This window comes from Vulpes lagopus, chromosome 7, assembly GCF_018345385.1.
Source record: "Vulpes lagopus strain Blue_001 chromosome 7, ASM1834538v1, whole genome shotgun sequence".
Classification (NCBI taxonomy): domain Eukaryota; kingdom Metazoa; phylum Chordata; class Mammalia; order Carnivora; family Canidae; genus Vulpes; species Vulpes lagopus.
In genome coordinates, this window is record NC_054830.1 from 104,818,690 (window position 1) to 104,890,778 (window position 72,089).

The 72,089-nt window shown below is 41.2% G+C and overlaps 1 protein-coding gene and 1 long non-coding RNA gene across 4 annotated transcripts; one reads left to right on the plus strand and one right to left on the minus strand.

The window, feature by feature from the left end:
- The first annotated feature begins 1,140 nt into the window (after positions 1-1,140).
- Positions 1,141-2,163, plus strand: LOC121495721 (heterogeneous nuclear ribonucleoprotein A1-like). Its single transcript, XM_041763590.1, has one exon. The coding sequence runs from the start codon at positions 1,201-1,203 to the stop codon at positions 2,161-2,163; it is 963 nt and encodes a 320-aa protein (XP_041619524.1). The 5' UTR covers positions 1,141-1,200.
- A 28,874-nt stretch (positions 2,164-31,037) lies between these two features.
- On the minus strand, positions 31,038-50,517 carry LOC121494958. 3 transcript variants are annotated; one of them, XR_005988939.1, is made up of 6 exons: positions 50,434-50,517; positions 47,550-47,650; positions 45,302-45,433; positions 45,108-45,215; positions 33,093-33,245; positions 31,038-31,920 (listed from the first exon to the last, which is right to left on the minus strand). It is a non-coding gene; the product is annotated as an uncharacterized LOC121494958 (long non-coding RNA). The 3 variants fall into 3 exon arrangements; XR_005988938.1 differs by having other exon boundaries at positions 31,038-31,422; positions 33,093-33,306; XR_005988937.1 differs by having other exon boundaries at positions 33,093-33,306.
- Positions 50,518-72,089: the final 21,572 nt, after the last annotated feature.

Sequence of the window (72,089 nt, forward strand, 5' to 3'; positions counted from 1 at the left end):
GAAACATGACATACACAACCCAGCCTCAAATAGTTGAAAAAGTATAAATGTGTGTGTGTGTGTGTGTGTGTGTGTGTAGAGAAAGAGAGAGGAGAGATACAGCAAATATAGCAAAATGTCAAAAAAGGTAAATCTAAAAGATATATAAGAGTCCTTTGCTCTAGTCTTGCAACTTTTCTGTAAGTTTAAAATTAATTTTTATTTTTATTTTTTAAAGATTTTTTATGTATTTATTGAGACACACAGAGGCAGAGACACAGGCAGAGGCAGAAGCAGGCACCACGCAGAGAGCCCGACGTGGGACTTGATCTCGGGTCTCCACGGATCAGGCCCTGGGCTGCAGGCGGCGCTAAACCGCTGTGCCACGGGGGCTGCCCTAAAATTAATTTTTTTTAAAAGGGAGAGGCAGGCCTCTCAGTGGCTCAGTCAGTTGAGTAGCCAACTGGTTATTTTAGCTCAGGTCATGATCTCATGGGTCCTGAGATTGAGTCCGTATCAGCCTCCTGGCTCAGTAGGGAGTCTACTTGAGATTCTCTCTCCCTCTCCTTCTGCCCCTTCTGTTCATGCACGTGCACGTGCTCTCTCTCTCGCTCTCTCTCTCAAATAAATGAATAAAAATCTTAAAAACAAATAAAAATTTAAAAATAAAAAAGCTGGGAAAAACCCACCTAATAAGATATATATCAATTTACATTCCAAACTTCTTCTAGAAAGCACTTGGATATATGTATCAAAATCCTTAAAAATGTGCATTGCCTCCAAACCAGCAATTCTACTTTAGGCATTTTTTGCTAGTAATCAAGGTAAGAGTCATTTATGTGTATGAGACCTTATCCTCTCATTATTTTAATAGCTACATATTTTTTTAAAGATTTATTTATTTGAGGAGGGAGGAGCAGAGGGAGAGAGGGAATTATCAAGCAGACTCCCTGCTGAGTGCAGACCCCCCCCCCCATGTGGGGTTCGATCCCAGGACCCTGAGAGATCATTACATAAACCGAAATCAAGAGTTGGCCGCTTAACTGACTGAGCCACCCAGGTACCCCAATAGCTAAAATTTTTAAACACTAAATATTCATAGTTTTGTTCTGGCTAAATAAATTATAGAATTCCATGCTGCCATTAAAAAGCTTGCTATACTTTTCTGCCCCTGGACGCCGCCGAGTAAGCATCGTTAAAGTCTCCCCTCCCACCGCCGTCATGTCTAAGTCAGAGTCTCCCAAAGAGCCCGAGCAGCTGCGGAAGCTCTTCATCGGAGGTTTGAGCTTCGAAACGACCGATGAGAGTCTGAGGAGCCATTTTGAGCAACGGGGGACGCTTACGGACTGTGTGGTAATGAGAGACCCCAACACCAAGCGCTCCAGAGGCTTTGGGTTCGTCACGTCCGCCACCGTGGAGCAGGTGGACGCGGCCATGAACGCCCGGCCGCACAAGGTGGACGGAAGAGTCGTGGAACCAAAGAGGGCTGTCTCCCGAGAGGATTCTCAAAGACCCGGTGCCCACTTAACTGTGAAAAAGATTTTTGTCGGTGGCATTAAAGAAGACACTGAAGAACATCATCTAAGAGATTATTTTGAACAGTATGGGAAAATTGAAGTGATTGAGATCATGACTGACCGAGGCAGTGGCAAAAAGAGAGGTTTTGCTTTTGTGACCTTTGACGACCACGACTCTGTAGACAAGATTGTCATTCAAAAATACCATACTGTGAATGGCCACAACTGTGAAGTAAGGAAAGCCCTATCAAAGCAAGAGATGGCTAGTGCTTCATCCAGCCAAAGAGGCCGAAGTGGTTCTGGAAACTTTGGTGGTGGTCGTGGAGGTGGTTTTGGTGGGAATGACAACTTTGGTCGTGGAGGGAACTTCAGTGGTCGAGGTGGCTTCGGTGGCAGTCGAGGTGGTGGTGGATACGGTGGCAGTGGGGATGGCTATAACGGATTTGGTAACGACGGAAGCAACTTTGGAGGTGGCGGAAGCTATAACGATTTTGGCAATTACAACAATCAATCCTCAAATTTTGGACCCATGAAAGGAGGAAATTTTGGAGGCAGAAGCTCTGGCCCCTATGGTGGTGGAGGCCAATACTTTGCCAAACCACGAAACCAAGGTGGCTATGGCGGTTCCAGCAGCAGCAGCAGCTATGGCAGTGGCAGAAGGTTTTAATTACTGCCAGGAAACAAAGCTTAGCAGGAGAGGAGAGCCAGAGAAGTGACAGGGAAGCTACAGGTTACAACAGATTTGTGAACTCAGCCAAGCACAGTGGTGGCAGGGCCTAGCTGCTACAAAGAAGACATGTTTTAGACAATACTCATGTGTATGGGCAAAAAACTCGAGGACTGTATTTGTGACTAATTGTATAACAGGTTATTTTAGTTTCTGTTCTGTGGAAAGTGTAAAGCATTCCAACAAAGGGTTTTAATGTAGATTTTTTTTTTTGCACCCATGCTGTTGATTGCTAAATGTAATAGTCTGATCATGACGCTGAATAAATGTGTCTTTTTTTAAAAAAAAAAAAAAAAAAAAAAAAAAAAAAGCTTGCTATAGTATAAATTTATTGTCAAAGAAAACACTGGGCAATATATTGTTATGTTAAAGAAAAAGTAACAAAACAACATCTATATTTCTACCCTTATTTAAAATTTATATCTTTACAAAGAACTAAATCTTAGTAACACATATATCCAAATTTTAACAATGGTTCCTCTTATGTACTGAGATTACAGAGATTTATGTTTCATTTTAAATTTGTACTTTTCTGTTGGCCGTTGCCTTAGGTTATGGTCCAGGGGTCCTGGGATCGAGCCCCATATCAAGCTCCCTGCTCAGTGAGGAGTCTGCTTGTCCCTCTCCCTCTGCCACTCCCCACATTGTGCTTACTCTCTCTCTCAACAAATAAATACAATCCTTAAAAAATAAAAATGAAAAAAAAAATTGTGCTTTTTTTTTTTTTACTTTTCAAAATCTTTGAATTCCATATATATTACATTGGTAATTAGAAAAATTTTTATCTCCATTATACTCTATGATATGGAAATTCATACAGTGGTTTCATGCTTCACATTTTTAAAAAATATTTATTTATTTATTTATTTATTTATTTATTTATGAGAGAGAGAGAGAGAGAGAGAGAGGCAGAGACACAGGAGGAAGGAGAAACAGGCTCCATGCCAGGAGCCCGATGTGGGACTCGATCCAGGGACCCCAGGATCGCAACCTGGGCCAAAGGCAGGTGCCAAACTGCTAAGCCACCCAGGGATCCCCCTGCTTCACACATTTAATGATGTAGTGTTGGGTTTAGGGGAAAAAGTATTAAATTAATGCTCATTTCACAAAGTAATAAATATTCAACAAATTTGTATCAAGTTTATTTGTATAAAAAAGACGCCATGAGTTCAGATTCAAGGAGTAAGTAAGTACACTCTACTATGTCTTTTCCACTGATCCAACTAGAAAACCTAGATAGAATGTGTAGAATAGTCTGAGTACTATGAAAAGTAAATAATAGCAGGAATTAGGGAAGAACAGAAATCAGTACCAGAGAACTGAGTTGAGTCTGCCATCGCTTGCCCCTCCCAGCCCCTACTATTGTATCCCATGCAGCCTAGTCTCAACACAGCAAAACCAGGAGGGACACATCTATGTGGACAAAGATAGCTCTAAAGGTCCTCTAGTTTCAGCTGATGAAAAGGGAGAGAGCTCTCTTAATAATGACAAGTTGCAACAAGCACCTAAAACTCTGAAAGAGGGAAAAACACGCTATCTGATTGGATGATATGTGATCCTAATAGAGTAAAGCAAACCACTATTGCCCCCCACCCCTCTCTTGCCAGCAATTGATTCTGGATAGCTCAGAGAAAGTATGCAGCAGAGTAAGATAAATAAAGCCCTGCTTCCTGGTGAGAAGACCACAGCAGAGCCTAGGCAACTGAAAAATACTGAAGAGATCACAGAAGAGGAAGATTTTGGAAAAGTGACCCCCCAAAAGTGTGTCTGAACTCTTGAGCTCACCCCTGAGCTGCATATGCATGGATCTGATCCTAGCATGTCAAAAGCATGCCAAAATCTTTGACAACTAAAGTAAATAACAGTCTTCATACTGGTCACATGCAGGACAAATCCAAACTGCACTGCAAAGACTTTGAAAATGGAAATGGCCTAGAAACTATAACCCACAGGGGCACCTGGCTGGCTCAGCTGGTAGAGCATGCAACTCTGGATCTTGGAGCTGAGTTCAAATCCCACTTTGGATGTAGAGCTTACTTAAATAAAATAAAAATATAAACTAAATTAAATTAAACATTAAAAAAAGAGAGAGAAACTATAACCCATAGAAGACTAGATAGAACTTGTGTTTGAACAAAACTGGGTTAATTGCCCACTAAAACAAAAATATCAACATACTCTATATAGTTGAAATAAGACACAAAGTTTCAATGTTACATTCAAAATGTAGAGGATACAAACTAAACTTACTTGACATATAAAGAATCATGAAGGGTAGCCGGGGTGGCTCAGCGGTTTAGCTCCGCCTTCGCCCGGGTCGTGATCCTGGAGACCTGGGATCGAGTCCGGCGTCAGGCTCCCTGCATGAAGCCTGCTTCTCCCTCTGCCTGTGTCTCTGCCTCTCTCTCTCTCTCTCTCTCTCTTTCTGTGTGTCTCTCATGAGTAAATAAATAAAATCTTAAAAAAAGAATCATGAAAATATCAATTTACATAGGAAATGACAATGAATATATGCCAAAACTGAGATTATACAGATGTTGGAGTTATCTGACAAAGACTCTAAAGCAGCTATTGTTAAAAAGTTTGCCAACAAACTTGAATGGAAAGGCAGAAACTACCAGCAAAGAAATAAAAGATATAAACATGTGTCAAATAAAAATTTGGGGAGGAAGATTTGGGAAGAAGGCAATGAAATTGAGGAGATGTTGGTCAAAGGGCACAAACTTGCAATTTGAAGCTGAATAAGTTCTGGGGGTCTAATACATAGTACTGTGGTTGTAGTTAACAATTTTGTGCCATATACTTGCTAAAAGATTAGATCTTAAATGCTCTCACCACAAAGAAAAAAAAGATAATTATGTTGCATAATGGAGCTGTTAGCTAATGCTATAGTGATAATCGTATTGCAATATATACCCACTATGAAATCAACACATTATACACCTTAAACTTACACAATATGTCACTTATATCTCAATAAAAAAGAAAAAAAAAGATGAAGAGGATACTTTTAGCAGGTTCTCTTGAAAAGCTATCATTTCCCAGTCACCCTCATAATCAGAGAGCAAAAGCCCCAAAATTCAAATGTAAAAGAGTTATAATTTATTTCAAGAATGAGAATTAAGGCTCCTGATAACATATAATGAAATTTGAAGTAAAACTGAAACATTCCCCCCCAAAGTTTAAACTGCCCTAATGAAATACCTATATTTAAACATGTCAGAAGAGAGATTTAAACTTTCAGAAGAGGGGCACCCAGGTGGCTCAATGGTTGAGTGTCTGCCTTAGGCTCAGGGCGTGATCAAGTCCTGCGTCAGGTTCCCTGCATGGGGCCTGCTTCTCCCTCTGCCCAAGTTTCTGCCTCTCTGTGTGTGTCTCGTGAATAAATAAATAAAATCTTTAAAAAAATAAACTTTCGGAAGAAACATGTCTGAGTATACATTTCAGAAGAGGTGAAAATTTACAGAAATCAGGGGAAGCTTGGGGTAAATTATTTAGTATTTGATATTTCACTTTAGCACGTACTTTGCCATAGCTAACACCAGCTACGGCTGGCAGACAATTATGCATCCGCCCAACTTGGGTAGTGGAAATGGGTCATAAGACATAAGGAAAAAGAGAAACTGGCATTTCAAACCTAGTTACTGAAAGAAAAAAACTATATATACTAGAAGATAGTACCATCCTTTAAACAAATTAGGTAAAATGTTAAAAAATTTTTGAAAACTGAAAATACAATAACTAAACAAACGAAAATACATTACAGTACATGGGCCATGAACAGTACCAAAAGGACTAACATTCACATCATTGGGTTTTAGAAAAAGAAGATAAAAACTGCACTACTATATACAATTTACCAAATTTGGCAAAAGACAAGAACCTACAGATTCAACAAGATGAGCAAACCCTAAACAGGAAAATAGAAATGAATATGGGGATCCCTGGGTGGCGCAGCAGTTTAGCGCCTGTCTTTGGCCCAGGGCGCGATCCTGGAGACCGGGGATCGAATCCCACGTCAGGTTCCCGGTGCATGGAGCCTGCTTCTCCCTCTGCCTGTGTCTCTGCCTCTCTCTCCCTCTCTCTCTGTGACTATCATAAATAATAAATTTAAAAAATTAAAAAAAGAAATGAATATGAATTCAAATACATTACAATCTAATTGTTGAAAACTAAAGACAATCTTGAAAATAGTCAGAGACTAATAATAATGCATTGCTAACAGATAAACAAAGATTCAAACGACTCTGGAGGCAGAAGGAAGTATAAGATTTTTAAAGTGCCAGGAAGAAAAAAAAAAGAAAACAGATGTGTCAACTCAGAATTCTGTATCAAGTGAAAACATCCTTCAGGAATAGAGATGAAACACAGACTTACTCAGATAAAGGAAACTAAAAGAATTTGTTGCACAAAAAAACAAAAAAACAAAACAAAACAAAAAAAAGCTCTGAAAATTTCTTTCTTTCCTTTCTTTCTTTTTCTTTCTTTCGTTTTAGAGATAAAAAATGAGCTTGTGTGAGGGAGGGGGTGGCAGAGGGACAGGGAGAGAGAATATTAAGCAGGCTCCATGCCCAGGGCAGAGCAGACACAGGACTCAATCCCACCACCCTGAGATCATGACCTGAGCTGAAATCTTAAATCAGATGCTTAAGCAAGTGAGCCATCAAGAAGGCATCTCTGTTCTAAAAAATTTCTGAAGGAAGTTCAGACATAAGGAAAATAATATCAAATGGGAACTGGGAACATCAGAAATAAAGGAAAAATAACATAAGTGTAAATAGAATATATTATTACTTTCTTCTTAATTTTTTTAAAATATGTCTGGTGGAAGCACCTGAGTGGCACAGTTAGTTAAGCATCTGCTTTTGGCTCAGTTCATGATCTCAGGGTCCTGGGATTGAGCCCCATGTTGGGCTCTCTGCTCAGTGGGGAGCCTACTTCTCCCTTTTCTTCTGCCCTTCTCTGCCAGTCAGAGATGCTGACTGAGTTACTCTCTCAAATAAATAAATAAATAAATAAATAAATAAATAAATAAATAAATAAAATATTTAAAAATAATTATAGGGCAGCCCGGGTGGCTCAGCGGTTTGGTGCCACCTTCAGCCCAAGGTGTGATCCTGGAGACCCAGGATTGAGTCCCATGTCAGGCTCCCTGCATAAAGCTTGCTTCTCCCTTTGCCTGTGTCTCTGCCTCTCTCTCTCTCTCTCTCTCTCTGTCTCTCATGAATAAAAAAATTAAAAATCTTTTAAAAAACAAAGTAATTATAAAACATGTTTGGGGGGCATCTGGGTGGCTCAAGTGGTTGAGTGTCTGCCTTTGGCTCAGGGCATGATCCTGGAGTCCCAGGATCCAGTCCCTCATTGGGCTCTCTGCATGGAGCCCTCTTCTCTCTCTGCCTATGTCTCTGCCTATATCTCTGCCTCTCTCTCTGTGTCTCTCATAAATAAATAAAATCTTTAAAAACTAACTAAATAAATAAATACATATTTGGTGGTTGAAAGCAATAATTAAAACATTGTCTTAATGAGTTTTCAATATATATAGATGTAATATATGAGATAACCATAACATAAAAGAGGAAAGGTAAAAGAATGTAAATGGTGAGTCCATTTGCAATGATAAAATACTGATTCTAAGGAAACTGAAAAATATATACATCATAGTCTCTGGAGCAACTACTCTATAGAACTGTACAAAAAGATATAGCTAAAAATGCAATCAGTAAATTAAAATGGAATACCAAAAACTTCTCATTTTTCAAATGATAGTAGGAAAGGGATGAGAGTTGAATAAAAAACAAAGAAAATAAACAGAAAACAAATAATAAACTGATAAAGAGTTGAAATTTAAATATCAATAATCATATGACTCTAAGTGCTACCAACATATCAACTAAAAGATACAGACTGTCATAATGGATTTAAAAACATGACCCAGGGACATCTGAGTGGCTCAGTGATTGAGTGTCTGCCTTTGGCTCAAGGCATGATCCGGGAGTCCCAGGATGGAGTCCCACATGGGGCTTCCAGCATGGAGCCTGCTTCTCCCTCTCCTGTATCTCTCTCTGCCTTCTTGTGTCTCTTATGAATAAATAAATAAAATCTTTTTTTAAAAAAATGACTCAACTTGATGGGATGAGCACTGGGTGTTATATGTTGGCAAATTGAATTTAAATTTTAAAAATGTGGGCAGCCCGGGTGGCGCAGCGGTTTAGCGCCGCCTTCAGTCCAGGGCCTGATCCTGCAGACCCACAGAGTCCCACATTGGGCTCCCTGCATGGAGCCTGCTTCTCCCTCTGCCTGCGTCTCTGCCTCTCTCTTTCTCTTTCTCTCTCTCTCATGAATAAATAAATAAAATCTTTTTAAAAAATTTTTAATGTAATAAATAAGTAAATAAATAAGCATGACCCAACTATACACTGTCTATTGGAAAGTCATTTCAAATATAATGATACAGGTATGTTAAAATTTAAAGGGTGGAAAAAATGTAAATACTAATACTAAAGGAAGCTGAAATAGCTATATTCATGTCAAAACTAGACTTCAGAACAAAGAAAATTACCAAGTGGGTACATTAGTTACCTCTTGCTTTGTACCAAATTGCTTCCAAAATTATTGGCTTAAAACAATACACATTTATTAACCCACAATTTCTGTTGGTCGGGAATCTCAGTATGGATTAGCTAAATTCTGTGCTTTAGGGTCTCTCACAAGGCTGTTGCAAAAGGCAACTAGGGCTGTGATCTCACTTGAAGCTTTTTTTTTTTTTTTAAGATTTTATTTATTTATTCATGAGAGACAGAGAGAGAGAGAGAGAGAGAGGCAGAGACATAGGCAGAGGGACAAGCAGGCTCCATGCCGGGAGTCCGATGCAGGACTCAATCCTGGGACTCCAGGATCATGCCCTGGGCCAAAGGCAGGTGCTAAACCACTGAGCCACCCAGGGATCCCCTCACTTGAAGCATTAACCAAAGAAGGACCTGCTTCCGAACTCACTCATGATGTTGTTGGCAGGATTCCCTTGTTCCCAGGCCTCAGTTCCTCACTGGCTGTCTGCCAGAGGCCAGACACTCTCAACTCCTTGCCATATGGGCCTTTCCATAAGGGTGCTCACAAAAATGCATCACAAAACAAAAACAAAAAACCCAGAGAGAAAGTGCAAGCAAGAAAAAGTACCAATATTTTATAAAACTAATCTTGGGGGCAGCCCAGGTGGCTCAGCGGTTTAGAGCCACCTTCAGCCCAGGGTGTGATCCTGGAGACCCAGGATCGAGTCTCATGTCAGGCTCCCTGCATGGAGCCTGCTTCTCCCTCTGCCTGTGTCTCTGCCTCTCTCTCTCTCTCTCTGTGCCTCTCATGAATAAATAAAATCTTTAAAAAACAAAAAAAACTAATCTTGGAAGTGATGGCCCATCATTTCTGCCATACTCTGTTCATTAGAAGTGAATCACAGGTCCAGCCAATATTCAAAGGGGAGGGAATTATATAAGTGTGCCAGCAACAGGAGGTGGGAATCATTAGGAGCCGTTTCAGGTGTTGGGCCCCACTGAGGAACATTACATAGTCATAAAAGACTCAATTCAATAAGAAGACATGACAACCCAAAGTGTGGGTATACCTAACAACAGAGCTTCAAAATATATGAAGTAAAAAATGACAAAACTGAAAGGAAAAAATAGAAAAATAAACAACTATAGTTGGAAATGTCACCATTCCTATCTTATTAATTGATAGAACCAGTAAACAGTTGTTCAGCAAGGATACTGAAGAACTGAACACTATTAAACTGGATTTAATTGATGTTTATAGAATACTCTAGCCATCAACAGCAGAGTACTTTCATGTGTAAGTGAAACATCCATCAAGACATAAGATTTGTGATCAAACAAATTTGTGTGCATGTGTGTGATAAAATAAATCTTAATAAAATTTCCCCCACACCTTCCCTGCTCCTAAATCTTAATAAATGTGAAGGAGTTCGAATCATTCAAAGTATGTTCTCTAACCATAATGGAATTAAACTTGAAATTGGTAACAGAAAACAGAAAATTCTCTAAACACTTGTATATTAAACAAGATACTTTTTTTTTAAGATTTTATTTAGTTATTCATAAGAGACACACAGAGAGAGAGAGGCAGAGACACAGGCAGAGGGAAAAGTAGGCTCCATGCAGGGGGGCCTGACGCGGGACTTGATCCCGGGTCTCCAAGATCACACCCTGGGCTGAAGGTGGCACTAAAAACCACTAGGCCACCCGGGCTGCCCTAAACAACATAGTTCTAAATAATTCATGTATCAAAGAAGAAATCTCAAGTTAAGATTTTAATTTGAATGAAAATGAAATTTGAATGAAACTGGAAAGTATTTTAAAATAAATGAAAATGAAAATATATGACAAAATTTGCAGAATGCAAATTGCAGAGGCAGCCTGGGTGTCAGTGGTTTAGTGCTGCTTTTGGCCCAGAGCATGATCCTGGAGACCCGGGATCGAGTCCTACATCAGGCTCCCTGGATGGAGCCTGCTTCTCCCTCTGCCTGTGTCTCTGCCTCTCTCTCTCTCTCTGTGTCTGTCATGAATAAATAAATAAAATCTTTAAAAAAAAAAAAAGAAAGAAAGAAAGAAAGACCTGAAATTCTTAAAAAAAAAAAAAAAAGAAAAAGAACAAAATAATTTCGAACCAATCAGAAGAAAAGGAAAAATAAGAGCAGAAAGAAAATTGAAAACCGAAAAATACAGATAATATAACCAAAAGGTAGTTCTTTGAAAAAATTTTAAAAAACTGATAAACATATCAAGATTGAAAAAGAAAAAACACAGGAATTACCAATCTCAGAAATGAAAGAGGATTACCACTATAGAATGGAGGTTTTTACACTATTTTTGGCATTTCTAGTGCAACGGCAGTATGGAAAAAGTATGAGTTTTGGAGTTGACACACATGGTTACAAATCCTAGTGCTTTTGTTAACCAGCTGTGATATACAGCCAATTACTTAACTTTCTAGGTCTCAATTTTCTTTTATGTAAAATGGACATGTAACATTTTTTAAGGATTTACATATTTATTTTGAAGAGAAAGACAGAGAGAGTGCATGAGCAGGGGCAGAAGGCGCAGAGGGAGAGACAGACTCTCAAGTAGACTCTGCGCTGAATCCCACCACCCTGAGCTGAAACCAGGAGTCGGATGCTTAACTGACTGAGCCACCCAGGTGCCCCAGGTATTATAATATTTTAACTCAAAGACCAAAAGATGAGGTTTAAATAAAATTAAAGTAGATAAAGAGCCTGGAACAACAGAATGTACTCAACAACTGATACTTTTCTACTCACTCTTTCCTAGTAGGAATGATATTTCTCAATAAAGAAACAGAGGGAATTTATTTCCTCGCTTTTATTACCAATTATAAAAATTCATTATTAGATAATTTTAATGTTTAAAGGCTTCCTGTACCACCTTGCCATGCTGATCAAAAGCTCTACTTTGCATATCAATATATCTATCCAGCATCTCTGTCTCTGTCTCTATCTCTATATATATATAACTAAGATTAAAATCAAATGGGAAACCAAATTTAATGCTACTATTAATCATTTTGTTTGGTAATTTAAAAATTTCAAATCCGGGGATCCCTGGGTGGCGCAGCAGTTTGGCACCTGCCTTTGGCCCAGGGCGCGATCCTGGAGACCCGGGATCGAATCCCACATCGGGCTCCCGGTGCATGGAGCCCGCTTCTCCCTCTGCCTGTGTCTCTGCCTCTCTCTCTCTCTCTCTCTCTCTCTCTCTGTGACTATCATAAATAAATAAAAATTTAAAAAATAAAAATAAAAAATAAAAAATTCAAATCCTGTGTCCATGAGGGAACTGATAACCATGGGATTAATGTGTCCAAAAATGGGACGCCTGGGTGGCTCTGCAGTTGAGCATCTATCTACCTTCAGCTCACGTCATAATCCTGCGGTCCAGAGATCGAGTCCCACATTGCGCTCCCTGTGTGGAGCCTGCTACTCCCTCTGCCTTTGTCTCTGTTTCTCTCTCTGTGTGTCTCTCATGAATAAATAAATAAAATCTAAAAAAAGTGTCCAATATGCGTAATTTTACAAAACCCACACTAGGTGGCAGATATTAGACAGGATTTTCTGGCTCATAAATGAATTAGGGTTTTTCTACAATTCTGCAGCCTAGCCAGTTGAACAGAATTCTGATTTCCTCTTTGTAGGTGATAATTAAGATGAAAGTTGAGGTATTTGGAAACTTCCTTGCCAGGTAACCAAATTAGAAGAGGCAAGTATCTATGAAGATTTTGGTAGGGGGAGAAAAGGAACAAATACATACCAATCACTGAAATTCAGCCAGATCCATTCTGCAGAATTTTTTATTTTCTTAAAAAAAAAAGGTATATACTATATTTTATCATTGAAATTTGGGAGAGAGGATATATTAATTAGGAATCTTTTAAAAACTCTTTCTAAATCATTTTTATGCTTTCACCCAGGGATCCCTGCTTTCAATCAATTTTTTAATGCAACTGTCTCGTATCTTTTCATTTTTTTCTTCCTTTTATTTTAACCATGTTTTCAATAAGTCTTTCACAAGAACACAGTGTGTACAAAGAACTTTGTGTAAATGGCGGGTGAGGGAGGTGGATGTAGGGGAGTGGGGAATGGGTCATGCATTCGAGAGCAACCCTTTCTTCTTAAGGACACCGTAGTCTTAAGGGGAAAATAAGACTACAGAAATACCATGTTGCAGGTAGAAAATGAAATATGTGAAGTTTTAACAGATGTAAAAGAGAGGATTATCTCATTCCAGGATGAGTAGTGAAAAGGGAAGGAAGTGACATATATTAAGGAATAACTATATGGCAGGTAATGACCTAAGTGGTTTACACACATAATTTAATTTCATATCACCTTTACTATGTTAGATACCCCTTTATTGAGAGCAGTAACTGAGTCTTAGGGGAGATAAATAAACTTGGCAAGTTTCCTGATAGGAAGCAGAAAAATCCAGGAGTGAACCCAGGTCTATTTGCCTCTAAAACTGAAGGTGAGAGTGCTGTTTTTATTTTTGAAAATGACTTAGGGTGTTTTTAAGAAACAGAAGCATTGTGTGTGTTCATTGTGAGATAGAAGAATTGTAATACACTGGGAAGGCAGGAAGGAGACATCCAGGCACAGCAGGGACAGACACATGGAGGCGAGAGAATTGCAGCAACCAGGCTGACTGCAATGGGGCTGCCTGTACATTGATCCTAGGTTCTCAGGCTCATAAACACTTCCTAAGAGAGGGCAACAAAAGAGCAGCAGTGAAATCTACAGAAGGGTGAAACCTGTGTCAGTACAGCTGAAGAATATTTCTAGAATCTCACCAGTGACCTTGGTGTACCAGCTTCCCCTGCTGCTTCTGCATCACAATACATCCACCAAAGTCACTGAGGTAAACATACCAAGCCCTCAGAATGCTGATACCAACGTGTATCATTTCTTTTCAACCCATAGTTTTTAGCTCTTGCGGTAGGCCTGCTCCAAACAATAAGTGCCAACATGAATCAAATGGAGGCCATGCCTCATACTTATGCCTTAACTTAGGCCTCCCTTGAATTCCCTATCAGATTATGAGCTCCTCTGGGGTTCCTCTGTAGTTTCTAATAGAACAGACTGGTTAAAATAACAGACCTGATGTCAGACAGACCTGGGTTCACATCCCAGTTCTACTCCTTGTGAACTGTGGAAACTTGATCATACAGCCCTTCCATGAGCCTCAGTTTTCTTCTCTATAGAATAGCAGCTTGTGATGATTTAATAGGACAGGGCCAGTTAAAAAAAATAAATAAAAAATAAAAAATAAAAAATAAAAAAAGGACAGGGCCAGTTGAGTGCTTAGCACAGTGCCTGAAACCTAGTAAGTGCTCAATAAATAGTAGCCAGCAACTGGAGAATGATAAACTAGGGAAGAAGTAAGATTCAAAACCCTAGCCTCGCCACTGTGTCTTAAAAATGGAGTTTTATAGATGAACAACAACACTGGACTAATCACTGTCTCCATAAACTTTTCTGTGGCTCATTACTACATGAGCCACAGCCTTAGGCTGCCTGCTCCTAATACTACCAGGATCAGCCCTCACATGTCTGGGATGTGTTTAGTGCTCTCTTCAGTGTGACCTCTGACTAGTGCCCAATCCCAAAGACCTTGAATTTCCACAACCCTCAAATGGTCTTCTTCCAACTGATTTGGTTGACAGAGATGAATGTTGATGGTAAAAGGGGGACCATGTGTCCTGAATGAGCAAGTAGTCATGAAGCTATTGGTAAGAAAACTCGTTAGCTAGATTTTACAGGGAGCAAAATAAGTCTGGCCACACTGAAATAGTAACATAATGTGAACCTGGGCCTTAACTGAATACTTTGATCTTTGGTCCATAGATAAAACTTAGAAATACATTGCCCTGAATTGCAGATCCAAGAATAGCTTGATCATGAGGACTAGGGCAGAGTGAGGAAAGGGAAGAATGGTAGGTGACAAGGTCAGAGAGGCAAGGTCAGGAGTGGCCCCTTGCTTATGGACTGTGGGGGTAGAAGTGGTTCCTTTGAAGCACCAACTTTAGACAGCAAAGTCCTCCCACCCTATAGACTTTTCCTTCTGCCTAAACTCTGTGGATGTTAGACTCTTACATAAGAACAAGGGGCAGGTGGCTGCAACACTGTGAGTTACAATTTCCATTTGAAAAAACTTAAACTATAAAATGATATACATAGACATTGTCCAATCTGGTTGTTTCCTCTGAACTCTATAGTCTTGTTACATATACCCTGTTCCTACTCTAGCTTCACCAATCAATTCCCTCACCTCTATTACTAGTTCCTTGTGTGTGCTCACAGAATTTTAATTAATATACAAATACATACATTTGGGAACTATAGAATGGTTGCTACATCTACTTTTCTTTTGACAAGGAAAAACTTTTTAAATTGAAAAGTCAGTTCAGAGGTTTGGCGCCTGCCTTTGGCCCAGGGCACGATCCTGGAGACCTGGGATGGAATCCCACATCGGGCTCCCGGTGCATGGAGCCTGCTTCTCCCTCTGCCTGTGTCTCTGCCTCTCTCTCTCTCTCTCTCTCTCTCTCTTTGCGTGACTATCATATATAAAAATAAAAATAAATTAAAAAGTCAGTTCATTTGGGGCACCTGACTGGCTCAGTCAGAAGAACATACGACTGACTCTTGATCTCAGGGTCATGAGTTTGAGCCCCATGATGGGTGTAGAGATTATTTAAATAAATAACACTTAAAAAATTCATTTGTGTACCAAATGAATGTACCAAATGAATAACCTTTCAAAAGGTTAATATTTTTCTTCATTATCAATTTACAAAGTTAGAAATTCACTTCAAAGAAATACGGAAATAGCAAACAAAGAAATAAGGAAATAGCAAACAAATTACCTTGAAAGTCACAATCACTTCTGCACTGCATCCTAGAAAAAGGGGACAAGTCAGGTTCCACTCACTTTCATGAGTTTCATCAAATACCTATTCAAAGATGGAGAGAAAAGGCAAATTTCAAAAAAATAGTGTATGTTATTATTATTATTTCTAAAGATTGCACAGGGAGGAGAAGAGGGAGAGAAAGAAAAGCTCCAGCACACTCCCTACTGAGCTCAGATCCCGATGAGGGATCCTGAGATCATGACCTGAACCAAAATCAAGAGTCTGACAGGTAACTGGCTGTACCACTCAGGCCCCAACAGTGTATGTTATTAAAGAAGGCATTTGTAATCTCCTTCCAAGAGAATCAAGTGAGGCCTGTGTTTTCTTAACTAAACCTAGGAAATGGAATCAATCTATCCTCCACTTAGAAGCTGCTCACTGGTTAATGAATGAAAAAACAAGACTTAAGAACAACAATAAAACAGCACACACACTGCCAAAAAAGAAAAATTAAACACTAAGATGTCCCAGATTATTCTCCAGACAGGAACTGGTGAGCAGCTTCAAAACTTGGGGCCTAGAATTAGTCTGTTGAAAAGTCATCATGAGCATGCCTTACTTTTAAACACAAAAAATTTTTGTAACAATAAAAACCAAAACTAAATCTGATCACTTTTTTGACATAATTACTCAATCTAACTAGTGTTTAAACTGAGATGGGAGGCGGAAAGAAGCCATACATATAGGCCTTGGACCTTTTCTCACACAAGTGCATATAAGTGGGTACAGAGCATTTGTCATGATTGCTGTCAAGCAAGGCTGAGAGATTTAGCTGGTAAAGAAACAATGAACCCTTTTTAGATGAGGCAGTTTATTTCTTACACAGACAGCAATAGTAAGACCAGCTAAGGTGCCAGCTCCCTATGTCCCTTGCCCCACCAGACACCACCAAAACAAAAGAGGTCAGATAACAACGCAACATAAGCAATGGGGAGCTCTGTTTCTGAGGATCCAATTTCATACACAGCAGTTTGGAGTATTATAGCATCCATCTGTACCTTAAAGTAAGGGGAAGAGGAGAATTTTGAGGCAGAAACCCTTATGCCTTACTAGAACCTGGAAGGCAATGAGAAATTGTCTCATTGCCTCCAGGGAAGATAAAGAGGTAGGTAAAAAATGGCTGTGTTCCTCACAAGCCTGCCATTCTTCTTATTCTTTGACAGATTCTAAGAGGATGACGGGGACTTTACTAAAATTTAACTGAAGTGAGAGTAAGCCTTGTCTGTGGCCTTGTGTATATGGATATTTGAAAGGACACTTGGACAGAGCGGTTTCCATACAATTCTACCCCCTATCCTTTCACATCACCAACCAAGAACTCTACAATATAGGCCACCCCGTCAGATATCCTAACAGGCCATGTAGATTCAACAAAGAGTTAAATATAAAGTAGGTACAATAGTATGTAAATAGGAGGAGACTAATGGAAATCATGAAGTAGTCCAGGAAGCTGATCTTGTTCTGTTGTCTTGAGGACAGGTCGTTACCTCCTGAGGTCAGCAGCTACTCGGAGGTGTCCGAAAGTTCTCAGATTAAGATTCCCCATTGGCCATTGGTCAAGTTGAGGGTGGCAGTGACAGTCAGCATTGAATTGGCCAGATACTCTGTAGACTAGAACTGAGGGAGTCTGTCCCTCGCCAACCCTAACCCTCCCTTGCAGCCATGATAGTTGCTCAGTATTAGTCCCCACAGCAATAATGTCACCCAGTGCTCCCCACATCCTACTCACACTACACGCCCAGGTTCATTTCTAGGTAGCTCATCAGTTTCTTCGTTGTCCACCATTTAACACCTTAGAGTATCTCCCATCTTCTGGTCCAGATTAGGTGCACTTTAGAGTTTTCATGTCATATCCATGATCATTATCATCATCCAATAACATCCCAAATCCTGCAAGCTTAGCTTGGCAGCAAAAGAAAACAGACACTAAGTAAGACTCTTCCATCCCCTGGCTCTTCTTTGCTATTCACAAATCCTAGTACCCCAGTTCTCCAGGAGGCATACATAGAAGGGAAAAAAAGAAGAGAGGGTTAATTACATAGTCCATTTGCCAAGACCAGTGCCACAGATTATGTGTCCATGAGTTCCACTGGCTACTTGAGTGTGTCGTTTAGCAGTTTGAGCTTGGGTGCTAGGCTTCCTTGGTCTTGGGTGTTAGAATCACTGGAGTTTATTTTTAGGCCCAGCCCTCACTTGTAGATGGATTGTCATGCCCCGTGTGACAGTGTATCCAGGTGGCTATAATCCCTACTTGAGAAGTTCAGGTCAAATCAGTTTGTTGATTCCATGTATGTTTATCCTCCAGCAGTCCTTTTCCATAGGCGTCCACATAGGTTATGAACAGAGGGTATGGGTCTTGTGCAATTTTCTGCATAATGTATGGTCCCACAAAGCCTGAGACCTGATCATCCAATTACATCATGTCCGAGACTACACTGCTAGCCTACTGACTAATGTCATGACTCAATGAAAACATATCATTTGGGAGGCATTCTTAGAGCAAGCACCACAACTCACACCTGTCTGTGCCCAGTGAGCAGAGTTCCCTTTGTCATGCATAGTTTTCATTAGAGCTGTGCAGCTACAACATCATAGTTCAATCCTGTGTAGGTAGGTAGGGGAACCCAAAACCACCCACCACTAGGAGAACAGAAAACACTCAACATGTGGTTAGTTGTACTCACAGCTAAGCTTTATTACAGTGCAAGAATACAAAACAAAGTCAGCAAATGGAAAAGGCACAATGGGCTGAAGTCTAGAAGAAACCATGCACAAGTTTCCAAGGGTCTTCTCCCAGTACAGTCACACAGGACATGCTTATTTCCCACATCAACCAGCTGGGACAACATCTGTGAAATGTTGTCTAGCAGGGAAGCTCATTAGAGACTCTGTGCCCAAGGTTTTTATCAGGGGCTGGTCACGTAGGCACCCTGCCTCCCATGTAACAAAATTCCAGACTCCAGGAGGAAAGCAGGTATATAGCATAAACCAGACTGGTTGCACAGTTTAGGAACAGTGAGTCACTCTTATCAGCCCTGCAAATGGTGGGAACCCTTCCAAAACACAGTTTTCAGACACCTAGCCAAAGGCCAACCTTGTAAGCAGGACTTTCTAAGAATAAGAAGGCTTTTTGCCAAGGCACCTTTAGAGCAAAACTATTATCAGTAGGCCCTTAAAAGCAACCTGCAATATTGATCTCAATTATGCCCTAAATTTAGAGGTCCTTTATTTAACCAGTGAAAACAAATCCCATTAACTATACAGATCTGAGAAAGCCAAATGGTTTCATCCTTAAGTTTGTTTTAATTTTTTTTTTAACTTGGACCAAGGCATCAATTCAGGCATAGCCAATAAATTAAAGCTGACCTGAAAGCCTTCCAGGGCTGAGTCAATTTTATGATAGGTAAGGGCACACAAACAAGAAACACAATTCTAGAGGATGCATGTGGTATGCATGGAAACAAAGAATTTTCAACTCTTGGGGTATGCTAAGCAGACATACCAGGCAGGACAGATCAACAGAGCTCCCAACATGGCCTTCCACTGTGGGGCCTCCCACTCTAGGTTCTCAGTCTAGTCCAAATCATGCAGTTCAGTCCATGGTTTCAGAGGGACTACCTGAGGCAGCCAGTTACAGTTTTATGTGTCTATAACATCAGTTCAACCTGAACATTGGCAGGTATTTTGCAGGAAAGTGCTGGTATTGGGATCACCCCCCTGCCATCTCATGGTCGGTGCTGGTCAAGTTTGAAGCTAGGATCCACAAGAAGTTAGAATTCAAAGGGCTCACAGCTTGAAAAGGCACACAGTGAGTTTTTCCTTAGGAAGACGGCAAAGAATTAGAAACGACAAATACCCACCATTTGCTTCAACGTGGATGGAACTGGAGGGTATTATGCTGAGTGAAATAAGTCAATCGGAGAAGGACAAACAGTGTATGTTCTCATTCATTTGGGGAATATAAATAATAGTGAAAGGGAATATAAAGGAAGGGAAAAGAAATGTTGGGAAATATCAGGAAGGGAGACAGAACATAAAGACTCCTAACTCGGGGAAACGAACTAGGGGTGGTGGAAGGGGAGGAGAGTGGGTGTTGGAGGGGAATGGGTGACGGGCACTGAGGTGGACATTTGACGGGATGAGCACCGGGTGTTTTTCTGTATGTTGGTAAATTGAACACCAATAAAAATTAATTAAAAAAAAAAAAAAAGGAAGACGGCAAAGCTTGCAGGAACATTGCTGAAAAACAGACATAAAAACATTATGCCCTTCCCCCACCCCACACCCCAGGTCCTGGGATTTTTTTTTCTTCCATTATTACAAACTATGTGTGTCCTTTTCAGCAATAATAACTTTTTTTTCAATCATCCCCTATTCTCATCTAGACTTTCATTTGGAAGGGCTGCATGCAAGAGACACAAAAGCATTTTCACAAAATTATTTTTATATGATTTAACTAAAAAGAACCAGAAAGACATCATATTCAGACTTGTCCAGAATAAAATTTTGAATTAAAAAAATTCTTTTTCATGAGTTTATAAAACCTCCCATCCTTTCTTTGTCCTGATCATTTATCTAAGGAGAAGCCTAGAAAACATCAATCCCTTTCTAGGGACAGCTGCATTTAATAAATGAACTGCCTTACGAAGGTGTATGTACCAAAAGAAAGGTGAGGAATGCAGAGTCAGGCTATCAGATCACTGTTGCAAAATGTAACTAATCTGTAAAGCCAAAACAAGTTAACAGCAGTGAAATAGGCCTGAGACGCAGTGCGGGGTTTCATCTGTCAGTCTTGAGTACGGGGTCACACTCCCTGTGATGTGCCCTTCTCCCAATTTGCAGCTTTTGTAGTAATTGTAAATTAAGACCACAGTCCAGTCTCAGTGTCAGATTTATGCTGCTAATGCAGGAGTTCAATTTCAGATCGTCCCATCAGAAATAAGACATTTTCTCTGGGTGTTTATGACCCAGATGGTCCACCCAGCATCCAAGATGTGTCTGCGATTTAGTCCACAGAGTGATGTCCTGAATCGGCAACTGTCCCAGAGCCTGGGTTTTGTTTTTAAGCAGAGCAACTTTGTCAGATTCTACTTTGGCAAAGCTGGCCTGAGGTTGAAATAGCTCAAGCCAGAAGTATCAGGTTTCAGGTTGGAGTCAGTAAATAGCATCCCAAAAGAGCCAATAGCAAAGCTGAGATGCTGTAAGGCCAAACTGCTATGTTCCAAGTCAGACAAGCAAGCCTTTCTTAGACCCTTATTATTATATCAGGCTTAGAATCCAAACAGAACCACTCAAAAATATGCATTATCAGGGACGCCTGGGTGGCTCAGCAGTTGAGCGTCTGCCTTTGGTTCAGGGTGTGATCCCAGTTTGGGGATCAAGTCCCACATTGGGCTGCCTGTGAGGAGCCTGCTTCTCTGCCTATGTCTCTGCCTCTCTCTCTCTCTCTCTCTCTCTCTCATGAATAAATAAACGAAACCTTTAAAAAATGCATATCACTTTGGAAAATCATCAGCCTTTACAAATCAGACATCTGATGTGACAAAAGCTCATTAGCATCTACAATCTGCTTTGTAAAAGAGTGCCTCTCTTTTCATGTTGTTTCCTTTTATCCAGAGGTTCCAATAGGCAAAAAATAAAGTAAATATCTTCAGTTACAGGAATTTTAGTTTTAAATACTCAAAAATTTTTAATTTCAACCCACCCACCAGTGACCAAAAGCAATTATCTATGTGTCCCACTAACTTTTTCTTTGCAGCTTTCCCTGATTGGGATGATCCTTCTAGCACTTATGAAATTATAAGCATAACATTGTACATCGATTTTTATACTCCATCAGATGCAACAGCCACAAAACACATAGCTACGTTTAAAAAGATCTGCCCTCGGGATCCCTGGGTGGCGCAGCGGTTTGGCGCCTGCCTTTGGCCCAGGGCGCGATCCTGGAGACCCGGGATCGAATCCCACGTCGGGCTCCCGGTGCATGGAGCCTGCTTCTCCCTCTGCCTGTGTCTCTGCCTCTCTCTATCTCTCTGTGACTATCATAAATAAATAAAAATTTAAAAAAAAAAAAAAAAAAAAAAAAAAAAAAAGATCTGCCCTCTCATGCTTCTAAATGGAATTTTTTCAACCCTCTACCAGTGAACTTTTACAGGATTAGCATTACCAGCTACTGAGGAAGAATCGGCTGGAATGGGTGGGGGTTATGGCTAACAAATACTGATAGCAACTAAACTGAAGAAATAGCTGGAGTGTTTTTTTTTCCCCTTTCCCCCCCTCTGATTTGCTTTACTCCAACCCTAAGAACTGATCTAACATTTTCCCCTCCCACTTGGAGGAAATACCAATATAAACTTTTAATATTTGGGGTCCTCTTAGGCTCACCTTTGGAAATTTCCTCCTCCCACCTGGAGGAGGGACCAAAAAAGGGTATCATCAGGTTGTACCTATTCCCCTTCACTTTAGTTGTAGCATAGCCAAAAAAACACACAGCAAACTGGATCTAAAGGGGAGGATTAACCTGGATTATCCGTGTGGACCCTAAATGTAATCACAAGCAATTACAAGTATCCTTACATAAAGAGGCCAGAGGGAGATTTGACTAGAAGAGGGAGTAGGAGATAGGATGATGGAAGCCAGAGGTTAGAATGTGAGGAAGGGGTCATGAGCCAAGGAATGAGGAGACTCTCCAAAAACTGGAAAAGGCAAGGAAACAGATCCTTCATTAGAGCCTCTGGAGGGAGGGCAACTCCACCAACACTTGATTTCAGCCTACTGAAATCCATTTCTGACTTCTGGGTTTCAGAGCCATAAGCCAACAAATTTGTGTTGTTTGAAGCCACTAAATTGGGGTTACTTATTATAGCAGGAATAGGAAGCTTACTTCTTTCCTAGATACACTATTTCCATTTTATAATGCATCCTTGCTAGGCAATGTTCACTTTGTTGGTGTTTTCATTTTTAACTCATTCCAAAATGGGCACGTCGGAATATAATAACATCTGCTATGGCTTATTACCTTCTCAGTGTCTACCAGCACTCAATAACATGCCAGTAACTGCCCCTCAAATGGAGTATACCAGGCAGCAATGTCAAGCCACTGCTGTGTCCAAACCCTGAGTGGGCACTGCAGGCCAGTGCCACCGCCTAGTCTATGTAACTGTCAATCACTTAGAGCTCACATGGCAAATTAGAACAAAGCAGCCCAAGCTGAAGGGCAGTCTGTACATTCTGCGGGATAGTTTCCTCATGTATCCTCTTTCTACTAGCTCCTTAATCAGTATAGCGATGTCCTCACCCCCCTCCTCCCTTCACCTGGCATCCTATCCTGCTCTACTAGTGTACTAGCATCTCATACCTAGGCTGAAAGATCCAGGGGTGCTCCTGCTTATATATTTGTCCCACTAGTGCCATTCTATTTGTGGCATTTCCCCAATGGGAATATTCCTTACTTCAAGAGAAGTATTACACGTACACATCTGTTCCCACTGTATAATCCAGAAGTTATCAGTTAGAACCACTCGGGTGTGTGAACTGTTCACTGAATAAGATATTACATAGGCAAGTTTCAAAGGCCATAACGATATGAATTCTTTTACCAAATAGGCAGGTCAACTACTAGCAGGACTTACAAATTTGACAGGACATGGCAGCTTCACAGAATCATACAGTTCTTTACTTTGTGAGAAGCATTTTTTCTTTGACTGCTAGAAGGCACTGTGGTAAATTCACCCCCACAGGCCCCAAATATTACGGTAAGGGGGTCCAGAATTTTGTAAGGGTTTATTACTCACACATGCTGGCAAGCATCTGCTAACAGAACGCAGAAACTTTTGATTTGTCAACCAACAGACACATTATATACACAGTCGAAACTTTGGATATCAGAACATTTTTCTCCCTAACCATTTATATGCATCCATACTATGAGAGAGTAACATATCATTTAAATTATATTTTCACAATGGTACAGTGAATTGGCTGAGAGCACTCACTTATTAGCTTTTTCATCTTTTTTAAGTTTCATCCAAACCCTATCAGCTGAATTCAGATACTTTTTAGAGAAATAGAAACCAAAGAGTTAAACACAGGCACTTCAGGGGTTATTACAGCTGCCCAAAGACAATGTCATCTCTTCAGAGAGTTCAGGTCAGAACTTTCTGAGAGCAGAAGAGATCAGGGTAAGAGGGAGGGAGATGAAGGTGCACGAGGAAGCAAACACAGTAAACACAGGTTTGTACTTACTTTCAGATTTAAGTGGCTGTCCACTCAGTTTCAACAAATGAACAATTAAGGCACTATTCAGACACCTCTCTGAGCCTCCAAATACTCACTAACCGGAAACATATACTATCATATCCTGGAGAGTCTACTCCTATGACTTCACCCAACACACAACAGTTTATAGACAAGTATGACAAGAGCAGGGAAGAGGCTCATCTTCCCCTCTTGTCCATCACTTAGACAATAGTATACATTCCAGGGAGCCTTAGTTTTATTTTTTTTAAATTTTTATTTATTTATGATAGTCACAGAGAGAGAGAGAGAGAGGCAGAGACATAGGCAGAGGGAGAAGCAGGCTCCATGCACCGGGAGCCCCACGTGGGATTCGATCCCGGGTCTCCAGGATCGCGCCCTGGGCCAAAGGCAGGCGCCAAACCGCTGCGCCACCCAGGGATCCCTCCAGGGAGCCTTAGGATAGCCCTTACCCTGACCCAAGTAGCTCCTTCTTTCAAAGACTTCCTAACCTTAGCAGCCCCAGGTTGGATGCCAAAAGTGTCAAGTAAGGCTGACAGAGTAACAAACGGTATAAGGTCATTAGGGAACCAACATGGAGCAGCTCCCCCTGCAACTTCAAAAATAGATTTTATTTTTAAAAATATTTATTTGGGCAGCCCTGGTGGGGAATGGTTTAGCGCCACCTTCAGCCCAGGGTGTGATCCTGGAGACCCGGGATCCAGCCCGTCAGGCGCCTGCTTCTGCCTCTGCCTATGTTTCTGCCTCTCTCTTTTTCTCTGTGTCTCTCATGAATAAATAAAAAAACTTAAAAAAAATAAAATAATCTATTTAAGTAATCTCTACACCCAACGTGGGGCTCAAACTCACAGCCCTAAGATTAAGAGTCACACGCTCATCCAACTGAGCCAGGCAGGCCCCGCAAAATTGAAATTCGAATTTATATGTTAATCTTAAATTTTAATTTGATTTATATGTTGCTTTTAGTCTGATGATAATGGTGCAGAAAGTGCTGGGAGGTACTTTCAGAGCAGTACTCACCTGCAGCTATTTCTCGGTTCTAGGGGCTACAAGGCAGCCAACAGTGCTTTGTCAAATACGTCCTTCACGTTTTTCTGTGTGAATGCAGAACACTTCACACATTCCACAGCCTTCAGGTCACAGACCAGCGCTTCAGCGGTCTGCGCAGTGAGCGGTTTCTAAGTGTCTTTGGCAAGCTTCCCAATATTGTTCCAGTTCCAACAATGGAGAACTATCGTAGGTACCCACTTTTCTTTTGCATTTTCGAAAGATAGGACTGCTAAATAATAAACTATATTCTCCTGGAAATATATGTTTGTGAATAGATGAGAGGTTATTCTGTCAAATTTTCTTGCCCTGCAGGATCCAAGAGTCCAAGAGTCCATGGCTCTCATCAATCACAAGTGTGACTGCACAGCTGTCAAAAACCACTGAAGATACAGACACTTTCATAGGGTATCAAGATTTATCTTACCATCTGCACCAACCCTCACTACACAATTGTCTACACTGCTCAAATATTTTTTAAGCCACCTGAAATATTCCAAATTTAATTTTGAACTCAGCTTCTCCACTAAACTTTAAGAACCTAGGTGTGTGTGTATGTGTGTGTGTGTGTGTGTGTTTTAATCAGCCTAAAGCGTGCCTCGTGGAAAAGGAGATGGAAGGAGGATTTCAGCTCGGGGAGCTGTCCTAGCGGCGGAGGTGGGCCACACTAAGCGCCACGCAACACCGCAGGAGGGTAATGGCCAGCTGGAAGCTCCGGCCTGCAGCCGGGTCCCAGGGGTGGAGGGCGCTGGGGGGCCGCCTCTGTGCGGACGCCCCCAGACTCTGGGAAGGTCGTCGGCTTCAGAAACTGTCCTGAGGCCTCCTCCACGCCCGCACCCCACCCACCCCAGCAGCGATTCTCTGGAAGGCCCGGCCGAGACTCGGGCTGAAATGGCGACTGGCCACCGTGCGGGCACTGCAGGTGCCAACGGCCAGGCCGCGGCCAGCTTCGGAAGCATCCCCCGCGGCGGCGTCCTCCGCGCGGCCGGCGGCCTGCGGTGGGCCGAGGACGGGGGCCGCACGGCCGGACGCGCCACCGCAGCGGCGAGCGCCCGGCCCAGGTCCTCGGGCCACGTGAGCCTCCGCGGCCTACAGGATTCCGGGCACGTCCTCGGTCCAACGCCGCCGTGTCCGCGCTCCACGGAGCCCAGCGCCGGGACGTAAGAAGCGCTGGCTCCCGCCCAGGTGAGGAACCGACGGGAAGCGCGTCCACGGACGCCCCACCCGGCGGGCGGGACCCGACGCGGCTGCCTCGCGCGCTCCCCGGGCCGCGCCTACTCCGGCGGAGCCGCGACGCCAGACGCAGTGACGCCACAGCCAGGATGCCCGAGCCGGTGACGTCAGAACCGCCGCAGTGGGCGGGGCCGGCCCAGCCCCACCCCCGCCCCACCCCCGGCGCCTGCGGCTCAGCGCGGGCCGTGGCCTCCCGCTCGGCCTTCCACTTGGGGTCCTCCTGCCCGAGCGGTAAGACCGAGGTTCCGCCCGCCCCTTATCCCGGACTTGGCAGCAATGGCTGCGTTTGTTGGGGAAATTGCCCTTATTCTGCCCTGAACGCGGGAGCGCGGAGAGCGTCCGGCCCCCGCTGTTGGAGACTTGAGATCGCCAGGCCCGGTTGACGCCCCTGGGGAAACCCGGCGGGGGTTGGTCAGGAACGCGGAGGCGGCGCCAGGTTTGGCCTGCACCGGCGTGACTAGAACTGGGGGTGGCTCCTGGTCCCGGCGACGTGCCCAGGCTAGCCTGCTGCACTAAGCTCTGCCCAGTCCCGGTGCCCAGGCCTGCGGAGACAGACCATGGAGCAGTTCAGCAGGATTGAAACCCTCAACAGTCTGCAGTGTTGCAGCTACGTCTCGCCGGCGCTTTCACCCAGCATCTTCCACGTTAAAGTGATCACACGTCGATCGGTGTGTCCCCTTGATTGCAGCTCCTTTAGTAACTCGGGGTCTTGGTGGTCTCCATCCCAGGGAAGTGTTCCTAACACAGGTTTGCCACGTTTACTTGGTTATAAAGACACTGTGGGAATATAATTAAACCAAAAATAGTGGGAATATTGGAAGTAAAAAATACAGTTTGCTCTCTTAACCTCACTTACAAAATCTCTGGGTGTATTTTTTTTTAAAGACTGTATTCATGAGAGAGAGAGGCAGAGACACAGGCAGGCCCCATGAAGGGAGCCCGATGCGGGACTCGATCTCGGGACTCCAGGATCACGCCCTGGGCGGAAGGCAGGTGCTAAACCGTGAACGACCTAGGAATCCCCTCTGGGTGTATTATTAATAAAGTGTATGAGACCTCCATCTCATTAGGAGTTAAGGCGATAGTGGTAGAATTGCTAACATTTATACAGGGCTTGTTATTTGCCAGACACTGTCGCAGGTGCTGTGCAAGATGAGCACCTTTTATCTTCAGTGAAGTACATGCTATTACTCCCATTTTCCAGATAAACTGTGGCATGGTGAGATTAATTTGCTCCAAGTCACACGGGCCAGGACCTGCCCTCTGAAGTGGTACTCTTCACACTTGGTGTAATGGGAAACGACTGAAAGTCCAAAGGCCTATTCAGGACCCATCTCCACTATTTACCAGTTGTGTGCTGTTTATAAAGTTACAACTGCTCAACAAAGTATACCTGAGTCTCTGTTTCCTTACCTGAAAATTGAAGGTGCTACACCAGTTGTGTTGAACTCCTTGAATTGTTATGCACATCAAACACAATGTTTTTTAAAAATGGGAGCATTTTCAACACTATATGAAATATAACATGTTATATACTGTACTTGTTTCACAGTCTTGACTATTTAAGTAGGCCAATTAGGAAATTAACTAAATTATGATCCAGACAACTGTAATATGTCCCTGAAGTAGAATTACCATTAAATTTGAATTGTAATTAAAATTAACAATATTATTGCCAGATAGAATAATTCATTTAGTTCTGATAATGAACTATATTTGCAGGGTAGGTGTGATCATTTTGAAGCCTATCATGTAGATGAATTACCTCTGAAATTACCTCAGAGACACTACTACTTGTAAAAAAGGAGTTTCTCAAAAACAAAAAATTTGGGGGGCACCTGATTGACTCAGTTGGTAGAGCATATGACTCTTTGGCCATTAAAAAAAAAAAAAGTTTCTCAGTTACTCATAATACTAATAATATAGCAAATTACAGAGTCAGGTTTTAATGTTTTGAAGTCCACTGGACTCTGGAAAATAGACATTGAAACAGTAATCATTTATTTTTAAAAACTATTTCTTGTTAAAAATAATTTTGCATTATGTGAACCAATAAATTATTTTTCTTAAGCCAGTTTGTGTTGGGTTTTCTATTGTTTCCAAAGGAGTTGTAACAGTTACACTGCACTATGCCTATGACCACAATCTCTGCTCCTCCCTAGTTTACAATTGTGAATGTTAATCCCAGCTGACATGGCAAAGTATTGTGCATCATTAAATGACAGCTTGTTATCTAACTCTGATAGATGTCTTAGCACACAAATATTACAGAAGAGTAATAAATTCTCATATTCTGCCTTCAGTTGATATATTTTAATCTCTGGAGAAGAAATGACCCTGTATATTTTCTCTTTTGCTTTTTGTTTAAATATTTTATTTAATTATTTCAATTAAGAGAGAAAGCATGAGTAGGGAAGGGGCAGTGGGAGAGGAAGAGAGAGAATCTCAAGTAGACTGCTGAGCATGGAGCCCGATGTAGGGGTTGAATCCATGATCCTGAGATCATGACCTGAGCTGAAATCAAGAGTCATATGTTTAACCAACTGAGCCACCCAGGCACCCCTTTCTCCCTGCTTTTAGTTAGGATGTCAGGGTCCTTAAGGAACTAAGGTAGATTTGGGGAAAATCTGCTTTTGATGTGAGAAGATTCTCTTCAGTAACTCCACAATATTTACATACAATTACATTAAAGAACCAGGGAATTTAACTTCTAAACATTTTTCAGGAACCACTGTCAATATTCAACACATTATGATAGTTTTTGATGTTTCTACAAAAACAGAACTTTGACACTTTTTTTTTTTTAAGATTTTATTTATTTATTCATTCATGAGAGACACAGAGAGAGAGAGAGGCAGAGACACAGGCAGAGGGAGAAGGAAGCTCCATACAGGGAGCTCGATGCGGGACTCGATCCCTGGACTCCAGGATCACGCCCTGGGCAGAAGGCAGACGCTCAACCGCTGAGCCACCCAGGCATCCCAAACTGACACTCTTTAATTGATTTGGTAAAAATCTCTGCCTGTGATGAACTTCCAGCTCCATTTACCATTAGCTACTATATTCTTGGAATATGATTTACTGATGTTAATATCAGAGTGTTTCATGGTAGTTATGCCAAGACAGACTAAACACTTAGCTAGGAAAATTATATGATTTTTAGTTCCAGGATCTCTCTTTTTTTTTTTTGTTTTAGAAAAGATTTTATTTATTTATTCATGAGAGACACACAGAGAGACAGAGACACAGGCAGAGGGAGAAGCAGGCTCCATGCAGGGAGCCTGATGTGGGACTGGATCCCAGGACCTGGGATCACGCCCTGAGCCAAAGGCAGATGCTCAACCTCTGAGCCACCCAGGCGTCCCTAGTTCCAGGATCTTTACAGTGTTTTCCAACTATACTCCTAAGCCCTCATTTATTTTTTCTTACTGAGATATAATCAACATAGAAATCTGTATTCATCTGAGGTGTAGAACAGTAATTTGACATATGTATATACCGTGAAATGATTACCTCACTTGGTTTTATTTTAGTTTTGCCAAGATGGTTTTTAAAAATCCTACAGCATGCAAAATATGTTTGCTCATCCCTGTGAATTTCCAGGAGTAAATGATTAGAAATAACTGCTACACTGTAGATATTCAGAAGACTGTTTTGTATAACTCAAAACATATTACTACATTAAATGATATGAATAATAAATTAAATGCATTTATTTGGGTCAATGAAGCTCTATGAAACTCAAGATTTCGGGTTTGTTTCATGTTTATGTAACTAGTTTTTTTCTCAAATGAGAAAAAGTGCAATAAGAAATTTGCAGAGCTCTATTTGAGCATGACCTAAATTATCCTCTAAAAACTGCTACTTCAATTGTGAACTTCCACGTGTTCTTTTTTGTGATTTCCAAGTGATGAAATATTAAGCCGTATACTTAAAGAAACAGAAGCCAACAATTCTGACTGGAGAAATTTAGGATTATTTATTAGGCCCATTACCCATGAGACAATGAGACTGGTGAACAATGTAAGCTTTTGAAATGTGCACTTTTAAATATAAGAATGAAAAAGCCTATGTTTTTAAATTTAAGTATGATTTAGTAATAGTGTCAGTAAGCTTTCTTTTCTTTGTCCCCTTAATGGCTCTTCAAGTATCTAGATAAGGCAAAAGCCTTTCTAAACCAATCACCTATAACAGGTGACAGGTGTTCCTTCTGCTACAAGACATCTCTGTTTAGTCTTTGGATCTAGCCACCTGTCCTTATTTCTTCCCAGCTTAATACTCATGTTTATTGTCACTTCATCATAATATCTTCTTTGCTCCCCAAAAGCCTGCCCGCTATTTGAACACTCATCCCTCTTGCTGTCTGGAATGTCTACTGCTTGGGGATCCCACTGGCATTCTTCCCTACCAGCCCTTGCCATTCTATTCCCATCCTACTGCAACATTATCAACTAATAGCTGTTTTTTCCAAACCTCACTCATGAGGGCACCTGGGTGGCTCAGTTGTTTGAGTGTCTGCCTTTGGCTCAGGTCATGACCCCAGAGTCTCAGGATTGAGCCCTGCATCAGGCTCCCTACTCAGCAGGAAGTCTGCTTCTCTCTCTGCCCTTCACACTGCTTGTACTCTCTCTCTCTCTCTCTCTCTCTCACAAACACTCAAATAAATGAATAAAATCTTTTTTAAAAAATTTTTATTCATTTATTCATGAGAGACAGAGAGAAGGGGAGAGAGAGAGAGAGAGAGAGAGAGAGAGAGAGAGAGAGGCAGAGGGAGAAGCAGGCTCCATGCAAGGAACCCGACTCAGGACTTGATCCCAGGACTACAGGATCATGCCCTGGGCTGAAGGCAGGTGCCAAACCACTGAGCCACCCAGGGATCCCCAATAAAATCTTTTTTAAAAAGTTCCAAACCTCACTCATGGACTATATCTTGAAAAGAACTCCATTTGGTGAGGTTCATAAGAAAGAAGTTCCAAATAATCTTACTCCCAAAGCTCAAAGCTGTTGGCAGATGCCAACTGGAAGCTCAGCTGGAGGTGTTGTCCATAGGCTTCAGAGCTCCTAGACTCAGCCTTATTTAGGCTTCCTTGCTGCAGCAGCTGAAGTCCAAGCAGGAGAGTTCAAACAGGACAGGCTTTGAGGTGGTCTTCCATTGTAGCTAATTCCAAACCCATTCTTGTGATATAAAAATCAAATATGGATTGTTTGGTTCAGAAATGCATGATGCCAGGGCAGCTCAAAGAGAAAAATATTGTTTGATAAAATTGCTAAACCTAAATACCAAAGGAAAATGTATACCTTATTTTGAAATGTGTTTTAACAAAGTAGCTTTAGGAAAGAATGCCAAGAAACTTCTACCTTGGAAAAGGAAAGGTGGATTAGTTCCTCTAGATTTATGATGGGTTGGTAATCAAGGATCTTGAGGAAAGAACAATCTGAGCTCAAGGGCTTAGGTCTAAAAAAGATGGAGTCAATTAATACATATGTCGTCTTCAGGGCCAAAGGGGTGATCCATTTTTATAGGTATGAGGCATGTGCTGTCTTTTGCCTGAGAAATAGCCTACTAGAAAGGTGAGGTGGAAAAAGGCCCATGGATTTCCACAAATGAATAAGAGTTCTAGAGTAGTTGCTGATGAAGGTCCTCCTGGTAGTGAGATATTTTGGCTGCAGGCACTGTGAAATATTAACCCAGAAGAGAAAAGTGGAAAAGCTGGCCACGAGGTCTGGGGAATATCCTAGAGGAACTCACTCTCTGGGAATGGTGGTTTCAGAAAAAGAGGATCCCATGGGGTGGGGGACAGGGCTGAGTCTGGCATCTAGTGATATCTGCATGCACCAATACTCCACTGGACAGGGCTGCCAACTCTGGTTCTTCAGAGACCTGCAAGCTTAGGGACTGAAAACCCAACAGGCATAGGTGGGCTGTCAGTGTCCACACACACTCAAGGTGACAATGGGCATATCACAGCAAACACAAGAGGAAACATCTGTGTTCCAGTGGTCTCAGCACCTCCTGGCTGCCTGGTTCCAGACCCTCCACCAGCACTACATGCCAAGAAGGATGGTTATGGGCAGCCCAGGTGGCTCGCGGTTTAGCACCACCTTCAGCCCAGGGCCTGATCCTGGAGACCCGGGATCGAGTCCCACATTGGGCTCCCTGCATGGAGCCTGCTTCTCCCTCTGCCTGTCTCTCATGAATAAATAAATAAAATCTTAAAAAAAAAAAAAAAAAGAAGGATGGTTACTTGGGCTTGTATGGCTGGACCTTGGAGGGGAAAATAGCAGGAGAAAGGTGGCATAGTACTGAGGGTTCAACCTGAGAGAATTTTTTTCCACTAAGGTGGCAGCAGATTGCCCACATGTGGCCAGAAAGACCTGGATGCCAATGCTCCTAACTTTTTAGGGCCTCACGAGAACTGCTGGGTTTGAGGTACCTCACATGACCCTGCATCAACTGGGGAAAGTAAACATCATTAGGCTAGGTCCTATCAAGTCAACTTTGGCCAACTGATAGTCCGACTTAAGTTTTTTTTAATTTTTTAAAATATTTTTTTAATTTATTCATGAGACACACACAAGAGAGGCAGAGATATAGGTGGAGGGAGAAGCAGGCTCCTTGTGGGGCACTGGATGCGGGACTTGATTCCAGGACCCTGGGATCACACCCGGAGCCAGACAGATGCTCAACCACTGGCCACCCAAGCGTCCTCTGACCTAAGTTATTCAGGCTTCCTCCATGCACCACCTGAACTAAAGCCACAGACACTGAAGCATCCAGCTTCCTTGTTGGACCAACCAGTCCTCTTATAGCGAGATGATACAAATTGGAAATGATGCCTACTCACCTGTGTGATTCCTCTAGGGTAGGAACCAGCTGGAGTCAACACACTTCCACTGAGTAAACATGTTTCCACAGGTTTTCTGGGACCTTCCAAAGCAGTGACATCAGAGGTTTGAGCTCTGACCCACCAACTGCAGGTATCACTAGCCTCAGAGTTCTGGAATGGAGAGATTGTGTCACATGGCAAGTCTCTGTCAGCCCTGGGGACTCTGCAGCATCTGGAAAGTAGTAAGGTCATAGGTGGGCTTATATATCCTCATTTGGACCACTTACAAGGGGGCAGGTCAGCAATGGCCATGTTTTAAGTTTAGGAGAGGCCAAATGCCCTCTCCTAAAGCACTTGTATGCAGGATGTTCTGTCAGGACAAGTGGAGCCTGAAAAATAGCCTACTAGAAAGGTGAGGTGGAAAAAGGCCCAGGGATTTCCACAAATGAATGAGTTCTAGAGTAGTTGCTGATGAAGGTGCTGATCCTGGAGACCCGGGATACTGAGAAAACTGTTAAGTGCAGGTGCATTCTGGTTCCATTCACTGTATCCAAGTCAAGTGTTGTGGCCTTTGGTTTTGCACTTCAAATGCCAGCCCTGCAAGGTGTCAAATTCAGGACTTTTGTGCTGCCAGAGGCAGGTGGCACCACATCCCAGTGTTCAGCAAAAGTAAAATGAGGGCAGCTCCGGTGGCGCAGCGGTTTAGAGCCGCCTGCAGCCCAGGGCGTGATCCTGGAGACCCTGAATCGAGTCCCACGTCAGGCTCTGCATGGAGCCTGCTTCTCCCTCTGCCTGTGTCTCTGCCTCTCTCTCTCTCTCTCTCTCTCTCTGTGTGTCTCTCTGAATAGATAAATAAAATCTAAAAAAATAAAATAAAATAAAATAAAATAAAATAAAATGAATTTTCATAATTGCCTGACAATGTCTCAACTGCCAGTCCCTGTGGGACTTTCTTCTATGAAAAGTTCCCAACTATGAAAGATTAGCCCAATCTTAAAGTTAGTCAACAGAGGGGCAGCCTGGGTGGCTCAGCGGTTTAGCGCCTGCCTTCCGCCCAGGGCGTGACCCTGGAGTCCCGGGATCTAGTCCTGCGGCGGGCTTCCTGTGTGGAGCCTGCTTCTCCCTCCGCCTGTGTCTCTGCCTCTGTCTCTCTGTGTCTCTCATGAATAAATACATAAAATTTAAAAAAAAAAAGTTAGTCAACAGATCTGGGCAGAGTCTAATTACTACTTCCTATTTCAAGTTATACTTTGGTGAAAAGACTCCATTTCAATGCTACAAAACTCTCATTTCAGCTTTTTTGAAAACCTCTGTAGTCTCTACACCCATATGTTTCCTTAGTTTTGAAGGGCAGACTGAAGATAAAGGGAACATGATTTTCCTGGATAAAAGGCAAAAATAATGATTTACAAACTCACAAAACTGAATTTTTCCTACACTAGCACACAATGGGGAATATTTATAATAAGGTGTACAATATCAGGGTTCTTTCTTATTTTATTATTTTTTTAAAGAGTTAAGATTTTTTTTTAAGATTTTATTTATTTATTCATGAGAGACAGAGATTGAGAGAGAGGCAGAGACAGAAGCAGGCTCCATGCAGGGAGCCCGACATGGGACTCAATCCCGGGTCTACAGGATCAGGCCCTGGGCTGAAGGCGGCGCTAAACCGCTGAGCCACCGGGGCTGCCCTCTTTCTTATTTTCTTAATTTTTTTTTCAATATCAGGGTTCTAACTCTACTTAGGAGACCGGATGACATGAGTGTAAGAACAGCAATGAGTAATAAATATAAAGTTACTTTCACATGTTTTGAAACTTTTCTTCTAAAGTATTCAGAATTATCTTCCAAAATCAAAAGGCAAAATGTTATAATTAAAGAATGTAAAGATTTTAAGCCAAATTATTTAAAGCTGAACAATCTTTTTTTTAAAAATTTTTATTTATTTATGATAGTCACAGGGAGAAAGAGAAAGAAGCAGAGACACAGGCAGAGGGAGAAGCAGGCTCCATGCACTGGAGCCCGACGTGGGATTCGATCCAGGGTCTCCAGGATTCCGTCCTGGGCCAAAGGCAGGCACTAAACCGCTGCGCCACCCAGGGATCCCAAAGCTGAACAATCTTATTTTTGGTAAAATTAAATGATTAAATATTGTTATAAAAAATAAAATTGGGGATCCCTGGGTGGCGCAGCGGTTTGGCGCCTGCCTTTGGCCCAGGGCGCGATCCTGGAGACCCGGGATCGAATCCTACGTCGGGCTCCAGTGCATGGAGCCTGCTTCTCCCTCCGCCTGTGTCTCTGCCTCTCTCTCTCTCTCTGTGACTATCATAAATAAATAAAAAATTTAAAAAAAAATAAAATAAAATAAAATTAACAGGGTGCCTGGGTGATTCAGTCAGTTGAGCATCTTACTTTTGGTTTCAGCTCAGTTTAAGCTGCTCAGCATGGAATCTGCTTCAGATTCTCTCTACATCCCCCTGCTTGCACGTACACTCTCTCTCTAACATAAATAGATAGATAGATAGATAGATAGATAGATAGATAAATAAACTTAACATGATTTTAGCATTCAATGTTCCACCTAGTTGCCAATGTTTTTTTTTTCATCCAGTTGACAATATTAACAGCATATTTCATGTATATTGGAATTTGGTATACATGTGTAGGACTTTATAGCTAATATGAATAAATGTTTTCACAGCTGTTGCAAATACTGTGCTAAACTAATTCATGTGTAATTCTGGAACCACTTGGCGATGCCTGGGTGGCTCAACAGTTGAGTGTCTACCTTCGGTTCAGGGTGTGATCCCAGGATCCAGGATTAAGTCCTGCATGGGGCTTCCTGTGGGGAGCCTCCTTCTCCCTCTGCTTCTCTCTTGCTCTGTGTCTCTCATGAATAAATAAATAAAATCTTTTAAAAAAATTCTGGAACCACTTGTTGAAATATGAAGAGAAGCAAGAAGCTGATGCTCCATACTACTAGGAAACGATAAGTGTGATGTAAGAATGGTTTGCATTCATGCTATCTGAAAAGATTTGGCAAAAAAAATGTAACTTGTTATGATATCCCACTTAAGTGCTTCTGCTACTCAAAAACTCTCTACTCCCTGCAGCAGTATCCATCTCTGATGTTGGCCATGTACAACTGGGGAGCCAGCAGAGCATCTGGATATAGTCGTGTTTTCTTTCTTTTTTTCTCTTAGATTTATTTATTTATTTTAGAGTGAGAGAGTGAGCAAGCACCAAGCGAGCAGGGGCAGAGGGAAGGGGCAGAGGGAAAGAATCTCAAACAAACTCCCTATTGAGCACAGAGCCAGAGGCAGGGCTAGCTCTCATGACCCTGAGATTATGATCTGAGCCGAAATCAAGAGTTGGTTGTTTTTTTTGTTTTGTTTTGTTTTGTTTTGTTTTTAAATTTTTTTTAATTTTTATTTATTTATGATAGTCACAGAGAGAGAGAGAGAGAGGCAGAGACACAGGCAGAGGGAGAAGCAGGCTCCATGCACCGGGAGCCCGATGTGGGATTCGATCCCGGGTCTCCAGGATCGCGCCCTGGGCCAAAGGCAGGCGCCAAACCGCTGCGCCACCCAGGGATCCCAAGAGTTGGTTGTTTAAGTGACCGAGTCACCCAGACACCCCTGGATACAGTCACATTTTCTTTTGAGGACACAGAACAAGAGATGTCGTGAAGTGTTTATCTACCTGAGACCTGCAGGGTAGCAGAATATACCATCCCAAAATATACCATTTTGGCATCAGAATTATTTTGAGCTGAAGGCAACTGAATAGAAGTATAAAAAAAGCTTTCTTCCCTCCCCCTTTTTGCCTAAAAGCAGGAAATAAACTCATAAAGATGTTCCCCCTCTTCTATCCACCAGAAAGAAGTTAATTACCAGAGACAACTCTAGACCCTTACCAGCCCAGAGACTGCACCAAAGGAATCTCCATAGCAAATTTTACTAATTTTATATTCCATTAGTTCCCCCATTTATTTGCTTTCCCACAATTCCCTCCTAGAAACTCAAAGACCTTTCCTTTGTCTTATCACTTCTCTAAACATTTATTGTTCTTTTGTTAAGATGCTATAGAAGCCATGGGACGCCTGGCTGTTTCAGGCAGAAGAGCATGCAACTCCTCATCTCAGGGTCATGAGTTTGAGCCCCACATTGAATGTAGAGATTATTAAAAAATAAAATAAAATAAAAATTTAAAAAGATGCTATATAAGACCAAATTCTAAACATTTCTTTGAGTTGCTTACCTCTGAGTACTACCACATATATACGCAATTCTCATATTAATAAACTTGCTTTTGTCTTGTTAGTCTGTCTTTCATCAGTCTAATTCACACGGTTCCAGCCAGAGAACCTAAGATGGACAGAAAGAAAAGAACTCTTCCCCCCTCTCCTGTAGATCTTAGCAGTTTAGTGTTTGTGATATGTGGGGGACACTAAAGTACAGGGCTCGCTGAGGTCTAAGAGTTAATACTGCCTTACTGGGTTCCTATGATAATCACCAAGTACAGGCCACATCCAATGGACCATGTAGTAAAAATGTAACCATGGTAAAAACATGGCTTTGGAAAAATGAATGCCCAAATAAACCTCAGCAACCTCTTATGCTGCTGTTAACTTAAAACTACCCTGTACTGATTCAAGCTTCCAGATTTCCTTCTGGGGATGCCAGGAACTATGTGGTGCAGGAATCTTCTACCAAATTGTCTCATGCAATATCACCAAAAGCCCATAGCCATTAGGAGGGCATACCACAGAAAGGATGCATTCAGAGTACCTGGCTACTCCCTAAAAAAAGATTTGTACTCCAATGGAAGCCATCTTTCCATGTCAAGTGGACCTAAGACTGCTCCCCAGATGTGTTTTGATGAATTTAACACTTTACTGCCCCAAATCTAACTTTTCAGTAACTGGAAATATAAAACAATAAGGTAATTTCACACTATTCAAAGGAAGTGTAAATTAAAGGCCAAGGGATACAGAATTTGTTTGCATTTGAAATAGAGCCTTAGGGTAGCAGGAGCTATTAAGTAAATAGTACAATTTGAATATGTACTAATGAAAGCAACTCTGTTTTAACATGTAGTCTCTGTTTTGCAGATAAAATACTTTTCCTCTCTGAAGAGAGCTTATAAAAAATAAATTTGAAAAATTAAAAACCTGGGACACCTGAGTGGCTCAACTGTTGAGCGTCTGCCTTTGGCTCAGGGCGTGATCCCGGAGTTTCGTGATCAAGTCCCACATCGGGCTCCCTGCATGGAGCCTGCTTCTCCCTCTGCCTATGTCTCTGCCTCTCTGTCTCTCTCTCTGTCTCTCTCTCTGTGTCTCTGTATGAATAAATAAATACAGTCTTTAAAAATAAATAAATAAAAATAAATAATTTTAAAAACAAGGAGCTTATAATGCTACAAATGTTATAGTTTCTTAAATTAAAAATAAATATGTGAGATGCCTGGATGACTCGGTTGGCTAAGTGTCTGCCTTTGGCTCAGATGATGATCCCAGGGACCTGGGATGGAGCCCTACATCAGGCTCCCTGCTCACTGGGGAACCTGTTTCTCCCTCTCCCTCTGCCGCTCCCCCTGCTTGTGCTCTCTCACTCTTGCATAAATAATAAAAATAATAAAATAAAAAAATAAAAATAAATGAGTGTATGCACTTATACTTAAGGTCCGAAAAACAACTACCAACTTGTCAATCAAGATACATATATACAGATATGTCTATATACATTTTAAATTTTCAAAAGTAACATCATGAAGCTTCAATTCATAAAAATGTATGAAACATAAAGAATTCATTTCTGAATATTTTGCCTGAATGTATTTATGGATTTATTTAGGCAAAAAGATAACTCACCAGTGTGAATGACTATGTCTGATACTTAATATCCTACGAATTAAATTATTTTAAAGATTTTATTTATCTATTCACTCATTTATTTGAGAGAGAGAATGCATGCACATGAACAGGGCAAGGGGCACAGGGAGAGGAAGAGGGAGAAAGAATCTGAAGCTGACTTAGCATGAGCACAGAGCCTGATGCAGGGCTCAATCCCACATCTGGGAGTCAAAACCAAGAGATGAACACTTAACAAACTGAGCCACCCAGGTGCCCCTGAATTAAATTATGTTAGAGTCAACTTTACAAAAACACACCTTAGGCTCAAGAAGAGAAATTTAAGTGTGAGTTGGTAAGAGCAAGCCACAGGCAAGGAATAGATAAAAAGCTTGGCTCTGATACCAGACTCCTAAAGGGGAAAAACTGGGATTTAAAGAATTTTACCTGGGCGGCCCTGGTAGCTCAGTGGTTTAGTGCCGCCTTCAGCCCAGGGTATGATCCTGGAGACCAGGGATCGAGTCCCATGTCGGGCTCCCTGCATGGAGCCTGCTTCTTCCTCTGCCTGTGTCTCTGCCTCTATCTCTCTCTGTGTCTCTCGTGAACAAATAAATAAAATCTTTAAAAAAAGAAAAAAGAGTTTTACCTGCCTTAGAGGTGGTGGAGTACCTGACAGAGGATCCTTATTCCTTAAATGAATGCATGGAGCATAGCCCCCACCAATCCATGTTAGGCTGTGACGTGAAGAATAAACAACAAAAATTTATTGTGCTGGGCACCCTAAAATTTGGGGTTATTTGCAATAGTAGTTTGCCTGAAATTCACACAATAATTGCAAACTTTGTAGAATTGTTTTAGGGATTCAAGAAAAATAATCTTTTTTTTTTTTATTTTAGTTATTTGACAGAGAGGGACCACAAAGAGGAGGAGCAGTAAAGGGAGAAGGAGAAGCAGGCTCCCCACGGAGCATGGAGCCCAACACAGGGCTGGATTCTAGGACCCTGGGATCATGACCTGAGCCAAAGGCAGACGCCCACCAACTGAGCCACTCAGGAGCCCCAAGAAAAATAATCTTGCCTAAAAAAAGCAGGTCAGGTTTTAGAAAGATAGATATCAAATCAACAAGTTACCTTTTCTTTGCTAAATGATTAATTGAGGAATCATACTGGTTCTCTAAAATATTTATTCCTGTCAAATTTCAAAAGCTGATTAAATGCGTTAGGTAATAGATCTAGGAAATTTAATATTTTGTTTTAATTTTTAAAAATTAACTTTTTGCTTTAAAATTTTTTAAATTTATTTAACAGAGAGAGAGAGAGAGAGAGAGAGAGAATGCACACAAGCAGGAGGGAATGGCAGAAGGAGAGGGAGAAACAGTCTCCCCTCAACGTGGGACTCGGGATGGATCCCAGGACCCTGGAATCATGACAGTTAACTGAGCCATCTAGGTGCCTGTTTTTGCTTTAATTAAAAAAAAAAACCTGTATGTTCTTGTGTTTTCTCTACTGTGATTAATCCAGTTTATACACAAGGCAAAATTGAGATCTGGAGACATAGTACATTTGGTTGATTCCATGCAAGAATTTGCATTCCTGAAGTAATATGGAACAGCTAAAGGCTTAAGTAAATGCAATGTAAAACATGGGGTTTTAGTTGAATGTATTACAATTAAAGTATAATTTTTAAAATTTCATATATTTTATGAATTTTGTAGATTTTGGTTCAGGTCTCAAAAGTACAATTGGTTTCAAGGGAATAATCCTGCAGACCAATGTGGGAGTTTAGAGGTTCCTTTTACTGTAGTGGTTTCTAGAGTTGCTTAGGCCTTTGAACAGTTTATGAAAGCAGTTAAAGGGGTTTGTAAGCCTTCTCCTGAATTTCAAAAGGTCTGCCAGGCATTTGTGGTATAAGCACTGACTGTATGATGGATAATGGTTCTTCAGTCAAGCTGTTCTTTGATAAAAGGCCAGTTACTTCACCTCAATTTCTCCCATGTAAAAATTGTGTTAGGACTATTGAACTCAAATTTGTTTTGTCAATTATACCTCAGTTAAGATGAGGGAAAAAAGAATACTTAACTCAAGGGATTGTTTTAAGACTTATTATGAGATAATGTTTGTAGAGTTTGACACCTGATAATATACGATAAATGGTTCTTCTCACCCTCTCTCCAATAAAAACTGTAGGTAACATTTACTAACAATAAGGATGGATAAGATAACCTGAGTTACCTTTTTTCAATTGCTATTACATCAGTTCAGTATTAAATCATTTCCTTCAGAAATATTATTCCACAGTTATTATTCCAAAGTCCTGTTTTGGCAGTACTATATGCATGTGATGAAAACAATTGAAAAACATATTTTTCTTTCTAAAACTGTGTTCCTTTTGGTAACCAAATTGTCTTAGAATTTGATGCATAACTATAAAACATCAATAAAAATCCTTGGTAACATGTGAAACTAATGATGTACTAATTGAATTTATTTAAATTGACTAATTGAATTTAAAAAAAGAAAGGTAAAAAAAGGTCCTTGGGATAGAGAACCATAGTATGTCAGGACATATTCTCAGAAATGAACGCTAGATGGCAGCTTTTAGACAACATCTTTGGGTAAAATGACCCATTTTCTTTTCCCCCCTCCTTGACAAAATTTAAGCCAAGTCTTCCCTAAAATCCTTTCTTACTCAGAGGATCCTGCTTCCCCATGAGCCCTCCCACCTGCTTCCATCAAGAGAGCAGTTACTAACCTAAAAAATTAAGCATCTATAGAGACTTCTGAAGAGAAAATATTTTAATTAAAAAAAAAAAAAACAAAACAGAAATGGGACACCTGAATGGCTCAATTAGTTAAATGTCTGCCTTTAGCTCAGGTCATTATCCTAGGGTCCTGGGATGGAGCCCTCATTAGGCTCCCTGCTCAGCGGGGAGTCTGCTTGTCCTGTCCCTCTCTGTCTGTCCTTCCCCTCTCCCTTGTGCTTTCTCTCTCTCAAATAAATAAAAATCTTAAAGAAAAAAAAAATTAAAAACCTAACCTGTAAGCCTGTCCCTCCATTATACTTTACTGTTTAAAGAATAAATACAAAGTGATTTCATCTTTGTGGTGATGGAGTAGAGCGGAGCAGGGGGAGAAAGGAATCGTTCTTAATCAATTCTAAAAACCTCAGTATATTGTTCATTACAACAGTAGGTTTTTTCAGCTTGTTCTTTTTCTTTTAAAAAAATGTCTATTTTTTTCTTTCATTTATGCCTTCAACAAGTCAAGTGTTTACAGTGCCCAGTTTGGTCCATGTTTTGGTGTGTCATTAAGAGTGGGAAATTAGAAAATATATTTGGATAAGTTCACCCCTCTACCCTTCAGACTGCCACAGTCTCATGAGGGAAATAAGACAGGAACATAAATGTCAGAGTAAAATACACTTTCTGGCATGTACATTTTGGAAGCACAGCACCAGTGAAGTCTTATCAAGTAGCATTTTATCATCTTACATTGGGGTAAGGAAAAAGGAAGTGAGCTAATTTGAGTGCCTGCTGTATGATGGGTGCTTTACAAAGCCTGTACCACATTAGGTAATTAACACCTTTTACCATTTTTTTAGATAAGGAATATGTGTTTTACAAAGATTAACTAAAAGGTGCAACATGACACAGATGATGGCAGGATCATGAACTGAACTCTGTGTAACTGCCTCTTGAAGGCACGATGTGGGAGATGTCAATTCTGGTAACTTGATTACTTAGTAAGATGTTTTTCTTCTCTTCAGCAACAGTTCTTTGAATGTAATAGACAAGGATTGAATTATAGTGCACTTTGTGTTACAGAATGGCAATATTCTCTTTCTATAGCTTCTTCTTGCTTTGTATCTGTATTCCAGAGGTTGAATTCTCTACTTTCACTGTTTTACATCTTCTTCAACTAACTGTTCCTGGCCTTTCTCATTCTGTTCAAAATCTGCTATCTGATTCTAGGGTGCATTAGTTTCCTGGGGCTTTGTAGTTAATTACTACAAGCTGGCTGGCTTAAAACAACAGAAATTTATTTTCACAGGTCTGGAGGCTAGAAGTCCAAAATCGAGGGATTGGTAAAGCCACACCACCTCTGGAGGCTCTAGGGAAGAATCCTTCCTTGCCTCTTCTAGCTTCTGGTGGTTGCTGGCAAATTTTGGCATTCTTGGCATATAACAGCATCACTCCAAACTCTACCTGTCTTCACATGACCACATATTCTCTCTGTGTATGTCTCTGTACAAATTTCCCTCTTGTAAGAGGGACACCAGTTGTCCTAATCCACCGTAACCTCATTTTAACTTGACTGCATCTGCAAAGACCCTATTTCCAAATAATGGAAATGTATTTGGGAGATATGCTACTCAGCCTAGCACATAAAATTTGTTTTTGTTTCTTGATTCTCTGCATTAGAGTTTGTTTCTAGGTAAGCTTCAAATAATTGCAATGAACAGGATTACTCTTCCAACTTCCTTCTGTGGTCTTCCAACTTATATCTACCATCTATGATTTGTGAGTGGCTGATATCACTTTACTTATCTTGCCTAGTGAAGCATTTCTGTCCTCCTGTTTTCCAGAGCTTGGGTCCTGATTCTCTACTGCCTATTTCAGTGTATGCATTAAGTTTTTCCATTACTTTTGTCCTCAGCTTTCAGAATTCACTTCCTCAAGATAACTGTTCCAATTCTCTTTGCCATTCTCTTTGTAATCAACAGATTTGTTCTTTTCTTTTGGAGACCTCCTCCATACATTTAAGGTTTTACTCAGCCTAATGTGACTGGCTCATCCCAATTCTCTACTCTCTGTAGTAACTGCTCTATTTTCCAAAGCCTCAATCTCCCCCACACCCCGCCCAACTCCCTGCATTTGAAGAGCTCATATTTGATGGTCTCTTTAATAACTTTTGTTTCACTGATGCTGTGGTCTGAATGTTTGCGTTTCCCCTAAAAGTTCCTATGTTGAAATCCTAATGCCTGATGTGATGGTATTAGGAGGCAGGGCAGCACTTTGGGAAGTGCTTAGGTCATGAGGGTGCATTTTAGCACCTTGACCTTGGATTTCCCAATCTCTAGAACTGTGAGAAATAAATTTCTGTTGTTTTTTAAATTAGCTAGTCAGTGGTATTTTGTTACGGCAGCTGGAATGGTTCTATAAATTGTAGTGATTTCTTATGTTTTATCTTCCCAGAAATTTGTAACATTTTCCAGATTTCTTCATCACTTCTTTCTCAAAGTCCATCTTAAATTTATTGTCCTCTGCTCTTGCCTACTTTCTTAAAGTCCTGGTTATAATTTTAAGCCCAGCCTTCTTTTTTTTTTTTTAAGATTTTGTTTATTAATTCATGAGAGACAGAGAGAGGCAGAGAGAGAGAGAAGCAGGATCCATGCAGGAAGCCTGACGTGGGACTCAATTCTGGGTCTCCAGGATCACACTCTGGACTGAAGGCGGCGCTAGACCGCTGAGCCACCTTGGCTGCCCTAAGCCCAGCCTTCTTAATAGTGAGTTGTATTCCAAAGCATATTCTGACGTGACCATGAATCCAAGGGTTTCTTAGCTCCTGTTATCTTCTATTAACATTTGGACACATTCTTAGGAATTTCTGGGATTTTTCTTTCAAGTGAGGTTTATTTTCAACAATTTGAACTTTACTTATCTTGCATATTCTGTTTTACATAGAAAAGAACTTTCTCCAGATTAAAATAATATATTCACCAACCTCCCTCAAGGCCATGATAACAAGAGGCCTCCAGGCCACTGCATGACCGTCAGAACTAGGTGTGAATGCTACAGGAAGCGTAAGTGATGTTGATTGTTTTCTTCCTGGGTATTCTTCACCTTGCCTAACTTCCTATGTAGATACCCTAGTGGCCAAATCTTCCTTAACTCAATTTTTGGGATATTCCTTTGATTGTTCCAACATGGGCCACCCTTTCCTTTTATGTTTGACTCAAAAAAGTGTTTTTGAACTGCTTCTCCTGTCTGAGTCTGGGGTCAAAGGCAAAGGGGTGGACAGGGGGCAGGACGAAGGGAAGAAGGAAGGGGGACAAGCTGGACTTCTGGGGTATGCCCTCCTCTTTAGTCCCTAAGTGCTGTGTCCTGTGTGTGTGTCCATCTACCACCACCACCTTCTTCCACCCCCAAACCCCCACCCCTCCGCAGCATCCACCATCCCTACCTCCTCCTCCACCTTGGCATGGTCTGCAGCCTCCTCACATTCTGCTGCTTCCCTCTACCTGTCCCACTAAAGCACATCTGCTCTTCAGGTCTGTGTGCCCAAACTTCCCTGATGAAAAATAAAGATAGCCTTACCCAGGTGGAAAAGCAAAAAAACAAAACAAAAACAGATCTTATTTTGAATAGAACACATACTAAGAGATCTTGGTTTTTCTCTTTCTGGTTTATCCAGTGCCAAGTTACTTTGCTGTTACTTTCTGCTGCTTGCTTTTCTCATTGGCAGCCATCCATGTATTGGTTGGAAATAAGTCTTCAGCATTTATTTATCTAATGTGAAATAAAACACATATACTGAAAACTGTACAGAACATTATATACCATTTAAATTGTTTTAAATAGAAACCCTTTAGACACTATACAACATATATACCATATATTCTGCAGCACCCAACTCTCTCTCTCCTTTGGAGATAAATTCCACCCTTATTTTCTTAGGAATCACTTTCTTGCTTTACTTATCCCCACTTTTAGTATCATTACATTAATGTGCATACTGAAACAGTGCATTTTGCTTCTAAATGTAACTGAAGATTATGTATGTAGACTCAAACCCCATGCATTTTCTGTTTTATTACTTTCTCTCAACATTGTGATATTTATCCACGTTGGATTTAACTGTAATTTGTTCCTTTTCTGTTGTATGAATGTAGTATACTTTCTTATGTTCATAGATAAAGGCACTGTTTGTTTGGGGCTATCAGGAACACTCCTATCCATGGGGCACAGGTACAGAGTTTCATTCATAAGGTCAGTAGTAAGGCCCAGAAGTGTCCATTTCTAAGAAACTGCTGGAAAATACTGGGGGTTTTGGTCTATAGTCCACTCTTGAGTAGCAAGGATTAGTGTAGAGCCGGGAGTGAAAGTGCTGGTCATAGAGAGAGTATCTGTATCTTCAATTTTTTAGAAAATGTCAAACTATTTATAGAGTTGTTGCATTGATTTACATTCTCTCTCTCTCAGTGTTCCTGTTGTTCATCATTCTTGCCAACATTGGTTATTGTCAGATTCTTAATATTTGTCAATCAGAGAGGTGATTTAAATTTGCATTTTCTGGATATTTATAAAATTGAAAGCCTTTTAATGTTTATTATCCATTTGGATTTTCTCTTTTTGGAAAACGAGGTTCCCCACCACCACCACCCAATTTCTTTTTCTCACTGAAAAAACTGATGTCTCTTTGACTACTGTTGGGGAGGGAAACTTTTTATCTTTTAAGTTCCATAACTGGGGTCTAATAAAAAGCCATTAACAGGAAAAAATGATTTACTTATATACATATGGTATTAACAAAAGAACCTAGCTCATTGAACAGTTAGTCGGAGGCTTATACACCTAATTTAGTAGGTAAAAATGGTTTCTATGGGAACAATAAATAGATTTACTCAGGAAAAACAAATCAGTTTTTTAAAAAAAAAATCTGAAAAGAACATTTGTAATAATGTTTATGCTGGTGGAGTGGTCTTTCCTTCCTTTTCATGGCCATGAATCTCCTCTGGGAAAAGGATTTATGGTAGGTTTACTCTTGGTTTCTCTACTGAGGACAGACTCTCACTGAAGAGGGAAATTCTGGCAGCCCCACTTCCCAGAAGTTTCTGCTTTAGTCAGATAAGGGAAACTCTCAGAAGGCTTCTTTCTACACCTATTGATTCTCAAATGTCTTAAGTTTAAACTAATCTTCATACCGACCCTGGGGTTCCAAGTGGTCCCTACACCACCTTGTAAATTTCCAATTTTTTTTTTCTTCTTGAGGTTTCTTTTTTCTTTTTCTTTTTCTTTTTAGAGGGAGAGAAAGAGAGCACATGCATGTACAAGCAGGGGGAAGGTCAGAGGGAGAAGGAGAGAAAATCTTAAATCAGACACTTAACAGACTGAGCTGCCCAGACATGACTCTTCTTGAGATTTCTAACAGATAAAGTATCAAGCTATGTAGTTAAATTAACCACTTGGTTATTATAGGACCTTTATTTTTAGACCACTTATAATATCACTGCTTTCAAAAGTCCTCAATTTTTAAATTATTTTTATTTGATTAAAAAGAGACTTTCTGGTATTCATTTTCAGTTGAATTAAATACTAGGCAGGTAAGCATTCTTCTTTTAGTTGGCTTTTATTTTTTTTAATTTTTTAAAAATTTATGATAGTCACACAGAGAGAGATGAGAGAGAGGCAGAGACACAGACAGAGGGAGAAGCAGGCTCCATGCACCAGGAGCCCGAAATGGGATTTGATCCCAGGTCTCCAGGATCGCGCCCTGGGCCAAAGGCAGGGGCTAAACCGCTGTGCCACCCAGGGATCCTTAGTTGGCTTTTTAGAGATGCTTTTCAGCAGTCTAAATGAGAATGCATATGGTATAATGTATTCGTTTTTGAGATAAATTTCTTACCTTTCTGAAAAGAGGACTTCTGGAATTGACTTAACTTGGCAAAATCAAAAGCAAAACATCTGAATTTCTGCTTTTCCATTTTCCTATAAATTTCTCTTGATCTAGGGGAAAAAAAACAAAATAAAGTCAAAGTACTGGATTCCTTTCTTTCCCCGTATAGCTTTACAGTTCTTTTAGAATTTTTAGAACCCACTAAAATATTTTTCTCTGTCTCATTTGTTTTCCTTTGCCAAATACACCTCCCTTTTTCCACAGCTGATGCAAGCTCAGACTGAAATAAGCCCCATTGCAGCAAATAAATTAAACTTGGTAGAGGGAAAAGGAGATGCCCTGCTGAGCAGAGAGCCCGACATGGGGCTCGATCCCAGGACCCTGAGATCATGACCTGAGCCAAAGGCAGATGCTTAACCAACTGAGCCACCCAGGCAACCCTAGAATGTATGTCAAAAACTATTAAAACAAATGAATAGAAAAATGAGACAGGGTTTGCACTGAGTTCCCAGAAAAGAGAATATAAATGGCTCTTAAGATGCTCATTTTCCAAGCAAATGAAAATTAAAACTGTTATGTGATACAATGACAATCTTAACACATCATCAAAGGAAATAAGTATGCTAATATGTTGTTGATGAGACTATGGGGAAATATATATACATTGCTAGTGGAAATTAAAGTAGTATAATCTTTACAGGAGGCAGTTTGGCATTTATCTATCAAAATTTCAAATGAATATAACTTTTGACACAGAAATGGTCTTCTAGGAATTTATATTTTGTCATAAATTTGCATAATTGCAAAAAACTTTTTTTCATCACAACATTGTTCATATGGACAAAAGACTGGAAAGATCCCAAATGTCCACCAATAGGGCACTGGCAAAAACAAAACAAAAACTACATAGTATATCCATACCATGGACTCTGTCCAGCTATACAAAAAGTGATAACATTGTATACTCTTATGGGTCTCAAAAATTTTTTTAATGAAAAAAGCAGGATGAAGAACATTATGTGTGTATTAGGCCACTGTGTAAAAAAAAAAGTATATTTGAATTTCCTTGGCTATGCATAAACTACCAACTAGTTGTCTTTGGGATAGGTTTCACTAGAAATTGAGCAAATAGGCTGCAAGGATGTAAAACAGATTTTTCACTATATATTCTCCTACATCTTAATTTTTTAATTTTTAAAATTTATTTTTCTACTTATTTTTTAAAAGGATTTTATTTATTTATTTATTTATGAGAGACACACACAGAGAGAAGCAGAGACATAGGCAGAGGGAGAAGCAGCCTCCCTGTGGGGAGCTCAGTGAGGGACTCCATCCCAGGACTCCAGGATCACATCCTGAGCCAAAAGCAGATGCTCAACCACTGAGCCACCCAGGTGTCCCTACATCTTAATTTTTTTAATTATGTGACTACTGACACAGATTGGACCTTTAGGGGCAGCTGACTGGCTCACTCAGTACAGCATGAGACTCTTGATCTTAAGGTTTTAAGTTTGAGCCCTATGTTGGGTGTAGACATTACTTTAAGAAATAAAATCTGGGACGCCTGGGTGGCTCAGTGGTTGACTGTCTGCCTTCAGCTCAGTTCATGATCTCGGGGTCCTGGGAGGAGTCCCTCATCGAGCTCCCCACAGGGAGACTGCTTCTCCCTCTGCCTGTGTCTCTCATGGATAAATAAATAAATAAAATCTTTTAAAAAGATTGATGGGATTTTTAAAAATCACTAAAACTCTGTTAGTAGAAGTTTTTAAAGCAATTCCTCAGAATTAAGTTTGCTTAACTATGAAGGAAAAGCAGATCTGTTTACAACTCCTGATGTGACAAAGTCCATTAAATGCTTTATTTCATGGAATATTGTTTTGTTTTGTTTTGTTTTGTTTTGTCCTTTTTAAGCAGGCTCCACACTCAGCGTGGACCTGAAGATGAGGCCTGAACTTACCAACCTGAAGTCAAGACCTGAGTTGAGAACAACAGTAGCTTAACCAACTGAGTCGCCAAAGTGCCCCTATTTCATGGTTCAGAGTGAAAAAACCTTGGTGTCAATTGCAGACCTATCAACAGCATTTGCACAGGGATACCAATATCTGTACCTGTCAGATAAATCACCTATTTGATATTTAAATCTCACAAAAAGGAGCCATTCATCCATTCAGTAGAAATACATTCCATAATGTGATAGACTAGTTAGTAAAAGTGTTTTCTAAAAGTTAAACTTCAGGTAAAGACAAACAGGCAGCGATTTATTTTTAAGCTTCTCTTTAAAAGTATTACTTATCGTGGCTTTTGAAACGACCAAACAGCCTCCTCATCTGGATTTTGCTCAAACAGGAATTTTGCTGTTGCATATCGGGAGTGGAAACCATCTCAATGTGAAATGGTCCTCTTGTCCCTAATATACTCCTGTTCTTGGGCCGCCTGTCTGGCTCAGTCGGTGGAGCATGTGACTCCTGATCTCAGGGTCCTCGGTGTGAGCCCCACCTTTGGTGCAATTACTTTAAAAACATATACATTCTCATTCTTTTACGAATCATGTTTCACTTATTTTTTTTTAAGATTTATTTATAGAGGCACACAGAGAGAATGAGAGGCAGAAACACAGACAGAGGGAGAAGCAGGCTCCATGCAGGGATCCTGACGTGGGACTCGATCCCGGGACTCCAGGATCACGCCCTGGGCTGAAGGCGGCGCTAAACCGCTGCGCCACCCGGGCTGCCCCAGAATCAGATTTGAATAGTTTAGTTGGGAATGCCAAGGTAGTACAAGGGGAAAAAATATGTTCGATTAACAGTAAAACTAATCACTAGAAGAAAATATTTTTGAAGCATGTTTCAACAGTGAAGCTGAAGAGAGGCAAAGATGTCCTGTCCCATCAAACCGAGTCTCATGAGGCTGGAAGATGTGTCTGGAGATGGCAGCGGCGGGGGAGTCCTAGCGCCAAGCAGTGAGTACGGAAACCATGCACTACATGGTACGTAAGGTATCTCTTGAACTCAGTAGGTAAGAATGCAAGAACCAGGCCACTTGTATTCACACTGGCTGCGGTTGTCCTCGGTGTGAGCGCGCGCCGGGAAGGGAGGACCACGACACAGCCGCACCGCGACCCTGCAGCTCGCGCTCTCCACTCCAGCCCCAGCTCCGGAGAGAACACCGGACCCGGGACCCGAACCCCGGCGACACAGCCCTGCCGCTCGCGCCCTTCCTGAGACCCTCGGAGCGGGAGACGGGGATGACCGCAAAACTCCCCTCGGCCGCCGGCTCCCGGATCACATTCTCCTCCAGAGCCCAAGAAAGCGGGCGTTTCCGGACTCTGCTGCGCATGCGCCAACGACCGAGGCGCCAAGGCGGCTGGGAGCGCAGAGAGGCGGTAAACGCACACGCCCCCTAGAGGCCGGCGGTCTCCGAAGTTGCGCCCGGCGCGGCGGTCACGTGACAACTGAGCCTGAGGTCTGTCACGGGCCCTCGCCCGGGCTGACGCACCAGTGGGAGGTAGTGGTGGTACTTAGCAAGTCACGTGAGTCTCCGACAGGTTTCACGACCCCGGTCTGACTCTAGTACCTTTAGCGGCGCCCAATCTTGCCCCCTAAAATGGGGACACCCTCTTCCTAACACAGGGCGGATGTGTTTGAGCAGGGAGGAGGAACAGGTGCATAGGCACCTTGCAGAAGCCTGCACTGACGCACTACGCCCAAAGGTGTGTCGGCACGAGTCCCACCACGCCACAGGCTTTGCTGCGGTCCTCTGGGGACGCTGCCGCGTGGCGACGTCAGAACGCGGCTTCTGCAGGAAGGGTATTCCAAGGCCCCGGCTGCGTCCTGCGTGTTTACTCGCTTCTTCGTGGCCGGAAGTGACGTATCTTGTCTGGCTGCGTCCTGCGTGTTTACTCGCGGCTTCGTGGCCGGAAGTGACGTATCTTGTGCGCGTTTTCTCAGCCCTGCAGTGCGAATCTCTCCTCCGGCCTGCTTCCGGAGTGAAGGAGTCCTCGGCAGGTACTTGTGTGCTCGTGTGCAGGGAAATAGGAAACCGAAATCGTTTAAAAAGTAATTGAAAGGGTAGTACGAAAGTCTTACCACGAAGAAGGCTCCAGGCTACCCTGATTTCCTTGGGAAGTTAAGCCAAACATATTACTAAGATAACTTTGCCGTCTTAATCAGATGCTTCCAAAATGGGGATAGGGGGACAGACACAGGGAGCGCTTCAACGTTTCCTGAGGCTTAGAGAAACCCTAAGAACCTGACAGAGACCCCAAAGTGTTGGGAAGTTTTAAGCCGGTCTTGCTCATGAACGTAGACATAAAAACCCTTAAGCAGAATATTAACTGAAACCATCGTATAGAAAGAACAATACATTATAAGCAAGTTAGGTTGTTTTAACATCAGAATTCAAGATATTTAATGGGTTGATAGAGAAAATGCCCTCTCAAAAAATGTAGAAGAAATAATTAAAATAGGAGGGAAGCTAATCTGATAAAAGGCATCTGCAACATTGAAAGCGTCCTTTTCCTTACAATTTTTTGTTGACTGACCTAGGTCCTTTGATACTAGGAGTTTCCTCCGGTCTGAATTTTGCTGATTGCATATATACGGAGCGTTTCAACGTTCCTCGGTCCCATTTCCTGGTAATTGATAGTTACTAATTTAAACATAGTAATCAGGGTGGCTCGGCGGTTTAGCGCTGCCTGCAGCCCGGGGCGTGGTCCTGGAGACCCAGGATCGAGTCCCACGTCGGGCTCCCTGCATGGAGCCTGCTTCTCCCTCTGCCTGTGTCTCTGCCCCTCTCTCTCTCTCTTTTCTGTGTATTCTCATGAATGAATGAATAAATAAATAAATAAATAAATAAATAAATAAATAAATAAATAAATAAAATCTTTGTTTAAAAAAAAAACATAGTAATCCTAGTTTTGTAACCTGTGTCATAACTAATGTCTCAATTATTTCTTGGTTCCTTTCTGCTGCCTCATATATCTGTTGTACATTGTCCATGGTGTCTAGTTTTCTTGTGTATTTGCTTATCCTTGAAAAACTATTTGTGAGGAAAAAGTATTTATGGCTTCTTGCAAAAAGGACTTTTGTTTGCTGCCATTAGGTGTTTGAGGCCTTTCAGACTGTTGTCATGGGTTGAGGTTCCTTAGTCATTGCTAACCCAGGCTACAAATCTAAGCAGGAGGGGTGCTTTTTTCCCCTCCTTTTATAGTCAATGTAAAAAACCATCTTTCTTAAAGTTCTTGGGTACTGCTTCACCTCTACCCTTAGGGTGTAGCCTGTGGAGTCCCAACTTAATGTAGGAAGACTCACCTAATAGCGTTTTCACTTTGGATAGCCCTAGACCTGGGCTGCTCTTTCTATGCTCTGTGAAGCTACCAAAACAGTATTAGATGTTTCCTGTCCAGAAAATGTCCTCAAGGCAAGAGTAGCTTTTGTGCTCCTTTACCTCGTTTGCTTTTCTGGGCTTCTACCTTCTCTTAGCTTTTGGCATAATAGTTCTTTAATAACTTGTCAGCAATTTTGTGGCTTGGAGGAATTTTTTTATATATGTTTATAGTTCATTTAGCATCTTTACCCATTATATATGGATATATTGATCTGAATAACCTAGCCCGTCATAACCAGAAATAGAAATTTGAGATTTACTTCATTTTCTTCATTCTCTTAATTTTTTTTAAAAAAATTTATTCTTATTTATGATAGTCACAGAGAGAGAGAGAGAGGCAGAGACATAGGCAGAGGGAGAAGCAGGCTCCATGCACCAGGAGCCCAACGTGGGATTCGATCCCGGGTCTCCAGGATCGCGCCCTGGGCCAAAGGCAGGCGCCAAACCGCTGCGCCACCCAGGGATCCCCTCTCTTAATTTTTATATCTCAAAATACCTTGCTGAATGTTACATTCTTGTATCACACTTTTTTTCTTAACCTGTGTGTTTTGTATGTCATTGCTTCATTTTCTTTTAGCATTAAATTTTGATAGAGAGATTGCTAACAGCCTGATTTCCCCCTATCCTTTATGGTTGACATGCTCTTTTTGTATGGATAAACCACCTTTTTCAGGTCAAACTTGAAGAAAATTTACTGTAGTGAATCTCCCTCAGAGAATAAGTAGGCAAGGAACAATCTCCAACTACCAAAGAGAATTCAGGAAATCAGCTACATTTCTCTTGTTCTAGTTTTATATATTCAGGATTCATATGCACAGCTATATGACCAAGGATGCCAGTATAGATAATTATGGACATTCATTATTTATTGAGTGCCTACTATGTGCTATTAACTGTGCTGTATGCTTGATATATAGCTTTGAACATAATAAGATATAAGTCCTTGATCTCACCTCACAGTCAACCCAAAGAGCTAGATATTCAATAACCAAACAACTGTTATTTAATTAGGGTTGTGGTAAGCACAGCCATGACAAAGTACAGGGTGTTATGAAAGTATAGAACAGAAAGACCTAACTCAGTTTGCAAGATTTGGATAGGTGTCAGTGAATAAGTCACAAATTAGACCTGAAGTGTAAGGAGGAATCGGTCAGGTGGAAAGTTGTGGAGTGAGCCTTGTGGGCTGAGGGAACATTATGTGCAAAGGTCCTGAGGCTGAACAAAGCTCAGTGACTTCCAGGAGCAAAAAAAAAAAAAGCAATCTATGCTACTGCAGCATTATAAACAAAGAGGAGGCTTTGTGGGCAACATTAAAGAATTGTGACTTCATCTTGATAGTAAGAAATATTAAAAGTTTTTTAAGTTAGAGATTTGATCATATTTTAGTTTTTATAATACAATATCATTCTGGCCACAAATGAAGGATCTGCATGGGCACAAGTAGAAATGCAGACTCCAGTTTAGAGATAATTGTAGATGTTTGATAAAACATGAAGCCATTTTGAACTATAGTGATGAAAATAAAGATCTAGAGACTGTATATATTCACAAAACATTCAGAAAGTAGGATCCTTGAGGTGTGGGAACAGGTAAGATGTGATTAGGTGATTGAGAGAATTCCTCAAGATTCTGAGGAATCTCAGAATTCTTTCACCTAGAAGAAAAGCTCTATATTCTCTTTGTGGAATAAGGCTGTACTTTTTAGGAAATGGTAAACATTGAAAGTTTGGTCAATATGAAACTTAACAGAAGTGAACAGGGAGAGTGAGAAGAAGGGAAATCCCTGTAAAAGGAGCTGTGTAAAAGTTGTACAGCTTTTGAGGCTCCTAGGAAAATCAGAAGAGTTCGAAGAGTTCCAGGTGAGGATATACTTTCTGGACTCAGCACCTGGCTGTGCTCTCACATGCCTTCCCTTGCCTTTCATGGACCTGAAGTGTCATCCTGGTTTCTGGGATCTAGCCTCCCATAATCCGGTCCTCACTACTGTCACCAACATCCCTTCTGTGACCTAGACATTCTCCTCCCTTTGGATGGAGCTCTATCTAGTTCCAGCCTCAGAGGCTAAAGCACCATATCTTCTCTACCCTGATTGAATAAGACTGTTTCCTGGTTAATAACCACGAGTTATTAAGCATCTACTCCATACCATCCACTTTACATTATTTCACTTAACAACTTTGAGAGAGAAACATTATCACTTTTTCCATCTTCAAGATGAGGAAGATGTGGAAACCGGGTCAAGGACTTTAAATGCATAGCCCCAGTTCATAATTCCTGTACGTAGCAGATCTGGGTTTCCACACTGATCTACCCCACTCCAGAACTCTGACTTCATAGGGTTCTGTCTCTGGTTAATCTCTCCTTCAGATTCTTAGCTCTGCATATGTTTGCAAGCCCATCAAGAAATATTACTTGATTTTCTAACAGTTTCCCTTGTGTAATTTAGTTTGTTCTTAACTGGAGTCTGCACCCTGATTCCTTCTAATTTTGTCATAATAGCACACAGGAAGGGGCAGAGCCCTGCCTCTGAAAAAGCAATTTATATCAACTTCATTTGGAAAGGCTTTATTTTTTTTTTTAGATTTTATTTATTTATTCATGAGAGACACAGAGAGGCAGAGACCAGAGGGAGAAGTAGGCTCCCCGTAGGAAGCCCAGTGTGGGACTTGATCCCTGGATCCGGGACCACGCCCCAAGCCAAAGGCAGACGCCCAACCACTGAACCACCCAGGGGTCCCAGCTTAACTTCATTTGGAACGCTAAGGACAAAAAGGGTTAATTATCTGGTAACTTTGTTACTTAGTCTAATTTATCATTTATTTTACTATTTAACTCCTTGTACCCTGTGCTTTCTTCAAGACTGTTGATTAAAACTGCTTTTTTTTATATTGCTGATCTCTCTCTAAATGTTAACATAGATATGTGTTTAGATATATAATTGTTTACCCCTGCATTATCTTAGAGTAGTAAAAATCTGAACCAAACTATTGAGTCTAAGTAAAATACAATTATCCATAAAATGGAACTCAATGCAGCCATTAAAAAATATAGAATAATAATTCTGTCATGAAAAATTCCTTCAAGTTTTTTTTTTTAAGGCAATTAGGACACCTGGCTGGCTCAGCCAGAAGAACATATGCCTCCTCTTGGTCATGGGGTCATGAGTTTGAGCCCCACATTGGGTGTAGAGATTGCTAAAAATAAATAAATGATCTTTTAAAAAGAAAACTGTGTGTTTAGTGTGTTGATACTTTAAAAATTACACAGGAGCACCTGGTTGGCTCAGTTGGTAGAATATGAGACTCTTGATCTCTGGGTTGTGAATTCCACTTCCACATTAGGTATGAAGATTACTTAAAAAATAAAAAATAAAAATCATACAAATGCACGCATGCACACATTTTCAAATACAGATTTAAAACTTTACATACACATCAAAGTATTGGAATTTTAGAGATTGGTGTTGCTTTTTAATTTTGTTTCCTTTTCCTCTTTTTTTTTTTTTTTTTTTTTTGAGGATTTATCTATTTATTTGTTCATGAGAGACAGAGAGGGAGGCAGAGACATAGGCAGAGGGAGAAGCAGGCTCCATGCAGGGAGCCTGATGTGGGACTTCATCCTGGGTATCCAGGATCACGCCCTGGGCTGAAGACAGGTGCCAAACTGCTGAGCCACGCAGGCATCCCTCCGTTTCCTCTTTAAAAAAAAAAAAAAAAAAAAAAACTTTTCACCATTGAGCACAAGCTTTATTTTTTAATTAGAATTAAAAATAACATCTCCATGATTTCTACAACTGTGAAACCTCTTATTTAGCTTCAGTTCTCATGAAGATAAGAATATAGAGGAGTCTCTGGCTGGCTTAGACAGTAGAGCATCTGACTCATAATTTCAGGGTCATGAGTTTGAGCGCCATGTTGAGTATAGCAACTATAAATTTTTTATTTTATTTAATTTATTTTTTCAAGTTTTTTTTTTTAAGATTATTTATTTATTTATCCATAGAGACACAGAGAGAGAGGCAGAGACACAGGCAGAGGGAGAAGTAAGTTCCATGCAGAGAGCCTGACGTGGGACTCGATCCAGGGTCTCCAGGATCACGCCCTAGGCTGCAGGCGGCGCTAAACCGCTGCGCCACGGGGGCTGCCCTAAAATTTGTTTTTTAAAGACAAAGATGTAGGATGTTTTTGGTTTAAGTTTAGTGTTTTATTATTTATTGATCATTTCCCCTTTAACTTACTATCATGTAGTTCATGATACTTACATCTTACATCATCTTACAAAGGTGAATTAAGTCAATTTGTGCTTAGCATCTGTTGTTTCTGACTTAGGTATTGGAAAGTCTGGGTTCAGTTCTCAATGGTATCAATGGTACAATTTATTTTTAAGGACATTAATATGCCAATGGTTTTGTGTTTCTTTAGTTTTTGTTAAGGTCACCATTAGTAGAAATCTATAAGGATATTAACCACAGTCTGTGAGCTATTTCTGGGATTTTTAAACATCTAACAAGTGTTGGAATATAGATTAAAAAGCATAGAGCGGGGATCCCTGGGTGGCGCAGCGGTTTGGCGCCTGCCTTTGGCCCAGGGCTAGATCCTGGAGCCCCGGGATCGAATCCCACATCGGGCTCCCGGTGCATGGAGCCCGCTTCTCCCTCTGCCTATGTCTCTGCCTCTCTCTCTCTCTCTCTCTCCGAGACTATCATAAATAAATAATAAAAAATATATATTAAAAAAAATAAAAAGCATAGAGCTTGACATTGGTAGACACAGGTACAAATCCTAATTCTTTTCTCAACTAGATTCAAAAAGCCTGTCAAGTTAAACTGTCTAGGCCTCTATTTTCTTGTTTTTAAAATGGAGATAGTAATATTAACTCAGAAGGGCTTGGGGAATACCTGAATTAGAGTATGTCTGTATAAAGAGACTGTATATGAAAAGTACTCAAACAGCTGTATTCTCACTCCCCAACAGAAGTCACATGTACCTGTAAGGAGGATTCACAGGATAACCCACATTTCCTTTCTTTGATTTTGGTTGCAATGGTATCAGTTCACTATGGAGTCATTTCTATTAGAATTCTAGGGAAATTTCCAGTTTCTTAGTTACCACCTCATTACTGTCAAAAGTTGTACTTTTGGTAATCAAAATTTCTTCAAATCTGGGATCCAATAACAAAACAATATTAGAGTCCTTACTTAGAGGAAGGAATGAGATTGGTCTGTTAGGACATTTCTACCTTTTTGAAGTGAACACTAGGTGGCAGCATTCAGGCAGGACTTTCTACATCAACCAAATGGGCTTCTCCCCCGCTGGCCCCAAACCCTCTTATCCCCCCAACAGAGCAAAAGCCCAGTGATCTTCCTGTTTATCTCAGTTTGAACAGTAATTGAGGGACAGTACTTGCCAGGGATAAAACTAAGAGAAGTACACTTGGGAAAGCTTATATAGTATTTACTTGTGCCAGGCACTATTCTGATCATTTTTACATACGGTAAAACAAAGAGTAAATAAACTTAGAAATTTCTTAGAAATGAAATTTCTTAGAAAAAATAGGGATGCCTGGTTGAGTCAGTCAGTGGAGTATGTGGCAAGAGGTCTTGGAATCCTGAGTTCGAAAGTTTGAGCCGCACAGCGGGGGTAGAGTTTACTTTGAAAAAAATAATACATTAAAAAAATAATAAGTTATTTCATCCTTGTCATAGATTTTTTCCAATTATTTTCCTTCTTTACCTTTATTATTCATGCTTTCAACTAAACAAATATTTTTATACTTGTACTGTATTTGAGATACTAAATGTGTCACTTGGGGCCCATGGATAGGAAGGTGAAATAATTCATATAAGGTTAATTAAGCTTCAAAGTCTTTGTAAACTGAAAAGGAAAGAAGACTGTAAGTTAATAATAGGGCAAGGTAAAGTGTACAATATTTGCATTTTGTTCTCACAAAAGTTTTATTGAATGACAAAGGATATATGAATTATAATGGGATGAGCAGAGAGAGAAATGGAATGAATATATATTGAAACTTTACTATATGCCAGGACCCTATTAGGCACTTTACATAAACCATTGCATGTATTTTCATTTTTAAAAATTAATTTTCACTTATTTGGTTATTAATATTCCCATTTTTGGATGAGGAAATTGAGTCTTTTTTTTTTTCTTTTTTTTTTTTTTTAGAAGATCTGTATTTTACATTTATAATTCCCCAGCTGTGTTACCTTATGTAAATTGCTTCCTTGAAGCACTGTTTTCTTACCTTTATTTTATATTTATTATTTATGATAGTCACAGAGAGACAGAGAGAAGCAGAGACATAGGCAGAGGGAGAAACAGGCTCCATGCACCGGGAGCCTGATGTGGGATTCGATCCCGGGTCTCCAGGATCGCGCCCTGGGCCAAAGGCAAGCGCCAAACCACTGCGCCACCCAGGGATCCCAGGAAATTGAGTCTTAAGAAGGGTAGGAACCTGCCCATAGGTAGAGGTAGAATAGGGCATCATGTATGAGTAATAATTGCTGCTCTTTGTTGCAACTTAAAAAGAATATAGTTATATTTTCAGGATAGAAACTGATAGTTGTGCATTACAGAATGGTAGGGTTTTGATAGGATGGATGGAAGTAGAAGAGTGGTCTGGGTCAGCATGAACAAAGACATAGAGACCAAAGGAATGTATATAGTCTGATAGAAATGTGTGTAAGAAGTGCCCATTTTAAAGCAGAAGAGAAGAGAGTTTAAAAGTCTGCTCAGGGGTGGAAGATACCAGTGAAGCAGATCAACGAGGAGGGGTCTCCATCTTGACCCAGCACTGTTCTGTAGTTCAGTCCCTGTTTGTTTTCTCTGCTGCCTTCCACATTCTGATCTTATCCACAGAACTCAGACAGGTGAAGGACATCAAGTTCTAATCTCCCACATATGAATAGCTTTGACTTTTTTCCCTTCAACACACAATTTTTGATACTAAACCCACTGTATGCTAAAGCACTGGGCTGTAGAGTGAATATGCATATGCCAGTATTATTGGGTCCTTGCCTTGGTCCTCCCTCTAAATCCCTGTTAAATTGGCCATTACTAGAAGATAGTAGGGCACAGATCGGCCAGTCGCTTTATATTTTCTTGTACATGCAAAATGGTAAAAGCACAGATTTTAGAGTCAGACTCACAGTTGATGAAATTGTATAGAGAAAAGTGAAGATCCCAGCAGTAGAGGCATATTCTAAAGAGGCTGGTGCACAGGTTGAAAACAACAGTGTGCTCATGCCTTTCTCAGTCTCTATGTGCATTTGCACAGAGTTCCATAAGTACATGAGCACAGCCTTTGGCTGCTGAAGGCCCTAAAAGCACATGGTCTCTGGTGGTGTCTTGGAAGTCTTCAGCCTTTGACTGCTGCCTGACCTCTCCAGACCGTGAGCTTCTCTGACCCTCAGTCTGCATACCGGGGTTCATTAACCTAGAGGAGAGAGGAGAGTTGGTTAAAAGGAAGACTGTATGCCCCAAATAAGGGAGTGATAAAGTAATTGGCAATGAAAATGTTAGAGGAGCAGGATCCCACAGGGAGTAAATGAAATCAGGCTGCACTGAAGTGGAAATTTTAATTAAAAAGGGAAGATATAATCTATAGTGTGCAGGCTTCTAGTTGTCCTTGTCCTCAGATCAGAGGCTAACATTCATGGTGTTTCTGTAGAGAGAAGACTTGGGGGAGGAGAGTCACCTTTGAGGTCATGACTAAGTTTCTCTTTTTCTTTCTTTATTCATTTAACTAAGTAATCTCTACACCCAACATGGTGTTTGAACTCACAACCCTGAGATTAAGAGTCAAATACTTTTCCAACTGAGCCCCTCAGGCACTGCACCAATGAGTTCTCTTAGGGCCTGCTTATTGCTCCTCAGAGTTAGAAGGAAAACCCAAGCCAGGGCCAGTACTCCAATCCTGCATCTGGCCTTCTGACCCGTTGCCTAGAACTGGAGGTCAGAGTCAGAGTTGATGGAACCCCAAGGATTCCCAACTTGATGTTGATGAGCCAGAATGCCACAGTGGCATAGGCCATTCTGATTCCATGTAGAGACTTGTGGTTAATAAAAAAATATATTTGGTCTTTGTCCCTGGTTCCTGGCACAAAGCTGCTAAAACCCTTGGAATTTCCTAAGTGAGAGTAGGAGGATTAGGGGTTGGGTTTTTTTTTTTTTTTAAGTGAAAATAAACTCTTATTTTTAAAACTCTTATCTTATTTTAAAGATTTATTTATATATTCATGAGAGACACCGAGAGGCGGAGACATAGGCAAAGGGAAAAGCAGGCTCCAGGCAGGGAGCCCCATGTGGGACTCCATCCCAGGACTCCGGGGTCACGCCCTGAGCCAAAGGTAGATGCTCAGCCGCTGAGCCACCCAGGTGTCCCTACATCTTAATTTTTTAAATTATGTGACTACTGACACAGATTGGACCTTTAAGGGCAGCTGACTGGCTCACTCAGTAGAGCATGAGACTCTTGATCTTAAGGTTTTAAGTTTGAGCCCTATGTTGGGTGTAGACATTACTTTAAGAAATAAATGTTCTCATTCATTTGGGGAATATGAATAATAGTGAAAGGGAATATAAAGGAAGGGAAAAGAAATGTTGGGAAATATCAGGAAGGGAGACAGAACATAAAGACTCCTAACTCGGGGAAACGAACTAGGGGTGGTGGAAGGGGAGGAGGGCGGGTGTTGGAGGGGAATGGGTGACGGGCACTGAGGTGGACACTTGACGGGATGAGCACTGGGTGTTTTTCTGTATGTTGGTAAATTAAACACCAATAAAAGTTAATTAAAAAAAAAAAAAAAAGAAATAAATAAAATCTGGGATGCCTGGGTGGCTCAGTGGTTAAGCATCTGCCTTCGGCTCAGGGTGTGTGATCCCAGAGTCCTGGGATTGAGTCCCACATCAGGCAGACCCGGAGCCTGCTTCTCCCTCTGCCTACATCTCCGCCTCTCTATCTCTCATGAATAAATAAATAAAATCTCTAAACAAACAAACAAACAACAGTTATTTATAAGAAGTTCCTTTTTAGTATATCTGAGCTTATGCTGATGAGGTAATTTAGGGTGGGGTCCCTAAATAGCCTCAGGATGGGGCTAGTCACCAGAGAGACCAAGTGATTAGAGGGTCAGAACTTTCAGCTCCACCCATTGGCCTCCAGGGAGGGGAAGGTAGAGGGGGTGCTGCAGATTAAGCTCTATAAAAACTCTTGGTAAGATTTGATGAGTTTCTGGGTTGGTGAAGACATCCAAGGGCAGGGAGGGTAGCACATCTTAATTCCACAGGGACACAAGCTCCTATATACCCTTTCATCTGAGTGTTCACTGTATCTTATTCTTTATTATTTTCTTCAATTTTTTATTTAAATTTGAGTTAATTAACATAGTATAATATTGGTTTCAGGAGTAGAACAGTGATTTCATCACTTACATATAACATCCAGTGTTCTACACAATAGGTGCCCTTCTTAATACCTGTCAACTCATCTAGCCCATCCCCATTGCCCACCTCCCTCTGTCAACCCTCAGTTTGTTCTCCATAGTTAAGTCTCTTATGTTTTGCTTTCCTCTTTTTTTCCCCTCTTTCCTTTATGTTCATTTGCTATGTTTCTTAAATTCCAGGTAGATCATGTCAGAATTGAGTTAAATTTGTAGGACACCGCATTGGTGTCACCTGAGAATTGAGGAACTGTTTGGTGGTGGTGGAAAACACCACACGAGTCAATGCCCAAGGTTGAGCTGGACACATAGCTTTGGCAATGACTGACCTCGTTCTGGCCCCAAATCCCTCCCCCATCATCCTCTGCTGTGGGCCTTCACCTACTCCAGAATCTGAGAGTAATCCACTAATCTGGTCTCTAAACAGGGAAATACTTAGGAGCTTAGTTTTCCTGCTTATCCTAGGGTGGGGTGGGTGGTGATCTACTTGGACCTTATTTCCTGGTTCCAATAACTGGGACTCTGACCGATTTTTAGTAATGGGCACTCTGTATCATTCAGTGACCCTGCCACTCAAACTGTCTTAAATTCCAAGTGGATTTTTTATTCTCCCAGTGTCTCTAGGGCCTTGTGGATTCCTTACTGTGCTATTGGAGTATTTATCTCATCAAATTCGAGTGGCTGGACCTTGCTTTGGAGTTACTGCTTGGTAGAACCACTGCCTCATAAAAAAAAACAACAACAAAAACTAATTGCCTGATGCCAAGCTCTGGCTCGTGGTGGTGGTGAAATATCCCCTCCCCACTGCATTGTGGCAGTGGCTATTGCTAACAGCTGAACCCCCCAGATTCCAGCCTCCTGAAAGATCCCTACTCCTACTCTTATGTCACCCTCTGAACTATGAACTTGTCCCATGACCCCTCTTTCATCTTGGACTCTCTAAGCCCCTCCTGGGGAGGCATCACCACCCTCAGCAGCCACTCAGCCTGACAGAGTTAGGAGTTTTCATCCTGTTTGCTTTCATCTCCACTTTCAGCCTTCTTCCACTCCACTTTTTGATGGCAACTGTGTTTGTCTAGACTCCAGCTTCTCCAAATATATGGACGAGCTGTTCATCTTCTGACGCAGTATCCCTATGTTTAATGCACTTTCTTTCCAAAAGGGATAGAAGTTCTATCTGCTATTCCAGAGGTCATTTTTGTATAGATAATGGGATTTGAAGAAAAACCACTCATGGCTTATTTGTTTTTTTCACAAGCTGACCACTGAGTGAACTTTGGAATTGACTCTATGATACCTGTTGGTGTAAAACTCTGACCAGTGAGTGCTGGATTACACCACCTTGGGTAGCACCAGCCAGGAAACCCCATGTGAATGTGACACCCAGTGGCACAAAGGTCAGGGTCTGCCTGCTTTGAAAACTTACTCTGTCGTTGCTCCCTTTAACCACCATTGGATTTCCTCCCTTCTTTCTTCACCAGACATTTAAAGACTGAAATCTGCTACATCCCTTCCTTATCACTCTCAATTCCAGCCCTGCATGGATAGGCTCTAGACCTCTCAAAGGCCACAGGGGTCTCCTCAGTGCAAACTTCACTGAATCTTTTCCTGTTTCCCTTTCCCTTGACCTCTCTGAGGCATATGGGCACAGTGCCACTACTTATCCAATCCTAACATTTCTCCTTTTTGGTCTCCAGGACTCTAGGCCATCCTGTGTCTGCTCTTTATTTCTCAAGATTTTTCCTTGGTTCCTTCAGAGACTTTGCTCTCTCTCCTCAAATATAAATGATCCTCAACTTTTGATCTGATCTGTTTGGTCACACCCCTTTCCAGAGACCTTGCTTGAACACAGTATACTAACTCCCCACCTTCCCTGCTGGAAGTAGATGGCTCTTAGGCCCCATATCTCTAGGCTTGACTTCTGACTTTAATCTCACATTATCAATGGCCTATTCTGTGCCTTCCCTTGAGTACTTTTACCCCTACCTCAAAGTCACATTTTTGGAAGCACAGTCAACTTCCTACACCCTAAACTCCCTCTCCTCCTGGATAGCCCTAATCCCCTTATGTATGCCAATACCCTACCATTTTCCAGATTAGAATTTGGGAGTGACCTTTGATTATTCTTTGTCTCTTGTCTTTTATCTATATTATAGTAAGAATGTTCATTATATTTTCTAATCTCAAGTACTGCTTTTGTTTTTAAAAAAGTTAAAAAAATATTTTTAGGAGTATATTTCCCCACCATGATTACCCTTCCCTAATGTTAGGTTTAATTATATAATTTAATTTATTACTGGGTCAATGTCTATTATTTATTTATTTATTTATTTATTTATTTATTTATTTTTAGAGATTTTATTTATTTATTCATGAGAGACACACACAGAGAGGCAGAGACATACATAGGCAGAGAGGGAGAAGCAGGCTTCTTGTGGGGAACCGAAGGTGGGACTCGATCCAGGGACTCCAGGATCACTCCCTGAGCAGAAGGCACTCAATCACTGAGCCACCCAGGTGCTCCAATGTCTCCTTTTTAAGTGATTGAATTATTAACATTTAAATATAACCATGTATACTTTTTATTCTGACTGTGGAGGTATCCAAACTCTCTTCTTGGCTTGCTACAAATAGAGAGGCTGTTTCCCAGCAGGTAGTAGTGGCTGTGAGACTATGTCTGACCAATGAGTTACAAGAAGTTCACCAATTCATCTATTAGGTGCGGCTTTAAGTATATGATGACTTGATTTCTTAATCCAAGTCCTATATTTTCTTATTAAAGGACCAGGATAGGGCAGCCCAGGTGGCTCAGCGGTTTAGCACCGCCTTGGGCCCAAGGCCTGATCCTGGAGACCTGGGATCGAGTCCCACGTCGGGCTCCCTGCAGGAGCCTGCTTCTCCCTCTGCCTGTGTCTCTGTCTCTCCCTCCCTCTCTCTGTGTCTCTCATGAATGAATAAATAAAATCTTAAAAAAAAAAAAAAAAAAGGACCAGGATAATTTCCCCCAGGGAGGTCCACAGTTTAACCATGTTAGCAGAGTGAATTACATCCTGGTCTCTGAGGTCAGAGAGATATTACAGCCTGCACATCTCTGTGGATTTTCTAGGGAGGAAGTGACCAAGCATGGTGTCAGAAGCACAGAAAGCAGATTAGGGGTTACCAAGGTATAGGGGTAGGAGTAAAGAGAAATAACTGCTTAATGGATATGGATTTTCATCTGGGAGCAATGAAAAGCTTTTGAAACTGGATGGTGGTAGGGTTTGCACACATTGTGAATTTACTAAATGCCACTGAATTGTTCACTTAAATGGTTAATTTTGTGTTATATGAACTTAACCTCAATTTTAAAAAAGTCCTATCAGCAGAAACATCATCCTGCCCCACTTCTTCCCAGGAAGAGGAAAGGAGAATGGTGGTAATAGGGGCATATATATATATATATATATATATATATATACACACACACACACATATATATATATATATACAAGAATCACAAACTGATGAAGACCGAGAATTCTCCAACCTTTTCCTTCTCCTCCCCCATGTTTTACTTAGGGATACTGACTGTTAGATGGACTGGCCTCACGTCAGACCCTAAATATAAGGAAAGAAGTGTGTAGTAACTTAAGAAAAGCATGTCATAAAAATATTTTTATTATGAAGGCAGACAAAATACATATGAATAGTGATGCAAACATAAACATTCATTGGTATATAGCTTTTTAAAAAAGTTATTGAAGTATAGTTAACACACAGTATTACATTAGTTGCAGGTGTACCCTATAGTGATTTGACAACTCGATACATTCTGCTCTGCTTACCACAAGTGTAGCTACCATCTGTCACCATAGGACAGTATTGCAATACCATTAACTATATTCCTTATGCTGTACCTTTTATCTCTGTGACTTATTCTAGCTTAATATTATTATTAAAAATAAAGTTCCCAAATAATGTTCTGGCTTGTATAATTCTGAGAAAAGAGGATTCAGCAATTCACTCAGAGAAATCACAGCTGTGATTGCCTTCTTTGTATTCACACCTCCAAATTCCCTGAAGCCCTCACTGTAAAGACTCTCAACTATTCCCCAGCAGCCCAGATCATTTCCTTTCACCAAGAGACTGCAAAACGTCTCTCCATGCTAAGAGAAAGGTCCTGACTGATCTACAACTTTTGGAATTATTTTCCCTCCAGCTGGGATCAGCCACCCTGTACCTGCAGGCTCAGCCTGTGTTCTCAGTCTCTAGGACAATTCCAAACTTTGGGCAGGTGGCAGGACTTGCTTGAGATGTAGTGGCACCCCACCATTTATTCATGGGAGCTGCACTGGTGCTTTTAGGCAATGTTTGTTGTTCTTTTAATTTTCCCTCAAGGGGGTGGAACTATTGGGTTTGGGCAGGCATGTAAATGGTTCCTTACAAAAACCTGTATGAAAGGGTGCCCTGGTGCTGGCTCATTCCTGGTGGTTTATTACCCTAGAATTGGTGCTTAGGCCAGAGTTGGAGTGGTCTGCCTTCATCTGGATCTTGCATAAGAAGTTCAGAGGGGCCTCACATCTTGTTCAATGTTTAAGTCACCTGGCATCAGATTAGATTCAAGGTTAGGGCACCTGGGTGGCTCAGTCAGCAAAGCATCTGCCTTTGGCTCAAGTCATGATCTCAGGGTCCTGGGATCAAGCCCTGCATCAGGCTCCCTGCTCAGTGGGGAGCCTGCTTCTCCTCCCTCTGCCTCTCCCCCTGCTTGCGCACTCTCTCTCTCTCTCTCTCTCTGAAATAAATAAAAAACCTTTAAAAAAAAAAAAGATTAGCTCTAAGACTCCTCATCTGTGGTATTTAATAGTGAAGATATGTATTAGGGCTTGGGGCGGCGACTAAACTAGCCAAATATCCTACTGATGACTCCCTGACATTCAGTATCCTATATCTGACACTTCTCTGAACTTATCATATTCTTAGGTGTTTTTTTTTTTTTTAAGATTGTATTTATTTATTCATAGAGACACACAGAGAGAGAGGCAGAGGCACAGGCAGAGGGAGAAGCAGTCTCCATGCAGGGAGCCTGACATGGGACTCGATCCACGGTCCCCAGGATCAAACCCCGGGCTGCAGGCGGTGCTAAACCGCTGCGCCACCTGGGCTGCCCATTCTCAGGTGTTTTGAATGATATGGCTTTTGCCATTTTGGATCCTGTAGGCAAGTATGACAAGATTTCAGCCCAGTAAATAACCAAAAAGGTCTTGATTTTCTTGTGTCGACTTACTGAAATTAGGAAATTGTAATGCAAGCAAATAAAAATAGCAATCTCTATAAATATTTGGGGTTGTGAACATGAATGTTTTGACAGTACAAGAAGAGGAAAGGAAGGGAAGGGAAGATTTCATTTATTCATAATTCACAATGATTGCATTTTGCTAATGAGGAATAGAGACAGGCTAAAACGCACACACTTTTCCAGTAAGTGGCCAACCAGGACCCAGCCACAAGGACTGCAGTCAGAGAGCTGAATCTCTGCCCTTCCTTTCACAGCAAATGCTCATTTGCTTGAGGTAGTGCACTCAAGCTTACCTAGAACACTCATGTCTTCTGTGTGATATTTTTTCCTTTACAAAGCACATTGCATTAAAAAAGAAAAGGTTTTGTTTTTTAAAAATTAATGTCAGAGAGGAAGTAGAATAAGAAAAGTCTATTTCTACTGGATCTATAGAAAGAGGTGTACTTATTTTTTATGCAATGAGATTTACAATTTGAGCAAGGCTGTGAGAGTCCAGCAGTTGTGTGGAGCTGGTGACTCCTTCTGCTTTGGAATCCTGTTATGCACGTGGGAATAACCCAGGTCTGGAAGCAAATGCTACTATATCACATGGCCTGTTATTAGCCGTGAATTAGTGGTCTTCTGGGCTTTGAATCAGTCTTGCTTTCTTGCCTTTCCAGCCAGCCTGTGCTGGTCCATGAAAGACCCATGAAGGCTGATCCTCTTCCAGTACATTTTCTATGCCGCCATTGCTACAGTCTTCTTTCTGAATCTGCTTCCCTACTTTAATTGTAATAAAGGAGACATGTATTTACTTCCTTATTTGCTCTTTGGTAAATCCAGGGACTCTAGCTGGACACTTACAGGGCCTCAGCTAAGAGCAGAGTGAATTGTCTTTTTAGGGGAATTCACCCGCGTTGTAAATGAGGGTTGGCCTGGCAGTAACTGCTTTTAAAGGAGAAACTGGTGAACACAAATGTGTCTCTCTCTTTTTTTTTTTTAAGATTTATTTTATTTATTTATAATAGTCACAGAGAGAGAGAGAGAGAGAGGCAGAGACACAGGCAGAGGGAGAAGCAGGCTCCATGCACCAGGAGCCCGACGTGGGATTCGATCCCGGGTCTCCAGGCCAAAGGCAGGCGCCAAACCGCTGTGCCACCCAGGGATCCCCACAAATGTGTCTCTAATTGGTGTATAGTGGGAAGTGATATTTTTGGACAGGGGCCATGGGGTAATCCTTTGTTTCCTGTCTCCCCCACAACCAACCCCCTCAGTCAGCCAGGAAATACAATCTCGGTACTAAATTTGCGTCTAAATCTCTCAACAATTCAGGTTCTTTCAGAAAACAAAGCATCACGTAGGAGCCAAGCTCCCTTGGCTCTCTTACTGGAAATTTAGAGCCTGTATAAGTCTTAACACTATCCTGAGTTAAAAAGCCCATGGGTTTAAAGCATAGCACTAAAACCCACTACTATAACATGGGTATTCACTTAGAATTTTCTTCACTCCTGGTATCTGCCCTTAAAAAAGAGTAATGTGGCAGCCGTTGCTGATATCTAGAAGTTAAATCCTGGCTCCCTCCCTTCCTCCCTAGCTTTGTGACCTTGGGCAAGTCACTTTACTTCTCTGGAATTCATTAATGTGTGAGAAAGTACTGGGCACACAGTAGGCCCTCTATATGTTACTTTCTGCCTGTAATTGAGGTCTTTCTGGAAATACATGTTCAGTTCAGGGAAGGAAGATTTGATGAACCTTTCCCTGTTGAATACCCCATGTTCCTCCACCCCCTTCACACCCTTCCCCCAGTATTTGCATCTTTACTGGCCAGAATGTTTCTGTGTAGAAGAGATCATTACTTGTCCATTTTAGTATGTATTACCTACCTTTTCATTTATAACGGAACCCAGATTTTTTTGCCTGAGCCCATAGCCATCCCAATACAGTTTACATTTTCTAGCTTTCCTCCTTTGCAGCTGAACGTGGCCACACGTCTTATTTCTGGCCAGCAAGATGCAATGGAAATTGTGTGTATGACAACCCACAAATGTCCCTAAATGAAGAGGCATGCCCTATTTCTCTCATTCCTCCTTCCTGCTGGATAGAGTGTGAATAAGATAGCTGGAACTTGGGTAGCTATCTTGAGTCATAGGGTAGAAGGCACATGTTAAGGAGGGCAGAGCAGAAACAGAAAATTGATTGTGTCTCCATCATTCCTCCCCAAGACTGTCAAATCTCTAGGCCTCATTTAGAGGAAAAAAAATAAACCATTGTTATTTCAGGTTTCTTGTCACTTGTGACCTAACCTAATCCTAAACAATAAGGCCTATATATTCCAAAGGGCAGGGATTTTGGGGTGGCAGTTCTTTAATGTAATACAACTAGTCTCTTATAGTTACCTTTGAAACAAGATATTAGATACTAAGTTGGTGTGCTATATAGTCCTGCTCACAGAGCAAATTGTCAGCATGGATCCAAGCACATGTTTGTAGGTCTAAGCATCCTTAGGACTTGAAGGATGTTTACTGAATATTGATTGTGTGCAAGACTATGCTCTGGGAATGTCAAAGATGCTCTTTTGCATTTTGCTTTTTGAATTCTGTGGCCTTAAGAACAAAAGCATAATGTGGAAGACAGGAGGGGAAGAAATAGGTCAAAGCATTTTCCCAGGTGCTTCCCTGTAAGCCCTTAAACCCAAGCAGTATACTCCTTTTCTATTTCTACATAGATGCTACCAGATGACCACAATCTGGGCTCCTACTGCTTCTCCCTGCTCAGACTCTCAAGGGCCTATTTTTGTGGGGATCATACTTCTTTCAAGGTTTCTTCTCCCAATCACAATGTGGCTATGGGCACAGGAGTGCTCAGAAGAGACAAGTTGTCTTTGTCCCTAGCTCTTTAGCCCTTTCCCTCTAGCTCAGTCATACAAAGCACTGCTAAATCTGGGTGCCTTGGGTAGCTCAGTTGGTTAAGTCTCTGCCTTCAGAGTCCCCAGTTCTGGGATTGAGGCTCATGTCTGGCTCCCTGCTCAGTAGGGACCCTGCTTCTCTCTCTCTCTCAATGCCTATCACTCCCCTGCTTGTGCTCTCTCTCTCTCTCTCTCTCTCTCTCTCTGTCAAATAGATATAATCTTAAAAAAAAAGAAAAGAAAAGAAAACCAAAGCACTGCTAAATAAAAGCACTTCTGCATTTCTTGGAATATCTTATTCATTATAGAATTTAGTTTCATCAGCTGTTCTACCTACAATATCTCATTTACTTCTCAGAGTAACTGGATGAGCTAGGTACTATTTTAATTGCTGCTTTATAGTTGAAAAGTCGGGTTTAAATTCATCCAAAGTCACCAACCTAGTAAGTAGTGGAGTCAGGATTTGATTTTGGGCAACATGACTCCAAAGTGTATTTGACCACTAAGCTATAATATTTTCTTAATGCTGAATTTCTGTTAATATATACCCTCATGTCTAAATATTACCATATAATTTCATTTGGAAGAAACTAGAGAATCATGAAATACATCAGATGTGGGGTATGGAATATTTTTGGTGTGATATCAGAGACATTTTTAGTTCACAGTTTAAAGATATCTTGCTTTTAGGTATGACCGGGTCCAGGTTCTCAACTGATGTCACTGGAACTGGATCTTTCCTTCTTTTTTTTTTTTTTTTTTTTTTAAAGATTTTATTTATTTACTCATGAGAGACACAGAGAGGCAGAGACATAGGCAGAGGGAGATGCAGGGTCCCTGTGGGGAGCCTGATGCAGGACTCAATCCCAGGACCCCAAGATTACGACCTGAGCCAAAGGCAGATGCTAAACACTAGTAGCCACCCTAGTGTCCCTGGATATTTCTTTTTCTTTGTCCATTTCTTTATCCCAATGTGGGGGATGAACTCATGACCGTGAGATCAAGACCTGAACTGAGATCAAGAGTCAGATGCTTAACCAGCTGAGCCACCCGGGCACCCCTTTCCTCATCCATTTCTGTGTATAAGCCACTTTGGGGTAGGTTGTTACATGCATGAATCTAATCCTATGTGATATGCAACCCCAGCTCTCTCAGGAGTCACAGTGAAAGTCTTGGGCTGGCCTGTGGCCTGGGGTGTGGTCAAACCATTCAGATATATGGTCTGATAATGTGGGAGAGATGCTTTCCCAAAGAAATGATTGTACTCTTAACAGAAGCAAGGAGAATGCTTCAGAGTAGGCAGGAACTTCAGATATTCACAGCAATAATTAAGGGATCTTCTCTATTTACAAGTTTAATGATCAAGCAGCCTGTTCCAAGAGAGAGGATCTTGGGGTTAAGATCAGAAGACCTGTATTCTAGCCTTGCTTCTGCCAATTAAAATAAAAGTCAACTCTTTGCCCTCAGTAACTTCTATAAACTTCTATAAACCAAGGGACTTAAGTTATCATTTCTAAGGTCCCACTCAACTTTTTAAATTCTATACCA

Excerpts from the sequence above, each read along its gene's own strand:
- LOC121495721 (XM_041763590.1), top strand. The coding sequence starts at position 1,201 with ATGTCTAAGTCAGAGTCTCCCAAAGAGCCCGAGCAGCTGCGGAAGCTC.